This window comes from Benincasa hispida, chromosome 4 (genome assembly GCF_009727055.1).
Source record: "Benincasa hispida cultivar B227 chromosome 4, ASM972705v1, whole genome shotgun sequence".
NCBI lineage: Eukaryota > Viridiplantae > Streptophyta > Magnoliopsida > Cucurbitales > Cucurbitaceae > Benincasa > Benincasa hispida.
The window spans coordinates 47,461,442-47,533,530 of record NC_052352.1 but is presented as its reverse complement, the minus strand read 5'-3'; the positions used below and the strand labels follow the sequence as shown (position 1 = coordinate 47,533,530).

General features: G+C 36.4%; 4 protein-coding genes and 1 non-coding gene across 7 annotated transcripts; 1 reads left to right on the top strand and 4 right to left on the bottom strand.

Annotated features, from left to right (window-relative positions):
- Positions 1–17,069: 17,069 nt before the first annotated feature.
- Positions 17,070–17,176, bottom strand: LOC120076957. The gene has a single exon (XR_005481701.1). It is a non-coding gene; the product is annotated as a small nucleolar RNA R71 (small nucleolar RNA).
- A 17,384-nt stretch (positions 17,177–34,560) lies between these two features.
- On the top strand, positions 34,561–37,575 carry LOC120075932 (thioredoxin domain-containing protein PLP3B-like). Its single transcript, XM_039029684.1, has 8 exons — positions 34,561–34,914; positions 35,898–35,972; positions 36,052–36,099; positions 36,412–36,554; positions 36,641–36,713; positions 36,828–36,889; positions 37,155–37,252; positions 37,325–37,575. Exons 1-8 carry the CDS (start codon positions 34,831–34,833, stop codon positions 37,423–37,425), a joined length of 684 nt encoding a protein of 227 aa, XP_038885612.1. The 5' UTR covers positions 34,561–34,830; the 3' UTR covers positions 37,426–37,575.
- An 8,637-nt stretch (positions 37,576–46,212) lies between these two features.
- LOC120076228 lies at positions 46,213–47,008 on the bottom strand. The gene is made up of 2 exons (XM_039029992.1): positions 46,697–47,008; positions 46,213–46,557 (listed from the first exon to the last, which is right to left on the bottom strand). The coding sequence occupies exons 1-2, from the start codon at positions 47,006–47,008 to the stop codon at positions 46,213–46,215; spliced, it is 657 nt and encodes a 218-aa protein (XP_038885920.1).
- A 3,173-nt stretch (positions 47,009–50,181) lies between these two features.
- On the bottom strand, positions 50,182–54,039 carry LOC120076537 (E3 ubiquitin ligase BIG BROTHER-related-like). Of its 3 annotated transcripts, XM_039030394.1 has the most exons (3): positions 52,977–54,039; positions 51,312–51,529; positions 50,182–51,227 (listed from the first exon to the last, which is right to left on the bottom strand). In XM_039030394.1, exon 1 carries the CDS (start codon positions 53,692–53,694, stop codon positions 53,062–53,064), a length of 633 nt encoding a protein of 210 aa, XP_038886322.1. In that variant the 5' UTR covers positions 53,695–54,039; the 3' UTR covers positions 50,182–51,227; positions 51,312–51,529; positions 52,977–53,061. The 3 variants fall into 3 exon arrangements, with proteins under 3 accessions (XP_038886322.1, XP_038886321.1, XP_038886323.1); XM_039030393.1 differs by having other exon boundaries at positions 50,182–51,529; XM_039030395.1 differs by having other exon boundaries at positions 50,182–51,462.
- A 158-nt stretch (positions 54,040–54,197) lies between these two features.
- On the bottom strand, positions 54,198–59,582 carry LOC120076538 (proteasome subunit beta type-3-A). The gene is made up of 8 exons (XM_039030397.1): positions 59,425–59,582; positions 59,183–59,233; positions 58,910–59,091; positions 58,727–58,834; positions 57,120–57,209; positions 56,801–56,885; positions 55,435–55,529; positions 54,198–54,486 (listed from the first exon to the last, which is right to left on the bottom strand). Exons 2-8 carry the CDS (start codon positions 59,186–59,188, stop codon positions 54,438–54,440), a joined length of 615 nt encoding a protein of 204 aa, XP_038886325.1. The 5' UTR covers positions 59,189–59,233; positions 59,425–59,582; the 3' UTR covers positions 54,198–54,437.
- Between the last annotated feature and the right edge of the window lie 12,507 nt (positions 59,583–72,089).

Sequence of the window (72,089 nt, the reverse complement as noted above, 5' to 3'; positions counted from 1 at the left end):
AGCATACCATAAAATCTTAGCTCAGAACTCCTTGTGGTTTGGCCGAAAACATCAAAATATCAAGACTGGCCCAGATTACCCGATAGCTCGACCCCTCTGTCTTTTCCTCATTATTCATCCCGATTCATTAGCGATTATTCTCCAAAAGCCCTACCCTGAAAACTAAACTCTTTTAGCTTTCATATGGCTTTAGAATCACATCAAACGGATGAGTATTCTGAGAGAACTCCTCGTTCCAAGTTTATGCTACTTTCTGTCTTTTCTGCCCGACAACATTTCCCCTCTTGGAACTTCTTGACCAACGCATGATCTTGCTACCAACGCATGTGTTCTTCCATCAACGCATAATCTTCTCCCAATTAGTCCTCACACACTCTCCTTTATGTCCTTTGAAGAGAATTGAGTTCTCATCTGAAGTCCTTGGCCCTATTTATAGGCGTCCAAGATTGCTCCACGGCCGACACCTCCTACTTGGTTGCATGTCCAAGTGTCTTTTTTTCACACCATCAACGCATTCTTACATCAGCGCAAGCCAAGGTGTCTTCTTCTCCTTTAACCAACGCATAGCCCTCAACTTTGCATGTCTTCTTATGCATCCACCTCTTTTACTTAAGGCTTAAGAATTCCTCCTAACAAGCCACATGTCCGGATGACGTCCTTGAATGCGTCCATCCTTCATATGCTTTCATCCAACTTCATATGCGTTCAACTAGGATAACGATCAACACTCCTTTCAAAGCATAGTATATCATCAACGCATAGTACATCAACGCATAGTATTACCCTGTAGAGTCCATCTCGTCGAATGCATCCAACGCATCCATCATCTAACGCATTCAACGCATCCAACGCATCCATCTTACTCAATCATCGCAAGCCTTAACCATTGTATGAGCCAACCACCATATGTCCAACCTAGCTCATCGTATGGCCTATGTCCAACGTATCCGTCGTGCAAGCCATCGTCAACCTCTAACGCATAGCAAGGTCGCACGATACCAACGTATGGCCTCGCTCGGCCGCATCGATGCATAGGCGCTTGGCACGACTGCTGGCGTTGACGTATAGGTGCTTGGCATGGGCGCTTGGCTCCGACGCATGGGCACTTGGCATGGGCGCTTAGCATCGACGCATGGGATGGCCGCATGGCACCCTCCAGCACATGCCTGGCCCCGCATCCTTGCACACCCTTGTGTCCGCATGCCTTTTACACCGCCGACCCTCGTGCCATCCCAACCTTCCAATGCATCACTTTCAACTTTCTTCCTTCAGCCGTATGGACGCATACCACCCTTCCAACGCATCCATCGTATAGGTTTATACTTAGCCAATTTTCCAAGTTTTTCCCCAAAAGTCAAGCTTCCAAATTCACACTTTTTCTTCTCCCTTTGCCCAAGTAATCTCTCCAAGATCTTATGGCCAACGAATGTTATGCAAGAAGAGTTAAGTCAGTTTCAACAAAATAAGGTATGAGAATTAGTTCCTCGTCTACAGTCTACAAGTGTTATTGGAACAAAATGGATCTTGAAAAATAAATAAGATGAACATGGAACTGTTACTCATAATAAGGCTTGGCTTGTTTCCTAGGGATATAATCAAGTTGAAGATGTGACCTTGTTGAAACCTTTGCCCTTGTGGCTCGGTGTTGGTAGTAGTTACACCCAACTACTGTGGATGAAATAGATGCTTCAGGAGTATGATGTTGCATAAGATGTCATTTTTGTGACAACATGAGTGCTATTAACATTTCCAAAAATTTTGTTCAGCGTAGTAGGACTAAGCACATTGATATCAGACACCATTTCATCAGAGAACTTGCTGATTCTAAGGTTATATCTTTTGAACATGTTAGTACTGAGATTACAAACATATTCACCAAACCATAGGATGTCTCTCAGTTTGAATCCCTACGTGTTATTCTTGAGGTTTGTTGAATTAATTCATAGCAATTAATTGCTATTGTGCGGTTCAAATCTCAAATGATTCTGGTGTTGGTTTTTACCTTATTTCTTCGAACAAGTTGAGTTCAATTGTCTTCCTATATTTCTTCCTCAAGCGTTGTTGTTCCTCATGGTGAACACTCGAAGTGGTGCTCATACTTCCTGCAAAAGAATGGTCAAACTAAAGCAAAAAAACTAATCGAAAACGGCATGTCAGTCCAAATTGTTGGGTTTTATGCCCTAAAACTCGTAGATAGAAAATGTAAATAATTGACTATCATCGATAAAGAGTTATCGATGTTATTTCAACAAGTGTTATTAATTGTGTTGAATTCATTTTATCTTAATAACCCTAAATCCAATAAACTAACATCCTAGGTTGTCTTATGAGTCTTGAACTGTATGTGGAGACATACAGGGATCACCATTCACGATGCAGCCTAAAGGGTCTATAGTATAGGGATGAGGCTGGATACCTTATTTTTGTGACACTATGGATACGACTCGCTTTATATTTCATATAAACGCAATGATCTAACTCGTTCATGTAGGTGATAAGCGAATTGGGTATCCTATGCAATGAGTTTGCATAAGACCGGACCACAAAATAGTAACCACTAGATGTAATTCTATTGACTAGTTAGGTTTCTATTTCAATAGGATGACCTAGGAAACTTAGTTTTAATCTTGCGTCAATTATGAACTCCTCTTCACGAGGGATTGTCCTTGTATGAGTGGGAGTGGCTAGCTCGCCAACTCAATATGCCTACCATTTTAGGAACAAGATTTAGTGGGGGGTTGGGAACATAATAATAGAAGATTTCACTCCTTTCCGACTATAGAGTAATTACATGAGTGTTCCCTTAAGTGGTGTATCTGGTGTTGGGAATGTCCTAAAACTCGTAGTTTGCATACATTAAACATATTTTATTCACAATAAAGTTATTATTGAAGATGTTATTAAATTGCATTCATTACTAAATTCAATAAAGTAAGTGGCTATAATAATGAATACTTAAAACTTTATGTAGAGACATGAAAGAGGAAAAAGTTTTAGTATATAGCCAAGAAGGTCTATGAGTATATGGATAAGGTTGGGTACCTTATCTTAGAGACACTATGGATGCGACCCACTTTGTATATTGATACAAACGATGTGATCCCAAAGTTATTCATATGAAGATATGCGAGTGGGGCATCCTATGCAAAAAGACGTTTGCATAAGACCAAACTATAAAATAGTTACTTTTCTTTATAAGGACCGTTTACTGTTAAAACTGACTATTTTAATTCGATGACCTAAGGTAACTCGATCTTAATCCTGAGCTAACTATGTATGCTTATTTATTTGGGATTATCCTTTAATCTGCATAGTTGAGAGTGGTTCAACATCAGTGCTGAATAAGCTTCCCATGTTAAGGGTAAAACCAGATAGATAGCTGGGGATAAAGTTTTGCAAGACGGAATTCACTCCTACCCATCTTAGGCTCAGCAGATAGGTTGTTCCCTTAAGTACTGACTCCTGGTCTTGAACAAAGGGGCCCTACCCTCTCGTGGCAGAGAGGGACTCAGTTTATTTGTTGGATTATAAATCAATTGTTCAATAGAGAATCAGTGAAGACTTAAGGAGCAAGATGTATTATAGGGGTAAAACGATAATTTTGACTTGGCTGTAAATATGAACGACTTGTGAGAGATCAACTTATTGATTACGGTTAAATCAAGTGGACAGAAATATATCTACAGTGAGGAGAATGCAATTACTGAGCTATAGTGGTATGTCTTGGTAGAGTGATCTCAAATCGTTGGAGCTTAAGATCTGTAGGTGCATTAGGTCCCTCTACTAGCTCGTAAAAGAATTAAACCTTAAAATAGCGTGTTGAGAGAATTTGAGATGTTCAAACTCGATTTAGGGTTTGGATATTTGATATGATTGATGTTTACTTAATGAATCAAACATTGTGGTTTTAGAGAATTAATATAATATTTAAATATGATTTAAATATTTGATAAGGTGTTTTATTAATTTAATATTTTATATTAAATATAATTAATTAAATTAGTTTAATTATTTTTTCAATTAAAAATATTAAAATTTGAATTTATGAAATTCAAAATTAAGAAAATAATTAATTAATTTTTGAATTTGTGAAACTAAAAAAATTATAAAATTTATTTAAAATTGAAATTAATTTAAATTTTAGTTTTTAAATACTTTTTATATTAATTAATTTTAGTAATAGCAGAAATCAAATGGATAGTGGGAAAATCACACAAAATCCATTTGATTACCTCCTCATGCCACTCAATCCTTAATGGAAGATTGAGTGGCTGATCTTCCTACATTTCTAGCTGCATGATAGTTCACTATATATTGAGTTTTTGTCTTCAATTATGAGTTCATGCAAACAAAAATCAGAAGGAAGAATTCTCTAATTTTTTCACACCAAATTCATCTCAATTTGAGGTTCACAACTCAATGTAAGACCTGAGGATAATAGAAAAGACTTGGGTGGTGGTTTACTATAGAAAGAAGAAGATTTACGTGGAGAATTTAAGCAATTTAGTGATAACTACAAAGGTTGTATTCTAAAACCCTATTTCTGTTTATCTCTTGAACATGCATGATTTTCCTTTAAAATTGATGTAGAATGCTTAGATCCTCAATTGCTTTCACATGTTGATTGTCAACTCCATCATTCGGGACTTGAACAAAGGGCCCTACCATCTCATTGACCCGAGAGAGGTTTCTATTTAATGGTTTAACCATAAACAGGTTGTACATTAGAGAAGCACTAGTACTTAACAGTAAAGAAGTAGCCAAGGGTAAAACGGTAATTTTGACCTAGCTGGTATTATGAACACTCATAAAGGACTGTTAATCCCAAGAAGAATTGACGTTCTTCCATTCGAGACATCAATGAGAGTAAGTGTTCTTTCCTTTCTCTGTAGGATTGAATTCCTATTTGATATGTATGCTTAACCTAGAAATTTTACATAGGTTGAGCGTCTCCCCTTTCTATTATATATATATATTTTCTAGTGTATTGGTATTTCAATTTTTCAATTGATTTCAAGTTATGTCTTGATTAATCCGTTGCATTAGGGATTTATCCCTACAATTGGTATTAGAACCAACTTGTATAATTAATTTAGAAATTTCGAAATTTCCACTGATTTGGTGGTTGAATTGAATGTGGTTTGCGAATGAATGTTTACGGTAAATTTTGGCCTTATATTTACATTTTTTATTTGATCATTTTGTAAAGACCTCTGCTTTTTCAGGCATTTTATAATGTAAATCGCATCTTTTGTAAGTCCGTGTCTAGAACTAGGACTGTTTGTGGTGAAGATCGAGACCTTTTTTTGGCCAAAATGGATGAACAGATCGTAGAATTGCCCAAAATTTGCTTCCAAACACTGTTGCATTTTTGTGAGGGTTAGGGTTTGTGTTGTGCGTGGTTCAGCTGCGGTTTAGAGTGGTCCAATTTGATTCGGCTGGTTCAAGGTGGTTTGATCCAACTTTGTTCTTGGTTCATGGTTTTGGGGTCCGATACAAAGCGGTTTAAGTCGGTTCGACTCGGTCTGTCCAATTCTGGAGCAGTAGCAGCTGTTTTTAGGATGAAATTTGCAAAATTATTGTAATTTATTGCTTTATTTTATCTTAGGGGCCAAATTACCGGTTCATTTGCTATTTAACTGTTTTATGGATATCATTTAGATAAATCCCACCATAGGTTAAGAATGTTCACACACACGCACACACAGACACACACAGACACACACACGCACGCGCACATGTACATGCACATGCACATTCGCACGGACATGCGTGCGCACACGCGCATGCACACACACACTCACACGCACATGCGCAAGCGCACTCACATGCGCACACCCACACACACACACACATGTGCATGCGCACCCGCACACGCATACGCACACGCACACACACATACGCATGCACACGCACACACATATGTGCACACGCACCCGCACACGCATACGTACACGCACACACACACACACACGCACACGCACACACACGCACACACATACTCGCACGTGTACGCGCACACGTCCATGCCCATGCCCACCGGACATGCACACGCACACGCACACGCACACGCACACACGCACACGCACACGTACATGCGAACGCGCACTCGCACGGCACACTTCATGCACGTGCACACGCAAACGCACAAGCACACGCACACTCACACGCATATGCACACGCGCACCGCACACATCACACACACACACAAACACACACGCACATGCACACACACACACGCCACACTCGCACGCGTACACGCACACGCCCATGCACAAGCACACGACCATGCCACGCCCACGCCCACACACACACATACGCACGATCACGTGCACGTGCACGTTCACGCACACGCACATGCACCACACTCACGCGCACGTGCACGTTGCAAGTGCAAGCGCGCAGCCACACGCACATGCATATGCACACACACACCCACACGCAATGCACACACACGCACACGCCCACGCGTACATGCACATGCACACGCAACGCACACGCGCACATGGGCACACGCACACTCACACTCGCACGGACATTCACGCGCACACGAACATGCACCACGCCACTCGCGCACGCGCACGCGTAAATGCACTCGCATGCTGCGCACGGGCACACGCATGCACGTGCGAACACACACACACACACACACAGACATAGCCGCATATGCACACGCAAATGCACACACACCAGCGCATGCATGCGCACCCGCACACACACACATAAACGCACACGCACACACACATACACGCACACTTGCACACGCACACGTTCATTGCCTATGCCCACGCCCATACACACGCACACGCAACACACACGCACATGCAAACGCTTATGCGCACTCACACGCGCATGCTCACGTGCACGCACCTACACGCACACGCCCACTCGCACCTGTATGCACACGCACACATACATGCACAACACACGCACACACGCACACGCACACGCACATGCACATGCACATGCACACGCACATGCACACACACCTCCACACGCAGACTCCACACACACATGCACACGCACACTCACAAAACACACGTACAGACGTAGACGTACAAACACACACGCGCACGTGCACGGCGCACACGCAAACGTTCACACACACGCACACGCATACGCACATGCGCACGCACCACGTACACACACGCGCACGCACACGCAACATGCACACGGTGCACACGTAAATGCACTTGCATGCGCGTACGGGCCACATGCACGCACGCACGAATGCACACGCACACACACACACACGTACGCGCACATGCACACACACATGCACACGCATACGCCACACACACACACGCCACACGCATACACACTGTGCACGCGCACCGTGTCTATGGTCATGCTTGTCCAGGGCGTGTTGCCCATGTCCGCATTGCCCGATCCAACCCCCTTTCTAGCATACTTTCATATCATGTACTGTATTAGCTTAGTTAGCTTGCTTTCTTTACATTTTTATTGTAAGTGACCACTCGCCCTTTTGCCATATGCAAGGGTGCCTAGTTTAGCTTTTTGTTCAGAATGCACTATATGGGATAAGACTAATCATCACTTCCCCATACCCGGAGTATACTCTATAAAGCTGTTGTTGTTGCTTATTGCTTTCTAGCCTACTACAATCTTTCTTTCTTTATTCACACTCACACAAAAACTTCTTACGAAAACCTTTCTCCAAACCTGTTTTCTAAAACCGTTTTCCCTAAAACGGGGTGGAGTTGCGAGAGACACTCGGTGTACCACCGACAGTTCGTATTCGAGTTGGCCTGACTTGTTCGTGAGCGGGAACAAGTACCGCACAATCGCTAAGAGAAGCTTCCGAAAGAGCGATTGTGACAGTTGTGTATCAGAGCCAAGTCGGTTCACAAGGGAAGATTAATGATCATGTCGGCGACGAAGAACCTGAACAAGTCTCATGTGGATAGGTTGTAGAGATGGAAAGAGCAAATTGCTCTACCGCCGAGAAGAGGTTCTCGGAAATGTCCGTTCCTAAGAGACTCGACTACAAGAAGTTGCTGAGAAAGTCGATGGAATTGATGCTGGTAGATGGCCCGCCTAGACGGATTACCCGTCAGAGAAATTAATGATGAGGGTAAAGACCCTCGAGACCAAAACAGCACCGGTCGCAGCTTTGAACGTTGGCGATTATTCTCATCGGGGCTCTGTTGCTCTACATAGAGGAGCGCGTCGAAGAGCTTAAACGCTCCACAAAAAGCAATACTTTAGTATGGTATACCGATTTCGTCTATTGTAAGATTTCGGTCGGCCCTTGACGTTGTCAGAGCGAGATAGCGGATGTGAGCGCAGGGTAATCTCACCATCCGAGCCTTAAGAGAAAACCAAGGCCCCATCTTGGGGAGCTAATTGGTAGTAAGCAGAAATAAACAATCCTGAGAACCGAAAACGCCTTGTGGGTGCCGAGAAGCAACAAGCCCTGGAAAAACTTGTATCTCCCTTGAGCAATATTCAAGTGACGACACAGTACTGATAGAGTCGCAAGTTCACACTAGCACAATGCATCTGGCTGAAGATGCAAAACTATGGTGGGAAGATCACGATTTACAGACACTAAGGTAAGGACGATCACTATTGATACTCGGGTAGATTTGAACAAGCAAGTTTCACTCGAAGTTCTTCTTTGAAAGTCGAGATCTTGGCTACGACGAAAAACTAGCGAGTAGCTGAAGCAAAAGGTAAATCAGGGACTACGTAAAATAGTTTGCAGGACTCATATTGCACATAGCAGATGATGTCCGAGAAAGACCAAGGTCTTTTGCTTGTTCGAAGGTGAAAACCTGTGGCGAAATCCAAAATTATATGAACAGATGAGTACATGATTCCCCTCTGTCTATGCGCACTAACGACTATACACCTTAGGCACTGACTCGCAAGATGTTAGAAGCAGTCAACTTCCTCAAATTGGGAAACAGAAACAGTCGTTCCAGTCCTCGCCAGACCTTAGGAGGGAGACAAAAACACAGGAGGGCACCGTTAAACCATCCAACTGAGTTATCAGGGATACAACTGGTGGGGGCCGCCGCAACAGCTTAACAATTACAATCGCCCCCTGTCTTGTTTCATATGTAGAGGGCCACACAGGGCAGGCGAATGTCCAAATCGAACCGCGTTCAATGTTTTTCAAGCCACATTAGCCTTTGCCTCCGAAGACAAGACTGAACTGATGGAGACAGTAATCGAGTCAACTGCAGAAATTGAGAATCTCAGGATGGGGGCATTGAAATTCTTATCTGCACTCCAGAAGAAAATGGGAAAGGCGACAAAGCCATTAGAGAAAGGGCTCATGTATGTGAACGCTTGGGTCAACCAAAGATTGGCCAATAATACTATGGTCGACTCTGGGGCCACCCATAACTTCATGGCTGAAACGGAAGCCCACCGCCTGAACTTGACCTAGGAAAGAGATGCAGGGAAAATGAAAGCTGTGAATTTTGCAGCCCTACCGATTACAGGGATAGCGAAGAGAACTCTGGTGAAGTTAGGGGTGAGAATGACTCAGCCCTCTAATTGAAGAAAGGCCTGGCCCACAATGAACCCACGTTCATGGCCATCCCGATAGAATAAGTTGAATCCACCGAAGAGGAGATCCTCCAAGATGTTTTATTTGTCTTGGAAGAGTATCGAGATGTCATGCTTAAAAGCTTGCCCAAGTCCTTACCCTCACGAAGGAGGATTGACCATGAGATTGAGTTGTTAATAGGGGCAAAGCTGCCCGCCAAGAATGCATATTGGATGGCCCCACCAGAATTGGCCGAACTCTGAAAACAGTTAGACGAATTGTTAGATGCAGGATTTATCAGACCGGCAAAGGCCCCTTACGGAGCCCTAGTACTATTTTAGAAGAAGAAGGATGGGAGCCTTCGATTGTGCATCAACTATCGGGCCTTGAATAAGCTCACAGTCCGCAACAAATATCCCCTTCCTATCATTATTGACTTATTTGATCAGCTCCACGACGCTAAGTATTTCTCAAAATTGGACCTGTGGTCGGGATATTATCAGGTCCGAATTGCTAAAGGAGAGGAACCTAAGACGACTTGTGTCACGAGATATAGGGCCTTCGAATTCCTCGTGATGCCCTTTGGCCTCACCAATGCTCCAGCAACTTTCTGTACCTTAATGAAACTAAGTGTTTCACGAATACCTCGAAATTCTTTGTGTGTATCTCGATGACATTATGGTCTATAGTGCCTCGTTGGAGGACGATCAACATCCCTCCAACTAGTCTTCGAAAATGAGGAAAATTCAGTTGTATGTAAAGAGAGAGAAGTTGCTTCCTTGCCAAGAGCGCATAATATTTTCCTCGGCCACATATTGGAGTTTTGGTCGGATGTTGGTATGAATAGGAACAAGGTGGCCGCGATCAGAGACTGAGGCCATCATCCGTTTGACGAAACTACGATCCTTCCTCGGACTAGCCAACAACTATTAGGCGGTTCGTAGAAGGATTCTCAAGAAGAAACAGGGCTTAACCGAACTGCTGAAGAAAGATAGCAATGGAAGCTTGGACTCCCCATGTTACCAACCTGAATGTCAAGCCGCCTTTGAGGGCTTGAAGAAGTGATGATTGAGGGCCGGTTCCTGTAAAATTGCCAGTGACCAAGCCATTTGAAGTAGAGATTGATTGCCTTCTGACTTCGCATTTGGGCCGTGTACCTTCTTCCAAGCGGACACCCCATCGCGTATGAAGTAGGAAACTAAATGGATGGCCGACGGAGGTATGCCGCCTCCGAGAAAGAGATGTAGCAGTAGTTCACTGCTTGAGGCCAGAGACGAGTATCTCGTTGGGGGCCAAGTTCGTGGTCAAGACGACAACAACTCCATTTGCCACTTCTTCCACCAACCGAAGTTGTCGGCGAAAACAGGCACGGTGCAGGAGTGTCTAGCGGAGTTCAATTTCCAATTCGAACATAGATTGGGGAAAAGTAACCAAGCGCCCGATGCTTCTTAGCCGGAAAGAGCGAACATGCGGCCCAGTGCATGTTCCGCTTGCCTACAAGCAAGTACGTTGAGTTGCAACATGTACCGAGAAAACTGTCAAAACTCACTTGACAAATGACACAGTGGCGTTAGGCCATCATTACAGTGGCCAAAGAGGGGAAGACACGCCATGTTTTTCGGTGGAAGACGAATCTTCTAATACCACCAAGGTCAATCGCTCTATCATCCCAGACCTGAGGTTAACGAAGTCGTAATGAAGAAGTGTCACGACACACCTGTGGGCAGGAGATAATGGTTGGCAGAGGACTTTATGCCCTCCTGAAAACAAAGGCTACTACTGGCCAAGCCTTTCGAGACTGATGTCATGCAATTTACCAAGACTGCCTTGTCTGCAACAAGACACGTCGAAAGGCAAAATTAGCGGGTCGTTTTTTATGTGTTTTTTTTGTTGATTGGTTTTCTTTCTAGCTGGAACCCGCTACCTGTGCCCTCGAGACCATGGAGAGAGCGTGTCGCTCGACTCTCACCCAATTTGCCCAAAGTGGGACAGTTCGAAATCATCCTTGTTATCATCGACTTTCTCAAAATATGCCACTTTCATCCTAACGGCGAAGATGTGCACAACCGTGATGAGTGCCCAGCTGTTCTTCAAACACATCATGAAATTATGAGGCATCCCCACAAGCATTGGTTAGCGATTCCAGGCGAAGATTCACTGTTTTTTTTTTTTTTCGACATTTTTGGACAAAATTGTTCAAAATATTAGGGTTAACACTGGAATATCCCTCTAGCTTATCATCCCAAACTGACGCCAAACGAAACGCTTCAACAGTATGCTTCGAAAACATTCTGCGTCACTTTATCGACGCTTAGGCAGAAGAACTGGGTCCAGTGTTAGGACTGGCCTCAGTTCAGCTTCAATAGCCAACGAGTTCTGACGACTGGAAAAACCCCTCGAAAGTGGTGTGCGATTGACACCTGCCATGCCACACTTGGTGACCACCCTTATGCAGGTAAAAGTCCTTCAGGCACAACAAGTTCACTAAAGAAGGGACCAAAACCTCTGAGATCGCTCCGCCGCCTACCTAGAAGAGCATCAAGAAGATGACGAAGTGGGCTGATAAGAAGCGAAGGGCCCTCGAGTTTCAGAGCTGGGGATAAGGTCCTGATCAAGCTACGACCGAAACAGTTTCGTTCCAAGGCCAGAGAGACCAACGGCTATGTAAGGAAATATGAAGGTCTAGTGAAGGTAATTGAGAATGTCGGGAGAAACTTCATATAAAGGTTCAGTTACCTTCATGATGAAGATTCATCCTGTCATCTATGTGAGTATCTTGAAGCTCTATTATCTCGATCCCGAGGATGAACAATGAAACATGCTAAGGTGTCACGGTCACATGAAGAATTCCGCCTGAAAAAGAAGTTGCACAAACCTGAATAAACGTACGCGCCGTATTAGAAGACCCAGACGAGATCTGACAAGAGTTCTTTAGTGAAATGGAAGGATCTCCCCAACGAAGAGACTAGTTGGAGTGGCGTCGAAGATTTGAAAGAATGCAGCTTCAACCATCGCAAATTTGAACAAGGTCGGTTGACGGACGTCAACCAATTAAGTGGGGAGAATGTGACAGTCATGCTTGTCCAGGGCTTGTTGCCATGGCCGCATGCCCGATCCAAACCCTCTTCTAGCATACTTTCATATCATGTACTGTACTAGCTTAGTTAGCTTGCTTTCTTTACATTTTCATTGTAAGTTTACCACTCGCCCTTTTGCATATGCAAAGGGTGCCAGTTGGATTTTTGTTCAGAATGCACTATATGGGGATAACACTAATCATCACTTCCCATACCGGAGTAGTACTCTATAAAGCTTTGTTGTTGCTTATTGCTTTCTAGCCTACTACAATCTTTCTTTCTTATTCACACTCACAAAAACTTCTTATGAAAACCTTTTCTCCAAACCCGTTTTCTAAAACCGTTTACCCTAAATGGGGGTGGAGGTTGCGAGAGGCACTCGGTGTGCCACGGGCAGTCCGTATTCGAGTTGTTTGACTTGTTCGTGAGCGGGAACAAGTGCCGCACAATTCGCTAAGAGAAGCTTCCGAAAGAGCGATTGTGACACACTGCACACGCACACGCATACAACACACACACACACACACACCACACGTACACGCAGACCGCTTCACGCCTATGCCCACGCCCACGCCCACACACACGCACACGCACACACAACACACACAACTCCACTCACGTGCACTCGCACGATCACACACATGCACACACACATGCCACATGCACACGCTCACGCCGCACTCGCACACTCACGCGCCCACCCACCGCAACGCGTATGCTTACGTACACGCACATGCACTACACGCACACACCCACACACATGCATACGCCCATGCCCATTCCATGCCCACGCCCACACCACGCCCACGCACACGTACAGTCACACGCACACGCATACGCACATGCACACACACCTCCACACGCACACGCACACACACACACGCTTAGACACACACCCACACACACACATGCAGATGCGACGCACAGACACACGCATACGCACATGCGCACGCACCCACGTACAAACACACACACACACACGTGCACGCGTACACGCACACGCGCATGAACATACAAACGTGCACGCGCACGCGTACGTACACGCACACACGCACGCGTACATGCACACACACACTCACACACACACACACAACTTGCTGAGTTACTTAATATATCTTGGCATGTTAAATATATGGAATTGGTAAAACATAATGCATGACATTACTTAGGTAAATGAATTATATTTATTAATGTTTTGTGTATGCTTGATTGATTTTCATGAATTTTTTAATATAAGTGTTATATTAATAAAGTTGAAAATCAATTTGCATTGAGCAATGACACATTCATAGCTTAATATAATTTTTATATTAAAGCCATGAAATGCATGTAATATGGTTTTCTTATTAATTAGAATTTTACTATTAATTAATTAAACCATAGAAAGCATGATTAGAGAGCTAATTATTAAATTTGTAATAGTTATAAAATTAATATTTAGTAATCGTCAACCTATAATAAAGAGTTGCATGCAGACTAGGATCTTAAGGAATTTGAATTAATTTTAAAATGGTTAAAATTAATTTAGACCTTAGATCACATTAAAGTCCTTTTTTTTAATAGATATAAAATATGATCGAGTAGGAAAAATGAGACTTTAGGTTATAAGGAAACTCTACCGGTGAAGTTCTGTCTAGGTTGGGGGTACTTAAGATGATGGTTTACGAAACACCTCCTACTTGGGAACTGACTTCAAACTTGAGTTGAATTAACTTTAGTCCTGTTAGCATGCAATATCACTAGGTTAATTAAATAGTTTAATCCACCTAGAACATCAGAGTAAAGACCTTATTATAAGAGTTATAATAGGCATAAACTTAGATAGATTCATTAGCCATAATTTAACTAAGTATAATAAAACCTTAAAATGGTAAAACACTTTACTGGGAGAAAAATGGTATATGGGATATATCAGTTTTTAGCTCTCACATCTATAAGAGTTTACACCGTGAGATCCATGCTTGGCTTTGGTCGCCCTAGGCGCGGCCTCCCTTTGGAAAGTATTTGCATGGGTCAATACCAAGGTGAATAGGAAAAATGTTCATAGTAAGTGGGACAAAGACGCGTATCAACGTATCCTACGGTCTCCTCCATTAGGTTACACTGTGAGATTCCTATGATTCGTCTGCGTGTTGTTCTGGAGTGACCACCCCTTCGAAAAGCTTGATCATAGGATTTGGAACAACGCAAACTCCAGTAATGGATAGGGTTTCTTAGGTTAATCTTTAACGGTTGTCATTCTTTACGGTAGCTGATAACTGGTAGAAATACAAGTTATTAAAGCTCAAATTAGTAAAACAATGAGAGAAAGCGATGGTAAAATAGGTAATATCATGTCTGAATGCGTCAAACTGAAAGGAATTTCCATCGCTAATGCTCGTCGCATAAAAGCAGTTAATTTACCTATTTTGTGCAGGTACAATACGATGGCGCATATGGAATTGGGATCCAAGGGCACAATGCGATGGCGCATATGAAATTGCGATCCAAGGACACAATGCGACAACACGCTTAAAGTTGCGATCGTAAGTCATGTGATCATGAGAAGTTTCTCAAAAAGTGATTGCATAAAGACCTTGCATCAAGGCGACAACATAATAAATCATGATGGGACGTTAAGCTGATAATGGTGGATTTCGAATTCAGTTGACAAGCCGTTAAAAGCCATACTATAGCAAGTACATTACTTTCGGTGACTTTTAAACGGCCCAACAAAGTACGAAAATTAATGCCGCCCATCATTGCAATCATTAGTAAGAAAAGCTGCTTCACTTTGAAATCTATAAATATCGAATGCCACCAGAGAGAGAAGGATACACGCATATACATATACATATAGATAGAGGACGTAGAGAGTAAGGAGACGAGGTGAAGCTGAGAGAAATCGCTCTCGGACAGATCAAGAGATTGCCGGAAAGTAATACAAAGGAGAGAAGGCCAACCCTTGCGAGAGCAAGAATCCATAACTAGAATAGAGTTGAAGTGATAAAGAGCAATGTAAAAGGCCACAGGAAGCAAAATATTGCTTACTGAGCTCGTTATTTCTCAAATCCATTTGTTATTTTATATTTAGTACTTTATTTGCAGAAAATGGAAACTTCATTTCAATTTATGTTCAATCTCTCCACACCATGCATGAGTAGCTAAATTTCTGAATGGGTTGAGAAGTACTTAGCTAGCATGACTTAAGATATGCATTTTATGCGATCATCTTGTCTTATGTATGCGTCATTCATCATTTGGACCTACTTGAGAGAGTAGTCTAAAGATAGAATCTAGGCTTTAGAGAGTCGGATTAGAATCTAGGCTTGAGAAAGTCGGATTAGATTGCATAAGCAAGAGTAGAAACTTAGAAATAAGTTCTATCTGTTGTTTCCCATACACATCGCATGCGTCCTAGAAATAGGAAATGTGGCATTTTGTATTGAGAAATGTAGTACTAATATTTGTGTATAGCATGATCACATAACTTGTATACAATATTGGGAAATGTTAGCTAAATCTCTTCTCAACCTCTTCATCGCATACTTGTGATAACTCTACGCTTTCATCACTCTGCACTCAACTCCATCGCATAGGAAAATCTAAATCAAAACACCATCTACCTCTTTTTCACCACCATAATAGAATTAAAGAACCTGTCCCATATCTATTTAGTAGTCCCTATGTTCGACCCTGGACTTACCAAGAACCTAAGAAGGCTTATACTTAGGCTTTGTTAGGAAAACTTGTATGATCATCACATAACACACATCATCGCATACTCACACCATCGCATAATAAATCAACACATCAAGTTTTTGGTGCTGTTGCCGAGGACTACGGTATAGATTGCGTTAACATCAAACCTCTTTGATCTTTGTAGCTTTCGACCTCTGCTGCATTGTCATTCCTTTGGTAAAGGAAGAAGTAAGTGTCGCATGAGCGAAGGACACCCTCTTGAGCCCAACTACGACCTAGAGATCGAAAGAACTTTTCGTAAAAGACAGAAAGATAGATGTAGACGATAAGGAAGAACTCACAGAATGGCTGAACAACCTAAAGAACGAGTAGCAAATGAAAACAACATAATGGCAAATCGTATCCTACTGGCAAATGATTGCAATAGACCCATTTGAGACTATGCGTCACCAAACTTGTATGATTTCTACACAAGTATCATGAGACCAGTATTGGATGGATCAAGGTTCGAGATGAAGCCAATAATATTACAAATGATACAAACAGCAGGACAGTTTGGAGGGCGACATGGTAAAGATCCGCACTCCCATCTACAAAGCTTCATTGAAATTTATAACACTTTTGTGTTCCTTAATATCTCCATAAAAGAGGATCGACTCACACTATTTCCATTTTCACTATGCGATAACGCAAGAAAATGGGCATACTCCCTCGAACTAGGAGAGATAACTTTATAGGAGCAAATTGTGGAAAAGTTTATGAAAAAGTATTTCCGTCCTATAGAGAATGCCAGAAGGAGGAAATTGATCACCAATTTTGAACAAGAAGAAGATGAATCGCTCAGTGACGCATGGGCGAGATTCAAGAGACTAGTGCGCGACTGTCCACACAATAGATTGCCAGATTGCCTCCAAATGGAGATTTTCTATCATGGACTCAATTCTGCATCGCAGGCAGCTGCCAATGCGGAAGCAGCAGGAGGTCTACTGGACAAAAGATATGATGAGGCAAAGAACATTCTTGATCATATCTCGAAAAACCATGAAGATTGGCAAGAAAGCGATCAAAGAGCAAAACCCCGAGAAGGTAACGCAAGTAATGGTGCCATCGCATCATTACAAAAGCAGATGAATGTGATGATAAATTTATTACAGGGCATTGCAATAAACAATCCCGGAACGCAAAGAGGATAAGTCAATGCGATAGAACAAACAAGCACCAGTTGTGCTACATGTGAAGAATCGCATTCTGTTGAAGAATGTCCACGAAATCCGCAGTCAATCTACTTTGTCAAGAACAACTCTTTTTCAAACACGTACAAACCCGAGTGGCAAAACCACCCTAATTTTGCTTGGAAAATAACCAACAACAAGGCTGTCAACCTATGGCGCAAAGTGAAGGATCACAAGGATTTTTCCAAAAAAACTAAAGATCAACAGCAACAACAAGCCAGCAACTCTCAATCACCACCATCATCCTCTCTGGAGAATTTGTTAAAACAATACATTGAAAAAAAATGAAACAGTCCTCTAGAGCCAAGCGACGTCCATCCGCAATTTAGAAATCTAAATAGGACAAATTGCGGGAGAGCTGAAAAACAGATCGCAGGGAACACTGCCTAGCTCAGCTGAGCTCCCACGCAACCCGGGGAATACAGAGAAAGAATACCTCCAAGTAGTAACCATGAGAAGTGGAAAGGCGATGGTGGAAGTTAGGAAGGAGCCTAGCAGGACCGATTCAAATGCGATGGAATCAAAGAAACTGTTGATGAAAACTGAGTCAAAGGAGCCTAAGGTTATGGAACCTGAAGAACTTGAAGATGCGATCGCCTCTAAGCCTCCAGACCATGGAACAGTGAAAGTACAGCTACCTCTATTCCCTCAAAGACTAAAAAAGAAGCAAAACGTTGAAGGTTCGTATCATCGTTTCTTGAAAATATTGAAACAACTATACATCAATATTCCATTTACAGAAGCGATAGAGCAGATGTCGATGTATGCCAAGTTTTTGAAGGATATTGTTTCGAAGAAGAGAAGCACAGGAAAATTCGCCACGGTGGCATTAACACAAGAGTAAAATATGATAATCCCACCAAAGATGCGTGACCCAGGCAGCTTTACGATACCCTGCTCAATAGGAGGGATCTACATTAGTCAAGCATTATGCGAACTTGGGGCAAGCATCAACTTAATGCCCCTTTCAATCTTCAAACAATTGAATGTAGGTCAGCTGATACTCATAACGGTGGCTCTCCAGCTTGCAGATAGGTCCCTAGTACACCTGAAGGAAAATTGAAGGATGTCTTGGTCACAATCGACAAATGCATTCTACCTGTAGACTTCATCATTCTAGATTATGAAGCGGATAAAGATGTGTCAATCATATTGGGACGACCATTCTTGTCTACTGGTCGTGCTCAAATAGATGTGCACAAGGGAGAGAACACAATGAGCATCAATGGAAAGAAGCTCAGGTTTAATATTATCAAGGAAATGAAGTTCCCAGAAGATGAAGGCTTATCAGATTCTGACGATGAACACACTTGTGTTGAAGATTGGGAGTCCGACGAAAAAAATGAAGAAAGAGAGGATGTGACAGCATCTTTAGAAACCTATTATGCAATAACAAAGATAGTGAACAATGAAGAAAAGTTGAATTTGAATGAAGAAAGAAAAATACAGAAACCCTTCTTAGAGTAACCACCTACACTGGAGCTGAAAACTCTACCAAATCACTTAAAGTACGTTTTCCTTGGCCAGAATAAAACCTTGCCAGTAATTATATCCTTTAGTTACCGGGAAAAAAAAAGAAACTGCGCTTCTTAGCATTCTGAAGAAATATATGAGAGCAATCGGATGGACGCTCGCAGATATCAGAGCCTATAACCAGATTATGATTGCACCAGAGGATCAAGAAACGAAGAGAAAACCTCCGTGGACTTGAGAAAGCCAGAATGAAGAAGAAACGTGTAGTCCTTACATTGATAAGCGACACACATTCATCAGTGATGAAGTATATCCTTTTTCTGAGTATCCTTTTGTTATTTTTCTTTCATGAATCTATCTTAATTTTTGCATGATTACTACTCTTTATAATTTCCAACTCTTTCTTTCATACCTTTTATCCTCTTGATATTTATCACACTGATCGTAGTAAACGATTGTGATGGAGCAATGTGATAACCTCAAACACGCGACTAGTTCGATCAATCCATCGCAATCAAAGAATCAGCCCACCGTAGAAAAGGATGCAATAAAAAATGATGCGGACGACAAAGCAAATTTGGGGGTTGTGTCTTTCCTTACCTCATCTTATTTCAATTTTGCACTTCTCGCATTTCAATTTAATATTGCTGAATTCTACTATCGCATCCTTTTTAGTTTGACTCAATCTTGAATTTTTGATTACTTTATTTGGTCACCGCATTCACCCCCTTGCCAATTATGACTTCAATGATGAAATCTATGCCTTTGTTTCTTACCGCATGTACTAGAGTCATTTCAGGACAATCAATTCATGAAACATTTCTAAAATTTAGCGGTCTACCAGCTTTCCTTCAAAACTATTTTTACAAAATTTTCTAAATCCATTGCATGAGTTATTTCGTCTCTCAGCAATGAGGACATTGCTGTGTGTTAAATTTGGTGGTGCTAGTAATGTTATTTTCAACCTCATTACTTTTAGAAATTCGATTAAAAAAAATTTGTATAACGTTGAGATTGGATTCTGGTCGTAGTTGGGGGCAAGCCAAAACGAAGGTGGGAATCGTGATCAACGCAGAAATCAAGTGATCGCAACTGCGCTGCCAAATAAAGAGATGGGCATGAGTTTTGACTGAGAAAGAGCGTCTTGCTCGTAGTTGGAGGTCCGCATGACACTCGTGGTGGCAAACGAAAATGAAGGCTGGGCACTCGAATTAGCGCTATATCAAAAAACGAATATCAGAATCGCACAAGGGTCAAAATCACTTAAACACCCAGGTTTGAGAAAGTTTGAAATAAATCATGCGATGTCCTGGAAACGAGTAAAGTTTTTTTAAAGGTTATGCTTGCGGTCCCTAAAGATTAGAAATATTTTAGGAAGAAATCAAGATAGAAATTAAGAAGGCATTGTTTCATGAAATTTGAATAAGATACCTTGAGAAGTCTAGGTAGGGTAAAGGCGGTTGAATATTTAAAGAAAATGTTTAGTTTATGCTTGAGAAAAAGCATTGTTTTAAATTTGTGGGTGTGATAACTGGTAGAAATACAAGTTATTACAGCTCAAATTAGTAAAACAATGAGATAAAGCGATAGTAAAATAGGCAATATCATGTCTGAACGCGCCAAACTGAAAAGAATTGCGATCGCTAATGCTCATCGCATAAAAGTAGTTAATTTACCTATTTTGTGTAGGTACAATGTGATGACGCATATGAAATTGCGATCCAAGGGCATAATGCGATGGCGCATATGAAATTGAGATCCAAGGGCACAATGCGACAGCGCGCTTAAAGTTGCGATCGTAAGTCATGCAATTGTGAGAAGTTTCTCAAAAAGTGATCGCATAAAGACCTCGCATCTAGGAAACAACATAATAAATCATGATGGGATGTAAAGCTGAGAACATTCGATTCCGAATTCAGTTGACAAGCTGTTAAAAGGCATACTGTAGCAAGTACATTACTTTTGGTGACTTGTAAACGACGTAACAAAGTAGGAAAATTAATGCCGCCCATCATTGCAATCATTAGTAAAAAAAGCTACTTCCCCTTGAAATCTATAAATACCGAATGCCACCAGAGAGAGAAGGATACACGCATATACATATACATATAGATAGAGGACGGAGAGAGCAAGGAGACGAGGCGAAGCCAAGAGAAATCACTCTCGGACAGATTGAGAGACTGTTGGAAAGCAATACAAAGGAGATAAGGCCAACCCTTGCAAGAGCAAGAATCCACAACTAGAACAGAGTTGAAGTGATAAAGAGCAGTGTAAAAGGCCAGGGAAGCAAAACATTGCTTACTAGGGTTGTTATTTCTAAAATCCATTTGTTATTTTGTATTCAGTACTTTATTTGCAGAAAATGGAAGCTTCATTTCGATTTATGTTCAATCTCTCCACACCATGCATGAGTAGCTAAATTTCTGAATGGGTTGAGAAGCACTTAGCTAGCATGACTTAAGATATGCATTTTATGCGATCATCTTGTCTTATTTATGCGTCATTCATCATTTGGATCTATTTGAGAGAGTAGTCTAAAGATAGAATCTAGGCTTTAAAGAGTCGGATTAGAATCTAGGCTCGAGAAAGTCGGATTAGATCGCATAAGCTAGAGTAGAAACTTAGAAATAAGTTCTATCTGTTGTTTCTCATACACATTGCATGCATCCTAGAAATAGGAAATGCGGCATTTTGCATTAAGAAATGTAGTATTAATATTTGTGTATAGCATGATCACATAACTTGTACACAATATTGAGAAATGTTAGCTAAATCTCTTCTCAACCTCTTCATCGCATACTTGTGATAACTCTACGCTTTCATCACTCTGCACTCAACTCCATCGCATAGGAAAATCTAAATCAAAACACCATCTACCTCTTTTTCACCACTGCAATAGAATCAAAGAGCCTGTCGCATATCTATATAGAAGTCCCTGTGTTTGACCCTGGACTTACTAGGAATGTAAGAAGGCTTATACTTGGGCTTTGTTAGGAAAACTTGTATGATCATCGCATAACACACATCATCACATACTCACACCATCGCATCATAAATCAACGCATCAATAGCTTATTGAAGCGTACCTCTAGGATTCGAAAAGGTCACACTTACAGGATGATTTAAGGTAGTTAATGCAGCATTGATTGAAAAATGGTAGCTAAGAACTATAGAAATAAGAGTTATTCTGGTATTAGTAATTAGCTGATATTGTCTCAATTCAGAGGAGGGGTAGTTGTTTACCCTTCGATGGCTGTTGCTCTAAGGTTCTTTGATTGCTTGTTTTTATTGAATTGATTGGATGCTTGAATTTTGGGTAATAAGTTGAGGCAAATATAACTGATACATTCAATTGTTTGTTATTCGTTTAAGCATGTCTTCCATAATTATATCCTTGCTAAAGAACGAAAAACTAACCTGTGCAAATTATGCGACATGAAAATCTAACTTGAATACGATTCTAGTTATAGATGATTTGTGGTCCGTCTTAACGGAGGAGTGTCCTTCAATCCCTGCTCGAAATGCATCCCAAGCAATAAGGGATGCTCATAACCGTTAGACAAAGGCCAATGACAAGGCCCAAGTTTGCACTTAGCAAGGCTGTTTGACGTTCTTACCAAGAAACACGATGCCATGATCACTGCACGTCAAATCATGGAGTCCCTTCAAAGGATGTTTGGACAACCATTCTCTTAAATCCGACACATGGCCCTCAAGTACACTTATAATTTGCAAATGAAGGAAGGCCAATCAGTAAGAGAACATGTTCTTGACTTGATGGTCCACTTCAATGTCACCGAAATGAACGGTGTAGTCATCGACGAGCAAAGTCAGATGTCCTTTATTCTGGAATATCTTCTGTAGTAATTCTGTAGCAATGCGGTTATAAATAAAATAGAAACACCATAACTACTCTCCTAAATGAGTTACAGACTTATCAGTCTCTTATAAAAAGTGAGGGATCGATAGAAGAAGAGGCAAATGTTGCCTATTACAAAAAGTTCCATAAGGGTTCATCCTCTAGAACTAAGTTTGTTCCTTCATCGTCTAGTTTTAAGAAGATCTAGAAGAAGAAAGGAGGAAAGGGGAAGGCTTCCGCTACCAAGAAAGGCAAGAACAAGGCTAAGGTGGCCGACAAGGATAAGTGCTTCCACTATAATGTGGATGGTCACTAGAAATGAAATTGCCCCAAGTACCTCATTGAGAAGAAGAAAGAAAATGAGGGTAAATATGATTTACTGGTTCTAGAAACTTATTTAGTGGAAAATGACCATAATGCCTATACTTGATTCAGAAGCCACTGATCATGTTTGTTTTTCTTTACAGGGAATTGGTTCCTTCCAATAGCTCGAGAAGGGTGAAGTGACGTTCAAGGTTAGAATGGGAGACGGCATTTCAGCTCATGTGATGGGAGCTGCAAAGTTGTTTTTTTACAAATAGATACTTTTTTTTAGAAAACTTGTATATAGTTCCTAAAATGAAAAGGAACTTTGTATCTATTTCTTGTTTAATTGAACAAATGTATTCAGTTTCTTTTTCTTTTAATGAAGCGTTCATTATGAAAAATGGTGTGATTAGTTGTTCGGCTAAATTAGAAGACAACTTGTATGTGTTAAGAGCCTAAAACAAAAGCACTTTTAAATCATGCGATGTTTAAAACTTATAACACTCAAACAAAAAGACAAAGAATTTCTCCAAGTAACAATAATACATATCTTTGATATTTGAGATTAGGTCCCATAAATCTCAATAGGATCGGTAGATTGGTAAAGAATGGACTTCTAAGTGAGCTAGAAGATGATTCATTACCTCTATGTTTCCTGTCTTGAAAGAAAAAATGACTTAAAGATCTTTTAGTGGAAAAGGTTATAGAGCCAAAGAACCCTTAGAGCTCATACATTCAGATCTTTATGGTCCAATGAATGTAAAAGCTCGAGGAGAATACAAATACTTCATCTCTTTTATAGATGATTATTCAATGTATAGATATTTGTACCTAATGGAATATAATTTTGAAGCCCTTGAAAAGTTCAAAGAGTATAAGGCTAAAGAAAACTTGTTAGGTAATTAAAATACTTGGATCTGATCGAGTACATGGATTTAATATTCCAAGACTATATAATAGAACATGGAATCCAATCCCAAATTTCAGCACCAAATATACCTCAGCATAAAGGTGTATTAGAAAAGAGAAATAGAACCTTGTTAGACATGGTTTATTTTATGATGAGCTACACTCAATTGCCTAGCTCATTTTGGGGGTATGCAGTAGAGATTGCAGTTCACATCTTGAATAATGTTCCCTCGAAGAGTATTTTGAAACACCTTTCGAGTTGTGGAAGGGGTGTAAACCTAGTTTGCCTTACTTCAAAATCTGGAGTTGTCTTGCATATGTGCAAATGAGAAATCCTAAGAAATTGGAACCTCATTCAAGGTTATGCCAATTTGTTGGTTACCCTAAGGAAATGAGAGGTAGTCTATTCTACAACCCTCAAGAAAATAAGGTATTTGTATATACAAACGATACATTCTTGGAGAAATACCACATGAAAGATCATAAACCACGAAGCAAATTAGTATTAAACGAATCTATTGAAGAGTCAATGAAATTTGTTGATGAAGTTGGTCCTTCATCAAGAGTTAATGAAGAAGCCAACACTTCAAGTCAGTCTCATCCTTCTCAATCGTTGTGAGTGCCTCGACGCAGTGAGAGGGTGATATCAAAACCTGACCGTTACTTGAGTTTATATGAAACTCAGGTTGTCATACTAGATGATGGCGTTGAGGACATTATCCTATAAGCAGGCAATGAATAACGTTAATAAGGACCAACGGGTCAAATCCATAGACCTTGAATGGAATCTATATACTTCAATTCAGTATGTGAACTTGTATATTTACCTGAAAGGGTTAATACCATAGGGTGTAAATGGATCTATAAAAGAAAGATAGATGTAGTTGGAAAGTTACAAACCTTCAAAGCTAGACTTCTAGCAAAGGGTTATACCAGAGAGAATGGGTTGACTATGAGGAAACTTTTTCCCCTGTTATTATGATTAAGTCTATAAGAATTCTCTTCCATAGCCACATATTATGACTATGAGATATGTAAAATGGATGTGAAGAATGCTTTTCTGAATGGAAATCTTGAAGATAGCATCAGCCTGAGGAGTTCATAGCCCAAGGTCAGGAGCAAAAATTTTGCAATCTAAATCGATCCATTTTTGTTAGTATGGATGTCTCGCTGGCAAAGGCAGGCATTCATGAAGGTTTTGTTGAAGAATCCTCCTACAAGCAATCTCGCATGGATTCGTCTCCCTCTGATATCCCATCCCAGAGATCGAGGGAGTCTGCTGAAGATGTGCCTATTGTGCAACCCACCTTGCATGTTGGTGATTCTAGTCAATCGAAGGTCCTCGCTATGGTTCTGTGGGATGACTCTTTTGTAAGGAATGCTAACAATGATGCGACTAAGTCTTCCAGAGTTCTGCTGATGATCAAAATCTATTGAGTACCTTTGGTGCTGAAGAAGATGTAACGATTCTCTCTATCTCTTTCTCTTCTGATATTGAATCCGATATTCCAATTTCGTGTACTGTTGGGTCTGAGACTATTGGTGATTCTGTTGTTGCTCCCCATGTGTCTAACCTTGTTGTTGATTTTAATGTTGGTCCTGATAAAGTCTATGTTGTTGCTCTAGTCAATGTTATTGTTTGGGATAATGCCCTAAACACTTGTGATGTAATAATATATAATATTTTCTTCACTGTTGTCTATGAAATATGGGATGTTTTAAGTGTTTTACCACAAACCAATAAACTAAGATCCCTGGTTGTCGTTGTAACTTAAGCATGTATGTGGAGACATATAGGTGGATCATGCCTTAAGTGATAACCAAAATGGTTTGTAGTATATGGATATAGGAGTGAAACTTTATTTTGGTGACATTACGGATGTGGCCCGCTTTGTAGAAGAGTTACAAGTATTGTGAGTTGCTACAGATGGTCTAATCCTGATCATTCATGTGGAGACATGCGAGCGGGGGCGTCCTATCAAAGGAGTTTGTATAAGACCGAACCACGAAGTGTTTAGTCTCGTTATATAACGCCGTTCATGACAAAGACTTCACTCACGAGAATGACCATAGGTAACATGACCTTAATCCTGAGTGAGTTAAGAACTTCTGCCTTTGAGGGTGGTCCTTTGATTTGCATGGGTGCGAGTGGCCAGATTGACGACTAAAACCTACCAATTTGGGGATTTGTCTAATTTGGGAGCTGGGAACTCAACTACACAAGATGGAATTTACTCCTTCCCCGAAGCAGGGGTAAGTAGATAGATTGCTCCTCTAAGGGCTGATTCCGGGGCTTGAACGGTGTGGTGGCCCGAGAGGTGTCCACATATTGTAGAACTATGTTGTATTGTTCATTAGAGGGATCAGTGGTACTTAAGGAGTTAGATGTAACTACAGGGGAAAAACGGTAAATTGGCCTAGCTATATTTACGAGCATCTGTGAAGGGTTATCGTACTGTTGATTGGTATATCCGATGGACACAGAAATATATCTGTGGTGAGAAGAGTGCAACTATCGATTTTTAGTGGAGTGCTTGATAGTTATCGGATGGTGGATCTCGTGGCTAAAGAGTTTAGTAGCTGTTCACGTACCGTTCGAGCTTCAAGCCATAGGTTTATAAGGTCCCCTTGGTAGCTCAATTGATTCAAGTTGAGAATTAGTTTTTGGATTAGTTTGAAGTGTTCAAATTGACAAAAGGGAGTTTGATTATATATGATATGATTAAACTGGTCAATTATATATGATATAGTTGACATGATATATGAGATATATTAATTGGAGGAAAATGATATAAATATGATTTATACCTAGCAGAGGAGAAAATGACTATGGTTTATATGTTGCATATTATGTGATATTAAAACTATAGGTTATAAATATAATATGATAAGTTAGTTTTTAAATTTATTTATAATTAAACAATTATAACATAATTGTTGGTGGTTTTCTCCATAACCATGCGTGAAATTGGGAGGTTACATTCAGTTTTCATAACTGAAGGATAAAATGAAAATATTTTTCATTTTGCAAAAGAATCGGATAATCGCTTCATGATTTGTACACTGCCCATCGTATAACTAATGAGAACCTACACGATAGCTCAAGTTTTCCTTGTGTACACGTGCAATCGACCTAAACGATGGTATAGCTTTTACTAAATGATCACGCACGAGAGCGAGATTGCCTAAACGATCATACCTGATTACCTAAACGACCGTATATCTCTTCTAAATGATCAAGCACCCGTTTATACGATAGATACAAAATCTATCCCACTTGCTTGGTTGTTGAATACAATCATGTTTCCTTCTTCCCTTTACCAAATCCAACAAAGCCCACACCTCCTAGATTCTTACTCTTAGAATACCGAGGTTACTGATGGTCGTGTCCTTCTTACTGCTTGTTCGTGTAGAAGACCATTCGGTGGTGAGCGACAATTAGATTTGGTGGACGATTGGCTTGGTGTGCACAACGACAACGAGAGGTGTTGTTCCTAGCGAGACCGAGAGAAAGACAGAAGAAAGGTTCTTCAAAGATGATTCTTTTGGTTCTTTGTATTTAATTAGTTTTCTAAACATGTCGTAATTTGTTCTAAAATGCATAACTTGTACGTATGTTTGTGAATGCAGTTTTTCTGTCACAATGAATTTGGAATGATCTGGCTTCCACTCATAGGTTCTCTTTGATAAGAGTTCCTTCAAATATTGATGTTGGTTTTGTTATTGGTCTTGATGTTACTGATAATATTGTTTTTTCTTCTGCTCCTATGATCTTTTCGTCTGTTGTTGATAAGTTTTCTAATATTATCCCTGATGTTCTGACATTCTCCTTAACATGGGGGATTCTATTGTTCGTTCGGAGCATAATCTTGTGAAGTCTTCTCAGGTTTCTTCTATTCCTTACTCTAGTGATCAGGTTATGGCTTCCTCCCCTTCCACTGATTCTAATGGTGAGCAATCTGTCTCTGGCTTGAGTTCCTTTAAGGGGTAGAGGATTGAGTCAATTTCCTCTGATGATAATATTCCTCTTGCCCAGTCGTGCAAGCTGAAGAAGAGGGCCTCTATGGATGTACCTGCTGATTGTGGCCCCTCTACTCGTACTCGTTCAAAAGGGACTCCTCTAAGCAGAAATGCCCATACTCTGATTCTAACCCTTATGTGTAGATTTCTGTTTCTAGTAGTGAAGATGATATTGTTTTCGTCAAAGAAAACCTTGCCCAAAAGTTGGTCGTCGTAAAATTTCCCCTAATATTCCTTCTGTGCCTATTGATGGGATATCCTTTCATAACAAAGAAAATGTTCTGAGGTGGAATTTGTTGGGTTTTATGCCTAAAACTCATAGATAGTAAATGTTATTAATTAATTGTCTTCAATAAAGTGTTATAGATGTTAATTCAATAAATGTTATTGTTTGTGTTATTTGTCTATTTTCTCTTAATAATCCTAAATCCAATAAACTAACATCCAAGACTGTCTTATGAGTCTTGAACTGTATGTGGAGACATACATGGATCAAAGTTCAAGATACAACCTAAAGGGTCTATAGTATAGAGATAAGGTTGGGTACCTTATTCTGGTAACACTATAGATACAACCCACTTTGTATTTGATACAAATGCAATGATCCGACGCATTCGTGTAGTTGACATGCGAGTGAGGGTATCCTATGCAATGAGTTTGCATAAGGCCGGACCGCGAAATAGTAACCATTAGATATAATACCGTTAACTAGTTAGGTTTTTATTTCAATAGGATGACCTAGGCAACTTAGTTTTAATCTTGAGTATGTTATGAACTCTTGTCCATGAGGGATTGCCCTTTGATTTGTATGAGTGAAGGTGGCCAGTTCACCGACCCAATATGCCTACAATTTTGGGGACAAGATCGAGTGCGGAGTTGGAAACATAATAATACAAGATGGAATTCACTCCTTCCCGCCTTAAGGGTAAGTAGATGAATGTTTCTTTAAGTGGTGTCTATGGGATTTGAACAAAGGGCCTTACCCTCTCATTGATCCGAGAGGGGTTTCTGTTTATTGGTTGGACCATAAACAGATTAGTCATTAGAGGAGCATTAGTACTTAAGGAGTCAAAGGTAACCCAAGGGTAAAATGGTAATTTAATCCAGTTGAAGTTACGAACACTTGTAAAGGACTAACTTACTATTGTTGGTCTATATCCATGGACATAGAAATATATCTGTAGTGAGAATAGTGCAGTTGTGGGTCTTTAGTGGAGTGGACCCACAATTAATGAATATTGATTAACTTGGTAAATGAGTTTAGCCAATTAATCTCATATCGTTGGAGCTTTTGACTACAGGTCTTCTAGGTCCTTTTGTTAGTTCACTAGAAGATATATTAAGAGGGATGATTTGAATTGTTCAAATTAATTTGAGGAAACTATATATTGGTGTGATTAATATATAATTGATTATGGATATAATATATCATTCGAATTAAATTGGAAGTAATATTTGAATAAGATTCAATTAATTAATTCAAGTGAATTATATTCACAAAGAATTAATTTATAGAGAGGTATTGCACATAAACATACGATATTTATGATAATTAAATATATATATTAAATCCTTATTTAATTAATGTGAAAATTAAATTGAATAAGTGTTATTTAATTAGTTGGGCTAATTAATTAAATAAATGTTATTTAATTAATTAATTATGGAAAAGGGAAATAGACAAATGATTAGGAAAAAGGGTTTGGTCCTTCTCTATATAAAGACTTCCCTATGGCCTTTTGGGACACACTGACAATACACAACACACAAATGTTATTGTGCAACATTTTTCCTAAGCCACAAAGAGAATCCTATCTACTCTCCAAAACCTTTTTCTCTTCTCCTTCTCCCAATAGTTGGATACCACCTATTCCTCAATTGGAATCATAGAGAATAACGAGGTTACTCTTGTGGTAGTGTTCACGATTGTTTAAGAAATTATTCGTGATCAAGAACGTTGGAGAAGTCATTCATTGGAACTTCGAGAGGATTGTTCATGAAACTTGGGAATCTACAAAGGTAAGAATTGTTCTAATCTTTTCCCTAAAGCATACTAATTTATATATTTATATTCTGTTTTAGTATAATGAATTTGTTTATGTAAAAATCGAATTGCGAGATGCAAGGCGTTCTCACGAAACTTTTCTGCTGTGGGATTTGATTGCTTCAGAAGTATGTGGTGTAGAGGCATATTGCTGATGAGAAGGTTTTTTCTGACCAAACTAAGTCCTATTTGAAAATTATGGATCTTCTTCAATGTGTTGGACTACTAAAAAATTTTGTGGACCTCGGTCTCTTTTATCCTCAGTTGACAAGGGAGTTCATTGTCAATCTCCCTTCCAAGTTCAGTGATCTCAACTCTCCTGATTATCAAAAGGTCCATAGTAGAGGAACTTGTTTCACCATTTCTTTTGCTGTCATTAATGCTTATCTAGAGTGTGCTGCTTCCCCTCCTCTTTGTGAGCCTTATCCCTCCATTGAGGATCTTGTTGTTGAGCTTACAAATGGTACTCAGTCTGAATGGCCTTCTTCTGGTCAATTATTTGCCTCCACACTTAGTGTGAAGTATGCTATTTTGTTTTGAATTAGAATTGCTAACTATTGTCCTTCGACTCATGGGTCCAGTCTTTCTTCTTCTCTAGCCAATCTTCTGTATCAATGGAATGTTGTCTACTTTTGATTTTGAGGTGTTTGTGTTTAATCAACTTCTTCGACACATTGACTCTTTTGCGATCAAGTTGCCTATCTGTTTCCCGCGATTATTCTCTAGTGTCTTGCTGTCTTAATGCCCTGCCATTCTTGGTCCAAATGATCTAGGCCCTACTCCCAAGTCTTTTAATATAGTTATTAGATTTTTCAAGGTTCTCATGTCTCTGACATTTTCACAACATCCGTCCTCCCAAGAGTTTTAACATTCCTCTCCTTGAAAATTTGCAGGTTTTGGAAGGTGGCTTATTGATTCCTACTGAGCTTGGGATTCACATCTTTTGCATTTTTGCTTTTGAGTCTCATACCTTGAGCACTATTATTTGTGATCTGACTGACCACCATTCTAAAATTGATGTGTTGGTCCATTTGTTAAGTGTGGCTTGAAGGAACTCTGAATAGAGATCCAGTGAACGGAAGCAAATCATTCCAAGTTCCATTGAGAAAGAACACAAACAATTACAGTCCAACGGAACAGATTATGCATAAACAATAAATTACACCATGCTACTTTAAATGAACAGACAAGGGATAGAGTATGCAAACCTTTGAAGAACCTTTCTTCGATCGTTCAGCAACTCGTTCAATAGTATGAACTCGAACACAACGATCAAAACTTGATCTCAACAAACGACTGGATGAACCTCGATCACAATCGAGTAACTCGATCCTCGACCCTCGAACGAAACTAGATACCACCACAAGAGTTACCTTGGTATTCTCGGTATGAGAATCCAGGAGTTGTGGGCTCTGTGTAACTTTGGATAGAGGAATGAAGGAGGTAGACAATCGAGTAAGTGAGAGATGGATGAAGTCTATCGTATAGACTAAATACTCGATCATTTAGAAAGAAGAAGCCTATCATATAGACTTACTATTCGATGCGTAGCAATAAGTAAATGAGTAACTATCGTATAGTAAACCCGGTACTCGATTGTGTAGTCTCTCTATGCTATCATTTAGTAAAATACTTTTACTTGATAGCCTTTCTGTGAGATCAATCCGAATGAATACATCAACTATTGAATTTTGGAAAATCATTTTCCTTTCATCTCACAGTTACCATAAAACTTCTAATAACCTCTCACTCAATTCGGTTATTAAAGAAAAAGATTAATTAATTATCATATAATTAATATATTATAAATAAATGCAATAACCAATTTATCATATTATATTTATAACCTATAGTTTTAATATTTCATCATATGAAACATATAAACTATAGTTCTCTTTCTATTTTATGGTATTTAATATAAATCATATTTATATTAATTCCTCCAATCAATGATGTATCAACTACATCATATTAATTATGTCACATATAATTGAATCAATTTAATTATATCACATATAATCAAATTTCTTCTTGTTAATTTGAACACTTCAAACTAATCCAAAATCTGATTCTCAACTTTGAGCTACCAAGGGGACCTTATAGACTTGTAGCTTGAAGCTCCAACAGTACGTGAATAACTGACTAAACTCTTTAATCACGAGATCCACCATCCATTAACTGTTGTTCATTTCACTAAAGATCGACAGTTGTACTCTTCGTACTACAGATATATTTTTGTGTCCATTGGATATAACCAATCAACAATGCAATGACCCTTCACAAATCACCGTAAGTATAGCTGGGCCAATTTACTGTTTTACCTCTGTGGTTACATCTAACTCCTTAAGTACCACTGAATGAACAGACTATGACTTAGTCCTCTCTTCCCAAGAGAGGGTGTGGCCACTATGTTCAAGACCTGAAACCAGCCTTTAAGGGAGCAATTTATCTACTAACCCCTGCTTCAGGGAATGAGTGAATTTCGTCTTGTGTAGTTGAGTTCCCAGCTCTCCAATTAGACGAATCCCCAAAATAGTAGGCTTGTTAAGTTGGCAATTTGGCCACTCTCACCCATACAAATCAAAGGATCGCCCTCATGAGCAGGTGTTCCCAACTCACTGAGGATTAAGGTTATGTCACATATGGTCATCCTAGTGAAATGTAAGTCTCAATTATGAACGGCGTTATATAAAGAGACTAATCATTTCGTGGTCCGGTCTTATACAAACTCTTTGTATAGGATACTCCCGCTTGCATGTCTCCACATGAATGGTCAAGATCAAACCATTTGTAGCACTTTACAACAGTTGTAACATCTATAAAGTGGATCGTATCCATAGTGTCACCAGGATAAGGTATCCCTCCTTTATCCTTATACTATAGACCATTTAGGTTATTACTTAAGGCATGATCCACTTGTATGTCTCCACATACATGCTTAAATTACATGAAATAACTATGGATCTTAGTTTATTGAATTGAGTAAATGCTTATAAAATAACATTTATTTTATTAATAACAATATGTTTACATAGTGTTTACAAACTACGAAACTACTAGGAGAATTAGGACACTAATCCCAATATGGTACTACCGCAATCCGATGCTGCTTTATCTTCTTAGTCCCCACCGTCTAATTGATTTTCTTCTTGGCAAAAGGGGGGAGATGTTTGGGTTTGGTTTTTTTGTTTAGTTTGGTTGTTCTTATGGTTTTTTTTTTTTTTTCTATCTTGGGCTATTCTTATTCTTGTTCTCTCTCTCCCTCTCTTTTTTTTGTTTTTTTTTTTTCTAGTTTGGCTGGTTCTTTTATTTGATTAATATGAAATGACGCGTTTTGTTTCCTTCTCATGGCATGTCTGGTTGGTTTGCCAATAAAAGATTATGCCAAATAGGGAGCTTGTTACGTTATTGGTTGGCATATAATATTTTCTTTTATTATGTTAGATATTTTGTTGCTGATTTGGTGCGAATATTCTTTCTTTATTGGTGGAAGATTTGCTGGGGTGATATTTTCTTTACTTGTGTTATTGTCGTTGGTGGGAACCTTATATATGGCTTGCTTTTATTTGTGGCTTCTGCATGGTTTTTAGGGCAAGTCGTATTCTTATTATGGTGAATCGAACAACATTAATTCAGAAATTTTTCGTGCATTCAGTGTTGTTGCTTAATCTGAAAAAGAAGTAGTTCGCTTCTTTAAAGCTTGGACTGACCAAGTAGATTCTTCGTAGTATAATGACAGAGTGTTGGTTAAGCGTTCTTTCAATTGGCATCAGATTTAGGGGGAGCCTAAGTCTGCAGACTCATCGTAAGTAATATCAGTGTTAGGAGGAGCCTAACTTGCTCGCTAGTATTCAGTTATGAGTAAACTGACTCTATGTAATCTTAGTTGAAGTATATGTTGTAAAACTAAGTTACATTCTAGTGGATCTCTTTTCACCTAAGCAGAAAACCTCTTAGACGTACGTGTGATTTCACCGAATTGGGTTAACAAATCTCTATATGCATCTCTTTACTTTTTACTTCTGTCCCTTTTGCTTTTACTCTTATCACTATCATCTGTACTAGCTTGTGGTGTTTTTGAAATTCACTCTTTTTCAAGGGTGATTTTGTCTATATTGACTTTCTCAATGGATGAATTCTTTATTATTGGTTGGTTGTCACCTTTTTTTTTTTCGTTTCTCTTTGTACTCTAAAAAATCAATTAGGCTTGGTAACTGATAAATATATTAGGTCCCTAATTAGTTTATTGATCTATATATGTAAGAGTCAAAGTAATTTAGTGATAATTTATGTACACTTCCTCGTAATTCAGTGATAATTTACATGCACTTCCACATTTCTTCAAACAATCATAATCTGAACGATACTAGTACCAAATAAAAAGATAATTAATCTAAAAAAACTTAAAAAAAAAAAACAATTAAGAAGTTCTTCCAAAAAAGAAAAAAGAGAAAAACCCTACTACTTTTTTGTTAAATAAAATAAGCCGGTCATCTGTGCACCACACCGCCGTGACTGTCTTTCTTCCCCTCCTACCGCTGCCACTGTCTTCTTTCTTCCGCTTGTGCCGCTTCCACCGTCATCGTTCATTTCTCTCACTCCCCAGCGTTCTTCTGGTCGTTTCCGCTCGCCGGCACATTCTACTGAAATTTGTGTTTCTTCTCTTCATATCTTTTCCTTCTTTGATCTTTTGGATACACAGGGTTGAGATGGATCCGAACTCCGTTAAGTCGACCCTTTCAAATTTAGCATTTGGAAATGTAATGGCTGCTGCTGCTCGTGATTATCAAAAGGTATTTGTACCATCAATCCCCCTCTGCAAAGTGGTGTTGTTTATCCAAATTTTGTATTTAGATCTGTTTTTCCAGCATCATATTGAGATATGGATTGCGATCGGGTTATATTTATGTGTGATTCTTGTAGTTTATTTTTAGGAAAACATTAACATATCATCTGTTACTTTAGCTTCAGTTTATTGATCTGCAAACTAGACATATCTTCTGTATTTAATCAGTTGATTCTTCTTCCTTTTGTGTTTTTCTTCACCAACTATCAAATTACTCTGTGCATAATTACAGAACTGGGGGTCAAGCTATTATACTCTTTTGGTATAGTTTAGCCTTATCAAATACAATGCAGCATTAGTTTTCCCATTTTTTTAAATGTGCTACACTTCTGAACAAGGGTGTTGTTTTAGTTAACCTCTGGTTTAATCAGAGAAGGATAGTTTGATGAATGAGATTGCATTATATGATGCTGACCTTTGATTCTTTTTATGTTGGCTCGATTTGTTTGAAAGTAGTAGTGAAGGATGAGTATGTTGTGGTATGTTTCTTCAAAATTTTGTTTCATAAAAACTTACTGGTTTCTAAGATTGAACTCAAAATGCCCTCTATCCCTGTGGTCCATATATAGATTTCTACTGGATTCCAAAAGCGTGATTCTCTCAGAAATCCTGTAACAAAATTTTTGTGGATTCAACCATTGCTTTCCCTCTACTAAAATTTCCCCCCTTTTACATGTCCATCATAACAGTGACCTTAGCGATTTTGGGCTTTACATTTATTCTTGATGTGGAAACATTGATTCTTTGGGATCTCATCCTCCGACTTTTCTTTTCTTAAAAATCTTTTGGTAAAGGATGCTTCTTAGTTCTTACAGAGAAAATTGCATTCAGGACATTGATACTTCTTGTGGATAATTGGGAATCATTGAGATCCATGTAGTAGGATTGTAGTTTTTGTTGGTTTCATGAATATATTTATGGACTTTACAGGAATTGCTTGCTCAAGGGAAGGCTCAGGCATCAAGCTCTAACAATGAGGAAGTTGACCTTGATGAGTTGATGGATGTAGGTTTAATGATTGGGGTCCTTCCACACTGCAAACTATTGCTCGTGATTTTCACTAATGTTTGCTTACCTGGGTCAGGATCCAGAGCTGGAAAAACTGCATGCAGATAGAATTGCAGCCCTCAAGGTCTGAGTTTGTGTGTAATTGTTTATACATGCTCCATTACTATCATCATCATCTGCAGTTTGCAGTACTGCATGGGCCGTCAAGTTAGGTTCTCAAAGACTCAAAAAAATGTTTTTTCTTTTTTAAGGTCCCATTAATTTGAAACTTGAGACTTTGAGTCATGTTTACCAAACCGTTGGCCTTTAACTAACTGTTTTTTCCCGTATGCACAGTTCATCATGATTTTAATGTGTCAGGATTCATTGTGATTTTCAGTTTGGTGCCAACTTTCCCAAATAGGCCATGCATTTACATTATCATTTGTTTGAGCAGAAGGAAGCTGAGAAGAGAGAATCAATGAAGAGACAAGGGCATGGAGAATACAGAGAAATAACAGAGGGAGACTTTTTGGGAGAAGTCACTGGGAGTGAAAAAGTGATTTGCCACTTCTATCATCATGAATTCTATCGGTGCAAGTAAATCTTTGAATTTGAATCCCTTACTAATCCAATCATTATGCATGTATATTGTAAAAGTCTCATATTGGATCATTCTTTCATAGGATTATGGATAAGCATCTAAAGACTCTTGCACCAATACATTTAGACACAAAATTCATCAAGCTTGATGCGGAGGTTGGTATAAATTGTTATTTTTACAGCAATATCTGCTCTTTTTAAACCATTTGTTGTGAAAGTTTGTCCTGGTGAAGAACTTGTAGGGGCTAATTATCTGAAAGAAAATTGCAGAATGCACCCTTCTTTGTTACTAAACTTGGAATCAAGACTTTGCCTTGCGTTGTTCTCTTCAGGTAAACATCAATTCCTTGGTCCATTGATTCTTGTTGTCATGCCTTTCTAGTTAGTGAAAGGCATACAGGTAGCGCATTCTGTTGGTTGCTAATAAGTCAAAAGAAAAGGGAATAATGTAAAAGACATCCCTGGATACTTGGATAGTGATAACGTGGCTTGAGTAGTTGTTTAGAAAGCTAAAAAGGCATTTGTTTATATTTAGTTCCAAGTCTGGTGGGTTGTGTGTAAGAATCTGCTTTGAAGAATCTTGGTTCTTGGTTGCAGGAAAGGCATTGCTATAGATAGGCTTGTTGGCTTCCAAGATTTAGGTGGAAAAGATGATTTCAGTACAAAGACACTGGAAATTTTATTGACAAAGAAAGGTGATGTTTCTATAAGATGTGTTATATTAACTCTCATTTATGGCGTTTTCTGACCAAAGATGGAATATATAGGTATCATCAGTGAGAAAAAAGATGAAGAGGAAGACGAGTACGATGAAAGTAGGCGAAGGTCAGTGAGATCTTCTGCCACCGTTGATTCTGACTCAGACTAGGCGACGGAGTTTGCCATTCTCCATTGAATTATAAAGAACATGTTATGTATTTTGTGAGTGAACTCTCGTATTAAACATATTTTAACAAGCCATTGACATTGAAGTTAAAACCATGATAATCGTAATGGCATTGATAAAATCATTACATTAGTTCTTGATTATATCTTTAATGAACTAGTTTGTTCAATATATGCTCACGAATAAGACTACCTAAAATTGAATACTGGTTTAATCAGAGTCCTAGAAGAAATCTAGAAAGGAAGAAAAAATGTTTTTTTTTAAAAAAAAATTATAAATACGTGAAATGAGTGAATCGAATTTCTAATCTCGAGATTTATGGTGATCTTTATGCCAGTTGAGCAATGGTCATGTTGGTAGAATACATAATATTGAATTAAAGGGAAGATAACTTTCTTAATTATCTCGGAGTATCATTTTAATGAGTTCTAGTAGTTAATATTTGTAGTCCTCAATATAATATTATTTTATTGATAAATATTAATTTATATTTCTAAACTTTAGAGTCATGGTTAGTTCGGTTTTTTTGGTTTAGTAATTACTTGTCTGTGCACCTATTTTCAATAGTTATATATAGGTTTCGATTTAGTATGGTTTCCATTGGCTTTTAAAATACAATAATTGAACCAAACTGAAAATAAAAATGAGCTTTCTATTATCTTATGAAAAATTGAGCCAAACCACTAGAAGGGCTTTGTTTGTTGTTTGTTGTTGTTGTTATTGATTTGTGGCTATGTTTTTACTTTATTCCACTTAAAATTAGCTAAAAATTACTTCAACAAAATTCTTCCTATAAAGAAAATTCATTAATCTAGCCAGAAAAATTATAGTGTGATTATTTCTAAATACAAGTAAAAAAAAAAAATTTGCTAAGCTTGCAGATTTGGAGAACTCATTAAAATTAGGTCACGTTTATCAATCTGGAATGAAAATTAGTATAATCGTAATGTCATTTCATTGGTAGATCAATCATAATGGACCTCAATTGCAAACATAATGTAATTGGATTGCTTTTGATCACGTTTATTTAAAATTATAAATAGAACTAGTTGCATAAATGAAATTCAACCCCAAAATAATAGAATATGTAGTATAAGGATAAAATAATTACATATATAGAACAAAAAATGGTAAAAGACTAAAAAGTCCACGTCTAGCCACCATTTTGCTCGGCATATATAGAACAAAAAATGGTAAAAGACTAAAACGTCCACGTCTAGCCACCATTTTACTCGCTTCTTCCCAATTTTCTCAAAATGAAAGCTATCAATGATAGCCACCGCTATCAATTACTATAATTGATAGTTGTTATCAATGGTAGCTTTCAATTTGAGAAATACTAATACAATATTGAAATATTAGTTTTTTTTATTTGTTATCAGATATTAGTGGCTATCATTGATATGAAATATTAACAGTTAATGCTATCACTGGCTATCAATGATAGATTTTTATAAGTAATTATCAACATTGAAAAAAAGCCAACAACTTTGAAAGATTGAATTATACCAGTGATGAAAAACTATTAGTGACTATCATTGATAAATTTTCATAAATGTCTATCAATTTTGAAAGATTAACACAGTAGCTATCACTAATAATCTTCTATGGTGGCTATCACTGATAGCAACTATCAGTCACTATCACTGATAAGCTTTCATCGATTAGAATCAACCTTGAAATATACACTTAAGGCTAGCAACGATAGACTTCTATAACTAGTTATGAACTTTAAAAAAAAAAACTCGATATATAGAGTTCACCTAACTTCTATCACCGATATCACTAATATCACTCATACCGTGGTTATCAGTGATAGCTTCTTTCACTGATAAGATGCCAATGATCTCACTGATATCATTTAAGAAATATTTCTAAAAAGAGCTAGTTGCATAAATGGAATTCAAGCCCAAAATAATATAATATGTAGTACAAAGATAAAATAATTGTATATATAGAACAAAAAATGGTAAAAGACTAAAAAGCCCACGCCTAGCCACCATTTTGCTCACTTCTTCTCGATTTTCTCAAATTGAAAATTATGACTGATAGTAGCTACAGTGATAGTTTTCAATTTGAGAAATATTAATACAAAATTGAAACATTAGCTTTTTATTTTTTATCATCTATCAGTGACTATCATTGATACACTTTTATCAATTGGAATCAGTTTTAAAATATTAACAGGTAATGCTATCAATGGCTATTCATAATAGACTTTTATAAGTAGTTATCAACATTAAAAGAAAACCAATAACTTTGAAAGATTAAGCTATATCGGTGATGGAAAATTATTGATGGCTATCACTGATAGATTTTTTCATAAATGACTATCAACTTTGAAAGATTAACACAGTTGCTATCACTAATAATCTTCTATGGTGGATATCACTGATAGTAGCTATTAGTCGCTATCACTAATAGACCTTCATCAATTATAATCAATATTGAAATATTAACACTTAAGGCTAGCAATGATAGACTTCTATAACTAGTTATGAACTTTCAAAGAAACTCGATACATAAATTTCACGGTGGATATCACTGATAGCAACTATCAGTTGCTATCACTAATAGACTTTCATCAATTAGAATCAACCTTGAAATATTAACACTTAAGGCTAGCAATGATAGACTTCTATAACTAGTTATGAACTTTCAAAGAAACTCGATATATAGATTTCACCTATCTTCTATCACCGATATCACTAATATCACTCATATCGTGGTTATCATGGATAACTTCTTTCATTGATAACATCACTGATAGGATGCTATCAATGATCTCGCTGAGATCATGCTATCAATTATCTCATTGGTATCATGCTATTGGTGATTACTCTCTATCACCGATAACGTACTATTAGTGGTAACTTCTATCATCGATAACGTGCTATCAGTGTTAGCATCTATCATTGATAACATACTATCAGTGATAACTTCTATCATTTCAGTGATAACTTCTATCAATGATAGCTATTGACCACCTTATTGTCCCTTTCCTTGTCCTTTCCAAACATTCATATAGTCCCTTTTCTTTTCAATACCTCTGAAGGACACTTCTGTAAAAACAACAAACAACCAAACCTAGCCCTTTCTTCTTTGTTTGATTTTGTAAACAAATATTACGGTACACAAATACACAAATATTTCAAAGGCTGACTAGATAAATAGCAGAATTTAAGTTTCCATTTGGACAAATAAAAAAAACTTTTTAAAATTGTAAAAATAGCAAACGGAATATAAAATTAAAAAATAAAGATTAACAATTGTCAAAACTACCTCCAATGGAATTCTAAAGGTCTAAGTGTATCACAATCGTTTGAAAATATCAAATACAGCCTACATACTCCTATCACACACTACACACTTCCTTTTGACAAAAGGTCTAATCCACCATCACACCTCACACGATAATCAATGAATTTAAACCAAAACCCTAACCAAACATTTATTATCTAACAATCGTTCACCGGTAAGAAGAAAGGTGAGAGGGTTTGACGGAAAAATACCTTCACTTCAAGAGAAGAAATACTTTCTCGACAGCTTCAAACGCTTGACCTTCGACATTGAAGCTCCTTCAAAACAGCTTCAAGCAGTAGGTTCAAGGGACTTTTGTACGACATCGAGTATTTTTCCACGGTATTACAACTTCTTGGCAATTTTTTAGTCCTTTTAAGTGCATACTTTAAGCTCTTCACTGATTGCAATCTGCTTAAATTTTCTTGGATGCTATCTGCTTAGGTCTAGAATTTGCTTAAATTTCCTAATTTCGGACAGCATTGTGATTCCCAAATTTCTTCTAATCCATGCATTGCAATCTAGTCTACCTCTTGTTTCTATATTGAAGAGATGAAACCAGTGTTGGCCGAAACTTTTTATATATAATATATAAATATTCCATTATTTTTCAAAAATAAAAAATAAAAAATATTGGTTTTACTGTTAAGTATTTAGAATCGAATCTTTTGATATATAAAATAATGTCGTTTATTTAGGAATTGAAAACAGAAATGACGATATAAAATCTCGCCCTTTGGTTGTTTGTATAAAACTGATAATACTATTAATCAAACATTACAAGCTATGAAAAAAGAGAAAACCGAAGGAAGAAGCAGAGTCAACGAACGATTAAAAGCAGCTAGAATAACTGGTGGAAAAAAAAAACAAGCAAAGGGCCAATAGTTCTCAATAGTGACGACGAGGTATGTTTTTAATTTATTTTAATGTATTTGAAACATCAAATTTTGATCATGTATGTAAAACATGGGAAAACGGAGACAATGACAGGGGGATCAGGAAAAAAACATGCAACTCTAATAACTAGCAACAAACAAAAGCGTAGTGCTTCTACAATAGAGGTCAAAGTTCAAACAAACAAACCAAGGATAAAGAGCAAGGTCAGGATTATTTGAAGAAAAAAAAGTAAGGTCAACAAGAATGTTAAGGGTTGAAAATATTATAGATCCAAATTGCGATGCAGGTTGTGAAAAAAAAGTTAGAACTAAACAAGAAAGGGAAAAAGGAAGTAGTAGAAGAAAAAGAAGAGCAACATGAGCTACATGAGGGAAAGGTATGATAATGTATATTTTATGAAATAATATATTAATTACAGTGTATTTGTTAAAGTATATACATAATATAATTACTAAATAATGAAACAGAATGAACAAGATAGTAATGAGTATGAAGAGGAAGAAGAGAAGCTTAAAGGGACATGTGAAAATGTGCAAGATGAAAGCAAGGACAATGAAGAAGAACAGTCACAAAGTCGTGGGGAAACAACACTATCAGAAAAAAGATCATCAAGTGGAGAGTCAGACAAGAGGATAGAAACAACGAAAGGAAAAAAAGGTAATCATCTATGGAATGGATATATGTGAGGTATTCTTACCTAAATATTTACTAATATTTGTAAATATTAGGTAATAACTAGGTCAGATAAAGGAAAAGGCAAAGTAACAACATGCCAAAAGGGAAAAACAATTGAAATGATAGAACCACGTGAGGTATTTTTACTCAAATACTTTGTACTTGTTTTTTACTATTAGCATATTATTAAGCTTGTGTTTCTGGTTTATTTCAAATGTGTTAGGACTCTTTGTATCTGATGGATAGTGCAAGGAGAAATGAACCACTAAAAATAAACTTACGAACAAAGACTTTTGTAATTGATAAAATTAAGGAGAATTTAAATGACGAGTTACAACAGAGATTTAGAGAAACCATTTTTGGACATTTCCTTGATTTTTCCATTACAAATCAATCTTCACAACTGTTGTTACACTTAATACAAAGACAATGTAAACCAAATTCATCATCCCAGTTGAATTTCTTCATAGGGGGTCGAGTACTGAAATTTGGTTTGAGAGAGTTTGCATTAATAACCGGTCTAAACTATGGGGAATTACCAATAATTGATACAAGTGGGATAAAGGGAGGAGGAAATATAAGAAAAATGTACTTTAAGGATATGAAAGCTGTGAGTAGGTATTTTCTTAACATAGCTTTTAATTTTAGCAAGGCAGGATGTGATAGTGACAGGATAAAAATGGCGAAGTTGTATTTCTTGAAAAGTTTTCTTCTCCCAAAACAAGATTTGGTGAATGTGAATATAGACCACATCCTGATGGTTGATGATGATGACATCTTTGATAACTACCCATAGGGAAGGGTTGCATTTAATCTACTTGTTGATGTTATGCATAGAGCAATACACAACGAAGGTAAATCAGGAATATCAATAGGGGGATTCATATTCCCAATCTTAGCATGGGCATACGAAGTCATACCCACCTTGAGCTCATCACAAAATTTCTTTGCCAGGAAGGTTTTTAACAATGTTCAAAGGATAGTAAATTGGGCTGCAGACAGTCAACCCAAATGGAAAGATCTCAAGCGAAAAGTATTTGATTCAAAAGAGGTATAAATATCTATATAACAAAATAGATGTAGAGTTTTAAATTCTAAACTATAAACTAACATCTTATTTCCTTGTTTACTTGACAGCTTGAAATTTGTCCATTACTTGCAACCCCACATGAAATGACTGTCATATTTTGCCCCATTCATTGAGGAGGAAAAAAGGGTGTTACAAGAGGTCGAAGAAGAAATGAGCAAATATAGGTCGAGAGACAGAGTGGTTGAACTATCCTTGAATAGAAGACTCGGTTTATCATATGACAAAGATGAAATGGAACAAAGGTTTGAAGAAATAGAGAAAATACAACAATTAATGAATACAATGATGAATGAAAACTTTGATGCCATGAAGAATAGTCAGCAAATCTTGACGAAGAAGATAGATGACTTGGTGGAGTTGTTAAACAAACTGATTGATTACATGAAGACTACATAGGCTGTTCAATCACATGCATCAACAAGTAATCTGTTTATGGTATGTAAACTAACTACACTATATTTATTGTTTTTCATAGTACAAACCTATTAAGAATTATATGGAAGCAGCCTGCATCCCAGTTCGAAAAGGAACTAGATGGTATTGAGAAAGAACAAGAAGAAAAGGAAGAAAAGAAGGAGTTGGTTTATGCTTCTGATGCTCCCACAATGGTTCGAAGAAAAGATGACGACGAGGACGAAGAAGGCGATGGAAACAAGGATCATGGATTGAAAATACCATCAACAGTACATAATGAAACATGCCATGGACATAAAAACAAGGAGTCTGAAGAAAAATGAAGTAAAAAACCAGAGGTCAAGGTGAGTTGATATAAGCATGTTGCAGATTATACCTTTTAACAATACATGGAAATTGACTAGCAAAATTTATGGAGATAGGACAACCAAGACGTTGATGAAGAAATGAACGAAGTGATTTGATCAATTGATGAACGAGAGATTTACAAGAAGCTGAAGATGTCAAACAAGCGAAAGACAACAATATTGGTATGCTCTTTTAGAACTGTACAATCCTGGTACTTATTATTTTTTAACCCCATATTAAACAAATTATTTGGACTTTTTAACATGTTAACAAAATCATAATCCTAAAACTTCAACAACTAAGATCCTTCAAAAGGTACAACCATTGCAGTGCACGAGTCAACCCCCACAACCAAAAAAACAAGAGGTAAAATACTACAACTAATGTAGATCTTGAACATATAATGTGTATGTCTACATATCTATAAAAAAATGTTGTCTCTTTAATAACTAATAAAAGGTCAAAAGGAAGTTGGAAATGACTGATAAGCTGTACAACATTGATGAAAATAACCCTGCTACAAGGATCATACTCAAACATGTAAGAACAATTGATCTTGTAAATTTGATCACTATTATAATTTATCAAGTCCTAACAACTAATTGGTCATTAAATATTGTTAGTTAAAAGTAACTAAGCAAGAGTTGATCATGATGGCTAACCAAGAGGAAGAGAGAAGATCAAGGCAACAGAAACTAAAAAGGAAATTGCCAAAAGTGAATAATGCGAGTCCACCAATGACAGGCATATGGATAAATGCAGCAAAAGGGATAATACGAAAACTTCAAACCACGAATGAAAATACACCCTCAGATGGCCCATCATTTGACTTGCACCTAAGCCAAGCCCGATCTTGCAATGAATGAACCAATTGATTCTGGCTTTTTATGTGATTCCGGTTTTGGATATTGAAAGTAGGATGCATTCAGATTTTGTGCCAACTATATGGGTGAATTTTATATCTTGTTTTGGTATATGTTTTAAACTGTAGAACTTTTTAGTAGTCTTGGTTCCTGTATTGAATGGACAGAATGATTTGAATATGTGATATAGTTTCTGTTTTAGTATACAGTTTAACTATTTTGGATTTGAAAATATAATAGCTTTGGATTTGGTGTAGTTGTTTTGTACGAGTTTATCTGGCCAACCCTATACTAAATAACCTCGATAAAGTCTCAATCGTCCAAAGGACATATACATAAATTATTTGTAGGTGAATTGAACTTCTCACATTACACATACATAAAATTTAATAACAACAAACACACTGTAATTATAAAGCATGCAACTCAATTTCCAACCCTCAATAACATAAATGAACAATGAATATATCAAGTGATTTGGAATTGTTATCATTATTGTTTTGGTATATCAATAAATAATTTGGATTGATTTCACAAGCACACTGTAATTCTAAAACGTTTAGATCAATTTCTAGTTATGAAAAATACAAACGACTGAATAACCAACATAAATTAGTAATATTTAACTTTTAATTCCATATACAGTAATTGGTATATCATTATTATTTTTGTATATAATCTAAATATTTTGAAATGATTTCACAAACACACTGTAATTCTAAAACGTTTAGCTCAATTTCCCATTATGAATAATATAAATGACTAAACAACCAATATAAATTAGTAATATTTGACTTTCAATTCCATATACAATAATTGGTATATCATTATTGTTTTTGTATATAATCTAAACATTTTGAATTGGTTTTACAAACACACTGTAATTCTAAAACGTTTAGCTCAATTTCTCATTATGAATAATACAAATGACTGAACAACCAACATAAATTAGTAATATTTAACTTTCAGTTCCATGTACAATCATTAATGCAAATAACAATTCCTTTCATAAACAGCATTAAGTTTGAGCATCAAAGAACTGTTTGAAGAGAGAAAGTAAAGTAAAACAATACTAAACGATATAACATTGTAGGTGCATTCAATGTCGTATGGGATCCTTGCAAGACCTACAATTATGACCCCTCTTACCGCACTGACTACAACACACTGTAGCTTTGTTTTCTAAACAAGATGTGATTCTTTTTTCTTAGGCCTCCCAGCTGGACGTTTGACATTAGGAGGAAGAACTGGATCATTACCAACTACATGACTTGTAGTGAATTGTTGAATATTGCCAATAAGTCGGGTTTTCTTTCTGTATAACAAACGTAGATTGGAAACACGATAGAAATCATGTACATATGACTGTAGTTGAAGGTTCTTACGAGACAATGCAATGCATGCATGAGAGCACGGAATCATGTCTAGGTCCCACCACCGACATGAGTAAGTACGATTCAGAATGTTAACAACAAATTGGTTAGAGCGATCATGCACTTCAAATTCATACTGGTTAATGGGGTACAACTGCAAAATAATAATAATAATAATAATAATAATAATAATAATAAAATGATAAAAATAAATAAAACGATAAAATTACAATTTTACTATTAATAATAGGCTCAATTGAATACAAATATTGTGTAACTAAAGCAACACTTACATCTATTGACCTACTGTCCCTTAAGGCTGATCGAATAATGTTCTCTGCATGCAATGACAATTCAGAATACTGGAAACTCCAATGACTACGACGTTTGTAAAACCATTTTTGAACCAAACTACGGATAGATTCAAGGAGACCAATAACAGGTAATTCGCGTGCTTCCTTTAAAGCTGAATTCATGCATTCAAATATGTTGGTTGTCATTAAGGAATATCTTTTCCTCCGGCAAAATGCCCTAGCCCATTTGGATTTGCCAACATCTTCTAATTCAATCCTAATGGACGGAGCAACCCCATCCAATTGCCTCATGTAATACTCAAATTCACCAATTGTATATACTCTTGCACACATATGGAAAGTGTCTTCAATTGGACGTGGTTCTTAACAAGGTTTTTATACAAATAGAATGCACATGACCCGTCTTCAGCAAAATCATAGACAGAACTAACACCCTTGGCTATAATTTTATGACCATCAGACACAATAACATGGTCGTTAGAATCCCCAAAAACAGCTTTAAGATTACGAAAAAAATCAAGACCATGATGCATCATTCTCAGAATCGACAATGGCAAATGCAAGAGGTACAATCTGCGAATTGCCATCAAGTGTATAAGCAGACAATAATGTCCCCAAAAATTTGTTCTTTAGACTAGCACCATCAATTGACATAATAGGAAAACAAAATTTTCATGCATCTACGGAAGCAGTAAGCGCCATAATATACTTAAACCTACCATCATCATCAGATTCATGTGTTGTATATGTTCCTGAAAGGAATAAACATTTAGATTGATTATACAAGACAAAGTAGACTGTATATAATTGCTTAAACTAAATATAGACGAGAAACATACCAGGATTCTTTTCAATCAACGCAGCTGAAAATGGTGACAAACCGGCATATGAGGACTCAGGAGTCCCCCTGAGGGAATTGAGGGCAATCTCACGACCTCTCCAAGCTTTATCATAACTTATATTTACACCATGTTGTCTTCTCATATAGTTTACAACATCACATGGTCGGCATGAGACTTTGTCATTCATTTTAAAAAATGACTTTGTACATTTAGCAACAATCCAAGATGTTGCTTGTCGATGACCTTCTTTAACAATGTCAATAGCACATTTATGGATATCGATGTATTTCCGAACCATCTACACACCACCCCCTCTATATACAGATGCATGCAGATACCACCCACAATACATATCCTTGCAACGAATTTCAAACGAAGTTTTGTTTGACCTAGTAGTAGTAAGTTCAAAACTGTTTTTAAGAGTAAGAAAATAAACTGCTTTCTTCAATACAGACTTGCTACTAAAAAGTAAACCTACTCCAATGGGAATACCAGATTGAAAGACATCGAAATCTTGAAAATCAACGATTTCAGTGTTGCCTACAGGGTGTTTGAAAGATTGATTAATGTTTGCTGATTCATTATTCAAATATAATGTATTTCGAGTGTTTGGGGCAATAGATGAGACATGGTCAACCACTACACATAAATCAATTTTGGGGGAATATGATAACACTACATCAACCACAAAATCTTTATCTTCAACAATGCTAATAAGATTCGAATTGGAAGAACCAATCCGATACATTGTCAAACGAGATATAGTTAACTCATTGGAGGAAAAAAGTTTACCTTGGATATATTCCACAAATTGTTGGAACGAAAAATTTGATGGAATATATGCCTCACAATCTCGAAAATCATGGTACTGAGAATTCTCATAGAAGTTTAACCCGTTGTAAAGTCATAGCAAAAACAGCAGTAAAAGTTAATGAATTAGCAAGGAAACCTAAATCGATGAAACTTTTTGTGTACGTAACAAAAGTTATGGCAAAGTTCAAGCAAACAATCGAGTTGATTCTTGTGCAGTCAACACATAACCATTTTTCTAGGAACTAATATTTGTTTTCCCAAAACGTTAAAATAATATCAAAATTAGCATATACACCTAATTTATTAGGTATGTGAGGAAAACAATATAGAGATTTGAAAAAAAAATATATGGATAAAATAAGTTTTAATAATATATGGGTATTTCAAATATAAATTTGGTTTCAAAATCTGGATATTTTATTAAGGTGAGATAAATTCAAAAAGTTGTTAAACATAATCTAAGTTAATAATAAAATATAGAGATTGTGTTATCTAAAAATTAGGAAGGAAGTTTTAATAATATATGGATATTTCAAATATAAATCTGGTTTCAAAATCTGGATATTTTATTAAGGTAAAATAAATTTGAAAAGAGGTTAAATAGAATCTAAAATAATAATAAAATATAGAGATTACTTGTATTTGTAATTACGTCAACAACAACATCCCCAAACAAGTCAAGCGCAAATCAGGAATTTCGAAATTTGCGACCATATGCATGTCACATGACTTGCCATAATTCTTATTCTTTGGTGGTTTTGTTATTTTTCCGAATGAAACCTCAAAAACCGCCATACACTCCAATTCCCATATTTCAATTTGTGTCCTTCATTATGGCCCATCTATGCCACAAGTCCTATAAGAAAAACTATTGGCCTGTCTGATATATCGTTCACATTTCTCATTTTTTGATAAATAAACTTGTGTAATAACTATTTTTGTTTCTTATTTCACTTTTAAGAAATGTTTCTAAAAATGGTGCAAATTTGTGGACTAAAAAAATAGTTTATTTCAAATATGTTTTCATTTGCTATTTATATTTAATGTTCTGTTATAATAATCAAACTTGATGATTGACTTGTTGATGTTAAGTCACTTATGAATTAGGTACTTTCAAGTCTTAGGTATGAAACTCAACCTCATAATTCTTATGAAAAAAAAAAAAAAAAAGCAAAACCCGGAAAAAGAAATAGTTTTTTTTTAAAAAAAGGAAGAAGCAAAAATCGGATGAAGGAAAGAAAATTAAAAAGAAGAAGAAGCAAAAACTAGAAGAAAGTGAAGAAGCAAAATCCGGAGAAAGGAAAGAAAATTAAAAAACAAAAAAAACAAAAATAAAATAAAAGAAAGAAACTAAAAAAAATAAAAAGAAAAAAAAGAAAGAGAAAAAGAAGGTGTGCAACAAGACAAGACAAGAGATAGTGAAATTGCAAAATTGGAAATTAGAAAAAAAAAATCAAAAGTTGACTAGTCAACATTTTCATATTTGTAAATATTTTAAAGATGTGATACATTTTTAGATTTTTTTCCAATATTTTACTATCTATTACAAATATCCTTATAAATATGTCACATTCATTGTTACCGTTTAGTCCAATGGTAATGGTAATGACACGTAGTTTTCAAATACAACTTAATTGAGCTTCCTCTATTCCTCAATCAAATTGCGTTTTGATCACAAATTTGGTGGTGGGTCGCATAGTTCATTACAACTACGAAGTACAGGTAAACGATAACTTATGTAATCAAGTGGAAGAGATGACTTACGTGGCAACAAATGGAAAAATTATAAAAAAAATAACCCTTTTTAAATTTCACTTTTCACAACTAGTGTGTTTTTTGAAAATTCGTTAAAATAGTTTTTCTCGATTGAGATCGACCACCGAGATTTGTATAAAAAGTTTACATTTTGAACTTATATTCAAATTATCAATTTTTTTAGCCTTTCTAGGTGAATCTTGACTAGGATCAGTTTTGATATTCACATCCTTTTTCCAAATTTTACTTAATCTTCCCAAATTTTTCCAAAAAGAGTGCTAGTTTTTAAAGATGGAAACTTTTGGGTAATTCTAACAATTTTCTTAATAAATGGTCCAAACATTTGGGTAATTCTTGAATAAAAAACACTTTCCATCCTTGAACTTTCGTAAAGTAACAATTTTGTCTCTCTAACTTTGATTGATAATGATGTAGTCCTTACTTTCAAATATGTAATAATTTAATCCTTAAACTTTAACGACATAGGTTTACTTTGATGCTAGAAGAAGATTCTGTTAAGAAATGAATTTTTTCTTTTCTTATAGCTCGGTCGCCTCCTCATTCTCGCAGGCGTTCGTGATAGCCTCAATCGCGGCTCCCTTCTTTTGGTATTGGGTCAATCAGTCCCGCCATTCCTCAACGAGCCCTCTCCCTCTCCCTCTCGGTCGAGCTGCTTCGCTCGCAGCTAAATTGAGCCTCGTGTCTCCATCGGGGTACCCCACCTGACAGTCATGGCTCGCAGGTAGGTCGCCCCGGCATTCTTTAGACCAAACGGCATCACCTTAGTCGCCGTTTCTGGTGTTTCAGTCACCTTTCAATCGTCTCGATAGAGCCATCAGCTTTGTGTTTCAGGGTATATACCCACCCGCAAGCCAACCGATAGCTTCTACTTAGTTTTTTTCTAGTCCTAAAGGTCCCCAGACTCATCTCGCCGGCGAAATTCGATAAGGAGGAGATTCAGTCCCCAAGAACCCAAAGGACAAAGACAAGGGAGCAAGGCCTCGAAGACCGCGCTCCTCGCGACTTCAGAAGCCGAACCCAAAGGCGATGCTTTTGTCGAGGCCTTTTTGTTTGGGTACAAAATGTCACGGGTTCCAATCCTGTCATTCCTACCTATTACTTCTCCGTATATTCAACTAAATGGGACAGCAGGAAGGAAGAAAGAAATAACCCCGCTTACTTACTTTTTTCAGACGATCATCCTCGTTTTTCTTTTCCGATAGGCTTCATCAGTCTGAACATTTCTTATTTAGCCGAGAGGCATCCTTTCCTTGTTTGTTGGGTTGGTTCACGCGCGCGCAAACGAGCACCGCGGAAAAGGGTCAAACGCGGTTGCTAGCATCGAAGAGAGCCGACAAGAAGATTTAGTCCATGTACTTTATAGTTTGTGACAATCTAGTTCCTATCATAAAAAATAATAGCATGATTTAATAAAATGTTTTAAATATGTAGATTGATATTCATCAAGAATCAAATTTATTTATATACTATAAATATTAAGTTGTTATGTAATAAAAAATTGCACTTAATTTTAATGAAAATTTTCACAGACTACTTTTACAAATCATTACAGATTTCAAAGTACAAGATCTACATTGCTACTTTTTAAACTTCGGTGACTAGATTACAAATACGAAAGTATTGGGACTAAATTGTTGCCTTCATTATTATTTTTTTTAAAAAAAAATTGTTATCTTAAAAAAAGTTCAAGATCAAAAATGTTTTTCTAACCTTAATTATTTTGTTGTTGTATACTTGTATCTCCTATTTTTAAAAATGTTAGATTATCACAAATACCCATAGGCTAGGAGTGCAAAAAAAAAAAAAAAAAAAAAAAAAAAAAAAAAAAAAAAAAAAAAAAAAAAAAAAAAACCCAGAAAAACAAAAATCTAAACAAATCCAAACCAATCCAATGATTTGGTTTGGGTTTTTAGTATAAAATTAGACATATTGGTTTGTATTTGGAGAAAATAAAAAAAGTAATGGCTCAGATCCATTTTTATGCGAAAAATCAATAAAAATTGAACTGAACTAATGATATATATATACCCTTGAAAATAAACCTTTCATTAGATTTTTTTTAGTATTTTAATAGTAACGATGCATGTATATTTGATGTTTAGATAAAAGACCAATTATTATGGAGCGTGTATGTTTTCTAAGTAGAAAAGTGGCAAAAAAAATGTTAAAATTCAATTAATAATTAAAAAAAAGACCCAATTTTAATTTAAAATTAGCAAAAAGGACCGATTCAAAACAAAGTGAAAATAAAAATAAAAAAATTGAAAGAAAAAGAGAAAATGTCAAAAACTGAAAACCAAACCAGAATTAAACCGATCCAAATAAATCAATACATTGGTTTTGTTCTTTATTGGACATTGGTTTGAATCTCTTTTTTGTAAAATCAATTGGTCTAGTTTGGTTCAATTCTTGATTGACCCCAAAATCGATAAAACTAAACCGACTATCACCTCTACCTATGAGTTGATTTTTGTTATATTATTGAACTTTAAAAAGTTTCATTTTACCCTAATTTAGTAGCCATTAAAGTCACGAAGGCTTTTGTGTCTCCCTAATTCATATGAAGCTCAACTTGTTTAATACGTTAATGACCCAAAAATGTTATAAATTCAAATCCTTCCCTTTATATTTTTTTAACAATCTAAATTTTGTTCCCTGAGAATTCGACGAGGTAAGTAATTTAAAGATCAGTTTCAATTAATCGAGTAATACAAACAATTTGCAATATAATTAAGCTAAAGAGGCTCCCTTTAGAATGAGATGTTGGCTTTTAAAAATAAAAATATAGAGAAGCCTTCCTATCTTTTTTAAGAAGTTTTAAACATTACCTTTCAATTAAATGAACGAATCACGAACATTTATCTGGACCTTTTCCCCTTTTTGCAATTAGAAGTATCACCAATTTTAAAGAGATTAGGCATTTTTAGAACCCTTAGGGGATGAAACTTCTGTACCACATATTGGACAAACCCTTTTGATTTGAAGCCATTTGCCTATACATTCTGAATGGTAAGGATGCTCACAAGGAAGAGCAGCCAATTCTTCGCCTTCATCGTATTCAACTTGGCAAATCACACACCGATCTATACCGCTTCTGTTTTCGATGGTTTGAAACTTGCTCGGGTGCAAGCATGAAGGTATTTCGTTTATCGGTAGGCCCCTCTTTTCTGTTCCAATGAACTCCCCTAATGCAATCAACTCCTCATAAGTTAGCTCATCCAAATCAAAATCCTCAAAATCCCCATCTTCGTCTTCTTCCATATCTTCATTTTCATCGGCAGTCTCCTCGTCATCTTCTAGAAAAGCCCACCGGGAAAGAAGTTCTTGCCTTTGTGAGGAGGCATTGGTATTGAGACCATGGTTGCTGTTGGAATCTGAATTTTCGTCTTCATCGCTATCACTTTCAATGGTCTCGAGCATCGTATAGGCCATCTCGTGCTCCTGCTGCTGCATTGCCAAGGCCATGATCAAATCTGAGTTCACCTGTTCAACATGAGCAAGGGAAATCCTTTGGGGAAGCTGTTGCTTATCCTCTTGCTCTTCCATTACAAATGATCAAAATCTTAGAGAACATGCAACACAAGAGCCATGGTTTAGGATATATGAGGTTGTATTTTTTGTTGGTTTCTTGACTGAGGCAAAACTTTCATAGAAGGCAACTGGAAACCAACTATGATGAACATTTCAATATTCTAGATTCCCACCTTGTTCAAGTTCTTCAGCCTACCAAGCCCATCATCTATCTTTAGAGTAGAGGGCTTCTAAGTTTTCTTGGCAGAGAAGGCAGGTTTTGTGCAAAGGAAAGGAAAGTTGTATCTTTCAAGTAACATTATTTTATGCCTGCATTCTATATTTTAGCAAAATACCAGCCATTTCTTACCTTGCCCCTCGAGATTCCACAATGGCCTCTCTTTGCTGACAACTTTCATTCATAACAGAGGCCGCACTGCACGAGATCTGATTCAATGGATGGATAAGACAGAATATAACTTAATTGGATCACTAACAGATGTGGACAAGCTAAGTTACCATCAAAGAATAATTGGAAATTTTGGAATCTAAATTAATCAATTTTGGAACCAAAAGGCATATTTCGTTTCATAAACATTGTCTCATGTTGACAGTTCCAGATAAAGCCAATTCCATGTCAAATTATATTGAGCACATTACAAGTTTCAGCCCAGCATGAAAGTCTTTTTGCATTTCACTCGTGAACTCCATTGCCCTGGGCTGAAGCCTAATTTGAAGCAATCATGAAACAAGTCATCTTTCAAACATCGGAGGAAAGATCAATCCATGCGTCCCTTCAAGATTCGTTCTTTTACTTCAGTAGGCGTACTGCAACAAAGACACATTATAGGATAATTTCAATCACAGTTATACAATGGAAGACAGGAAAAGGTAAGCAGATATAAGAAAGGTAAAAGGGAAGGAATAAAAGGTAAGAGTTAGGTAGAAACGAAAGAAAGATCTTCGGTATATGTAAAAGGATACTTTTGGAATGTTGATCCAATTCTCAGAGGCATCCATAAATGGTTTAGATAATTTTATTAATATTACTATTGTTTTGGATACACCATAATCGTTTAAATTATTAACTAGAGAGAAGGGAAAAAAAGATCGGAAATGTAAGTAGAAAAGTAAGACCCCTCCTTTTTTTAAAATTATGCTTATGCAACTTCTATCTATAGTCTCTAATCTATTGTCGAGGAAAGAGACCTAGCTAGAATTTTCTTTTATTGCCTACTATTTGAAAAAAAAGATCAAAACCCAAGCCAAGATTTGAAAACTAAAAAGGAAGATTTTAAAACTTGATTTTCTTTTTTTGAAGTTTTGCATAGAATTCAAAGGCGTTTTTAAGGTGAAAAGCTTACCAAAAAGTTGTTGAGAAACAAACAATTTTCAAAAACAGAAAACCAAAAACAAAATGATAATCAAACGAGACCTAAATAATGCATGCTCCTATTAAAGTAAATAAATTGCACAACTTTCCTCAAAGTTAATAAATTGCACAACTTTCCTCATGACAGGTTCTATCACAAATATTATCATTATTATTATTGTTGCCTTTTTTTTTATATAATAAACGGTGTATTAAGGTAATATTGTGTTACAAATATTATTATTTCATCCAAGTTGATATGAATGCTAGGAAAAAGTAATATCTACCAGAATAATCACAATTCACAACAAACCACTTCTTAGAAAATACACTCACACACCAATAAATAATCCAGAAAGATATCACGGCCATTAAACATAAAGAATTAAGAATATGTGACTTACACAACATAGACATGCCCTCCCCATCCACTCAAACAGTCCCTATCCACAGAAGACAGCAGCGCTTGAGAGATGGTCTCAAATAATTCCTCTGGTTCCTGGCCATTACAAAATTGAATCAACCGAGTCAATTACATAGTTAAGAACATTTTCACAGAAGAGCTGATGGAATTTTTTTTTTCCGTAACAAGAATATTCTAAGCTATCAATCAAGAGGACAAATTTGAACATCATGTGCAGCAGCTCTTGGCACAAACAGATAAAAGAAACTACAGTGCCTTTCCATTCTAATAAGAGGTGTTCAATTAAAAATCCAAAACAGCAAGACTATATTGGATTGTCTTCAAAAAGCTGAACTAATACCTCAAAACTGGATAATTAAGGGCGCAAGACAAACCCAATAAAGTAAGCTGACCAAAATTGGTAAGTTAATTTAAAGAATGGTTGGTTTGTTAATTTATTATGTTTTTTTTTTCCAGTCTTGGAAGATATTGTTAGGGTACCTCCTAACAACACTAAGATCTGAATTATATCGAAACATAAAGATGAAGAAATACAAGATAAACCAAGTTCAAGGCACTTGGAACCTCCTCTTGAGTATGCTAATTACCATTAACAATATTCAGTAACTAACGTCCTATCTAATTACCATTATGCTCCTTACTTTAGAATTCAAGGACACAATTGTACAACCTATAGAACAGATCCTGCTCAAGTAAGTTTGTACGATTGTGCCCTTACTAATACTATACTAATATTCTTATCTAGGTACCTTACAGATAACCCATAAGTTCATTGGTTTGGTTTTCAATATTTTCGCTTGTCAATCTGACCAACTGATAACTGCCCAGTGCCACTTCTATATACTTGTCTTAACCTTCAATCACTCTTAGTCAGAGACATCGCCATGTTGGCCATCTCTCCAGAAAACCTCAATAGTCAGATATTTACATCACTTCATCTGTTCACCATGGTATATTAGGTCACCATCCACAACCCCCCAATTATCTTCATTTTTGTCTTCTCTTTTTCCAATAATTCAATCCATGAGATTTATCGATACCTTTGTTCAATGATTATGTCTGATTTGGCAACTCCAACTAGAAGAATGTTTTACTTACCTAATTTGTTCTTCCATTCTCTAAGGTAATGATTCCTATATGTCTCTAATCGAATCCATCTTTTTCTATTTTTCTACTCTCTTTCTAACGCACACATGCACTAACTTCTCTGCCTCTTCCTTTTAAGGGCATAAACATAATCCTTTTTCTTCTATGATTCTGATTCTGGATCTCTGTTTTCATTTAAGCAATTTAGAATCCCAATCACCAATATAAAGCATATGTAAATGGACTATATACCAACATACCATGTCAGGTTTGAACATTGCCTCACAAGCACCATACAGGGACTCCGATGCAGTACCAGAAACAACAAAATCCTTAGCAAGCTCTCTGTGAAAAATGAATTTGATACGTATTAGTTTTACATTTGATAATCCTAAATCTAGCAGAATATTTATCCAAAAAAATCAGATTTCATAAGAAGGTGTTGCACAGGCTGCAACTTCAAATCAGATGCACATTTCAAACAAATGAAGAAACCCAGATAAATGATTTAAGCGGAAATTCAAATCAAACGAAATAAAGTTGGCAATTAGAACAAGAACGAAAAAAGAGAGTCCTCACTTGGCACCAATGGAATCCATCGTGCAAATGAAGGGTTTGTCTTCATCACTCAATCCAGCAATTACAGGCTGGCAGAAATATGGACCAAACCTACAAATAAGAAAATTGATATATGAGGTTTTTATCCATCATAAAAGGCCAAGCAACAGTCATAAATTCAACCTCTTAAAAAAACTTGTAAAAAAGGTTATAAACTCAACCCTTTTCTCGTCCAGTTTATATTCATACATTATCTTTTAAAGCTCAAGGCCCAATAAAATGCCATAGTCTTTTGAAGCTTAATCGCAAGGTGCAAAAAAAATTACAACTTTTTTTTTTGTGGAGCGCACTAAGTATAAAAGTATTACATTGAGAAGATAAAGCATGGCTATAGTGGATATATGGGAGAGAGGAAAGAAAAACACAACAAATTTTGCATTTAGGCTTAGTAAATTTGATTTTTTTTTATTAATAAAGAAGGAAAAACCCTAATTATTACTATTTTTAAAAAATAATGAAAAAGTCCTCAAGGCCCAGGCTTTATTTTGTGAGCCCCGGAAGGCGATGCGCCAGACCTGCATTTTTTAGCCCAGGCACGCGCCTAGGAGAGCTTATTAAAACACTGTATCCATGGATGACCTATTAAAAAACTATAGAAGAAAAAAAATTCAGGGCGATACTATTACCCAATCCAATTATAACACAACTTTATCATGGCCAGTTCCTTATAGTTGGGAAATTGAGCAACAGTTTTGTGTGGTACTGTGGTCCACTTCATGAAAATTGAGAAGACCGAATTTTAAGCATTTAGTTCTTGCAAATAATACTTGTTTTAGGTATCCAAACACCTAAAGTATACAAAGCTAATATATTGCAATATTAAGAAGAAACTACAAGATAAACATGTAATTTGAGGTAAGATCTCTCCCAACTCCTAATTAACTTACCAAATGTCTAACTCCTCCTTCCACAATCCCTTTATTTACAACTAAACCCCATAACACCCCCTTACCTAATTACTAATATACACTTATAATATCTCTAATTGCATTCATATCGTTAAATTTATGGTATATTCATAGCATTACTAAAAGCATACATACTATTGAGAAAAAAAGGTTCATTCTACCATTTCACTTTCGTTGTTATTATGTCACCACAGTTTTTATAGCCTCCAAAAGCTAGGACAGAGACTAGGAACTATCTTGAGATGGAGACACTTGATCCAACACAGTTCCTAAGTTTATCTACATTTCAACTATCCAGAAATTCAACTTGTAATCCTATTTTAAACCAAGTATAAAATATCTTGTTCGTCAGTTTAACATATACCAATTCCATAACACGGTTTGATTACATACATGTACTGTATTGCATTGAAAAGGTTAACATGCCATAAAACTCTCAAATGACCCTTAGTGCAATGCAACATCCCTGTCAAGTTAGCTTAAAATCTCACACCAACGGACAAGAATCAAATTGGTAGAAGAATCAATACACACGCAAAAGAAACTATGCGAATCCTAAAGAAATCACAGCCATGTTTTTAATAAAGACCCATAAATAGAAAATATGCGTGATTAAAACCGCTGAAAAAGGGGAAAATAAAAACTAAGTAGCCGTCCAACCTTTTCTCATAAAGACGAGCGGAGACCAGGCTAGCAAATGTCTCAGGCTTCATGTCCCTCTCTTCTCGAAGTTGGTACAGTTTGTGCTGATAAACAAGCCGTTGATACCTTCATTTCAAGGGCAGGAGGTAAGCAATGAAAAATTAACACAAAAACACACACGCGAATCTAACAGAAACATACAGTGTCTGAGCATCGGTACCAAGGCCCGAAAGGCCGAGAAATAGCTTATCATGAATCCTATAAATTTTCTGGAAATCTGTGGCAATAGTCTGCAGCTGAACACCAAGCCTACGATCACTGGCAATGGAAAAGCAATTCTTCCCCACCATCGCGACTACAGCACTTCCATTATACTCAAAGATCTACAATGACAATCCATAATCAAAATGCAAGGACTACACACTAACTAAAACTTCCAGAAGCAGCTAAATAATGCTAAGAAGAGAAACGCACCGACATCAGGTCAGAAACTCAAGCTCTCCGGGTAAAAAGCTATGAGAATCTCTGCGACATGAGAAACAAAGAAGTGTAAACAATTGTCAGCCCAGGGCGATCGGAAATGTTTGTACCGAAATCAAAATCAAAATTTAAAAAAAAAAAAAAAAAAACGCAATCCCGTTCCAAAACCCTAATATAAAGCAATCACAGATACAAAATGAAATGAATTTTTGAAGATTAAAAGAAGAAATCCAAACCTGAAAGAAGAGAGAGTTGAATCGCAAAGAGGAATGCAGGAAAGAGCAACACACTGGATTTTAGTATAGCTATTGATGGCTTGGGCTTCACTCCAACCCCTTGTCTCAGTTTCTTCCTTTCTTAATTTTCTGATTATTACTTATTACTTCTTAAATTATCGGACTTTTTCGGGTTTTGCTTTGCTTCTAAGGTCTCGGTTTGAGAAAATGGACAACCGAACTGAATTGGGCTTTTCTTTTGGGCCTGAATAAATTGGGCTACTAAGGAATACATAGAGGCTTATGGATATACTTTGGGTTCTTTGGACATATAACCGAAAAGTAATTTTTTTAAAAAAAATAGCCAAACAACTTTCTACTTTGAGGTACGTTTTTGTATTTTAAAAAGTGATGTATACCCTCCAATGAAAATTATGAAATTCTTATATAAATTCAAGTGTTAGATAAAGAAAAACAAATAATAATAAACAATTACTAATTTCATTCTTTCACTTATGCCTAATTTGAACTTAGAACTCGAAAATAATATCTATTTTGAAATTTTAGAGACCAAATAGATATTATTTCCAAATCTCATGGACCAATTTTTTTTTTTTTTTTTCAAAATTCATTTATGTATCCAAATTTTATTTATATACCCTAAACTTTGTGCACAATTTTTTTATAGAAAATATAACCAAACATACGAACGTCATATTTCAGTTTTCTACTAGTAGTTTTAACTATAACCTCAACTTTATTTATCGGTTGAACAAGATACGACTTATTTGATTAAAATTAATTGAATGCACAATTCAAAAAAGGAAACATTTTGGTGATGTGTCCATATATTATATATATTGTAGAGTTTTTTAACTTGTCAAATTCAATTTCCAAGTTTTGATCCTTGAGATTCTTAGGCAATACCGATTAGTATTTCAAGGATAGATATTACCTCTCATTTTCCTCGTTCAACTAAATTGAAATGGTTGAAGTTTTTTTATTCATTTTTCTTAGTACAATCCAAACTGCAAAAAAAAAAAAAATAAGTTGGTTTCCGTTATAATTCAATTACCTAAGGAAGTTTTAGTTTACAATTGATTGAAAACTGATTGAAATGAAATTGACTTCGCCAATGCATCATCTATAAAATTTGAGATCCCCATTTGTTTATTTAGTACAACAATAGTAGGGATGAGTTACCGAACTTTCGACTTTATGGAAGGAGTGCATGCAATTTTTTTTATATATTCAAGTTAAACTAACTTTTATCCCTATCTTTGTTTGACTGATTTTAAAATCCATGTATTTATCATTTTTTTAATTCTTAAATGAATATTCTTTAACCATTTAATATGATAGATTTTTTTTAAATCTATTGATTATTTTAAATTAACTATAAGTATAACTAAATTATGTCTATGTTAAAATACATTTGTAATTTCAAGGTCTATTGTATATATTTTTTTTTTTTTTTAAGTGTACAACAAAAGGAAAACAACAAAGAACTTAAAGGCATGAACGGAAAGCAGAAACCCCCCAAGGAGGGATGCATTCAATCCAGTTAGTCGAATAACCAAAACTCTATGCATGGACAGCTAAGTTATGAATGTTAAGAGTTAATCTTTTGATTGATCAAGAGAAAGCCCTAAGCAAATCTACTGTAATAAATGTCACGTATGGAATCAACGAACACCTGAACCTCATTCTCGATTCTAGACTTTCCCATCAAGAGGTTTCAAATGGTTTGAGAATTAGTTTCAGCCTAAAGAAGGGATATGCCAGCTTCAAGAGCATTAGAAAGACCCTCAAATATGGCAATGGCCTCGGCAAGTTCAACAGACCCCGTTTTAGGAAAATGTCTCTCTATGGAAAGCTTGATATTCCCTTTGAGTCACGAACAATGACACTGATCCTCATCTCGCTATTAAGGATAGTAGCATCGAAGTTCAACTTATAAGAATTATGGCACAAGCATAAGCGTTAAGTAATAATATAGTTGAAAACAACCTTAGTTGAGTATCATCTTCAGAAAATCATATTGATTATTCTTTTAGCTATTCGAAGATTCTTCCAAATTTATTTAGGGGACTGACTTCGATAGAAACAACTTAAACCAATCTAAAGCAATAAAAGTGATCGAATATGAGGATCATCAACAATGAGACATTTTAGGGAATAGATTTCATCAAAGGCATCATTGAACACAATTACTTGACTCTTGAAATAATTAGCACAACACCTAGATCTAGAAATATTTTACCTGGATCGAATCTTTTGTAATCAATATCTTCTTTTACCACGTGGAGACCTCGGTATTCTTGGGATAGAGAGTCGTAGAAATTTTGTGGGCTTCTTTAAATATATTTGGAGAAAGAACACTACAAGAATTTTGGGCTTCAATGTCAGTTGGAAAAAGTGCTCTCGGATGTATAATATCGGGTAAAAAAAACGGATATTTAATGTCGATTTTAAACTGACATTGAAAATGGGCTACAATGTCGGTTTAAAATCGACATTAAAGGCCTCTCATTTTTTTTTTTTACTGTATTAAAAATCCATTTCAAATTAAATGATCTTCTCTCTCCTTTCACTTCTCTCTTTACCAAACCCTCTCCTCTCTCAACTTGGTCGTGCACATTAATTCGTGGGTTGTCGTCACGAGTGTTGCTTGGATCTCCATCGTCGTGGGCTTTTTCTGGTGGTGGGTCTGTTGGATTGTACCAGCACGCAGCGGAAGCGACGAAGATCATTTTTTGAACCAAACAAGGGTGACTAATAATTATAGGGGCAAGAGTTATTCTGGTGTTATTATTGGTTGAGATCAATCTAGTGAGGGTATCTAATCACCCTATGGTGATTTTTACCCTACCCCACTGCATTGCAAAATAAAAGTCACATAGGGTACATTAGATTTTTGCTAAATTGATTGGTTGATTTATTGGATAAAGCGTTTAATAACTAATATAAATAAATTGTATGGTTTTAGCAATTTCATAATGGCGAGCATTACTTTAAACATGCTTTATGTTGATAAGTTAAACAACGATAACTATATAAGCTTTAAAAAAATACTTTAATAGGGTTCTTATTATCGATGACCTATGATTCGTCCTAATTAAGGATCGTCCTCAAGCCCCAGCCGGTAATGCATCTCGAAATGTCCAGGAAGCATATGAGTGATGGGTAAAGGCAAATGAAAAGACCTGAGTGTATATCTTGGACAACTTGTCTGAAGTTTTAGCCAAGAAGCATGAGCCTATGTTCACTACCCCTGAGATCATGGACGCCTGATCTTCACTATCTGGATGTTTGGACAACCATCCTCACAACTCAAGCATGGTGCTTTCAAGTATATCTTCACTGCATGGATGAAAGAAGAAGCATCTATTCGTGAACATATTCTAAACATGATGGTCCATTTAACGTGGTAGAGATGAACAGGTCTGTCATTAATGAGGTTAGTCAAGTTAGCTTCATCCTGGAAACTTTACCTAAAAGTTTCCTGTAGTACCATAGTAACACTGTTATGAACAAGCTTGACTACAACCTGACCACCCTGTTCAATGAGCTGCAAACATATCAGTCCTTAATGAAAATCAAGGAACAGAAGGGTGAGGTAAATGTTGCCTTGTTCTCCAAAAAGTTTCATAGAGCTTCAACCTTTGAAACAAAGTCTATACCTTCTTCCTTCAGTACCAAAAAGTGGAAGAAGAAGAAGGGAGGCTGAGAAAGCTAACCCCACTACTTACCTCTTATTAGAAAATGTTTATGTAGTTCCTGATTTGAAAAGGAACTTGATTTCTGTAAAATGCTTATTAGTACAATCATACACTCTGAATTTTAATGTGAATAAAGAGCTTATTAACAAAATGGTGTTGAGATTTGTTCTGCAAAGTTAGAGAGTAATATTTATGTGCTAAGGCCGTTGTAGCAAAGTCCCTCCTTAATACTGAATTATTTAGAATTGTGATAACTCAAAACAAAAGACAAAAAGTTTCTCCTAAAGAAAATGTCCATCTTTGGCATCTATGATTAGGTCATATTAATCTCAATAAGATTGAGAGATTGGTTAATAACGGGCTTCTAAGTGAGTTAGAAAATGATTCATTACCAGTATATGAGTCATGCCTTAAAAGTAAAATGACTAAGAGATCTTTTACTGGAAAAGGTTATAGAGCCAAAGGACCTTTAGAGTCTGTACATTCGAATATCTGTGGTCCTATGAATGTTAAAGCAAGATGAGAGTTTGAATATCTCATCACATTTACATATGATTATTTAAGGTATGGGTATGTTTACTTATTGCAACATAAGTCTGAAGCTTTTGAAAAGTTCGAACAGTACAAGGCTGAAGTTGAAAATGCACAAAGTAAAACAATAAAAACAGTTTGATCTGATCGAGGTGGAGTGTATATGGTTCTAAAATTTCAAGACTATTTGATGGAACATGGAATTATATCCGAACTCTCAGCACCTGGTACACATCAGCAAAATGGTGTAGCAGAAAGGAGAAATCGAATCTTGTTGGACATGGTTCGATCTATAATAGTTAAACTTCCTTACCTGACTTGTTCTAGAGATATGCAGTACAGACTACAGGTTATACTTTGAATTATGTTCCATCCAAGAGTGTTTTTAAAACACCTCTGGAATTATGGAATGTTTGTAAAGGTGGTTTACGACATTTCAAAATCTAGGGTTGCCCAGCATATGTGTTTGAGGCTAATTCTAAGAAATTAGAACCTCGTTCAAAATTATGCCTATTTGTATGCTACTTTAAAGGAACGAGAGGTGGTTACTTCTACGATCCAATGGACAATAAAGTATTTATGTCAACAAATGCTACATTCTTAGAAGAGGACCACATAAGGGAGTATAACCACACAGTAAAATAATATTGAATGAGCTTTCCAACGAAACTACTGAACCTTCAACAAGAGTTGTTGAAAAGTCAAGTATATCGACAAGAGTTGTTGATGTTGGTTCATTTAGAAGGTCACATCCACCTCAAACGTTGAAGGAACCTCGACGTAGTGGGAGGGTTTCAAACCCGCATGTTCATTATATGAGTTTAACAGAAACCCTAGCTATCATATCTGATGGTGATGTTGAGGATCCATTGTCATATAAGAAAGCGGTGGAGGATGTTGACTATAAGATCTAGCAAATGGACGTTAAGACTGCTTTTCTGAATGGCAATCTTGAGGAGACCATTTATATGCAACAGTCAAAAGGATTCATAATCTAAGGTCAGAAGCATAAGGTTTGAAAGCTTAATCAGTCCATTTATGGGCTGAAACAAAATTCTCAATCTTGGAACATAAGATTTGATTTTGTGATCAAGTTTTATGATTTTGATCAAAACATTGATGAACCTTGTGTTTATAAGCAACTGATTAGTAGCTTTATTAGTGTTATATGTAGATGATATCTTATTCATTGGGAATGATGTAGGACTACTAACTAAAATAAAACAGTGGTTGGCAGCCCAAATCCAAATGAAAGATTTGGGAGAGGCATAATTTGTTCTAGGCATTTAGATCTTTAGAGATCGTAAGAATAAATCACTAGTTTTATCTCAAGCATCATATATTTACAAAATATTTGTCAAGTATTTGATGCAAAACTCCAAAAGAGGCTTATTACCTTTCAAGCATGAAGTTTCTTTGTTTAAGGAACAGTATCCTAAGACACCTCAAGAAGTTGAGGAAATGAGACGGATCCTCTATGCACTGGCTGTTGGTAGCCTGATGTATGTGATGTTATGTACTAGACCTGACATATGCTATACAGTGGGGATAGTCAATAGATATCAATCTAATCCAGGATTAGATCACTAGACTGTCTTTAAAACCATCCTCAAGTATCTTAGGAAAATAAGGGACTATATGCTTGTGTATGGGTCTAAGGATTTGATCCTTACAGGATACACTGACTCTGATTTTTCAACTGATAAGAATTCTAGGAAATCCACTTCATGATCAATGTTTATTTTTAATGGAAGAACTATAGTTTGACGAAGGACTAAGTAGGGGAGCATTACTTAATCTACCATAAAGATAAAATATGTAGTGGCTTGTAAAGTTGCTAAGGAGGCTATTTGACTCAGGATTTTCTTGACTCAACTAGAAGTAATTCCAAACATGTTAAGACCTATCACTATTTATTGTGATAATAGTGGTGTTGTGACTAATTCCAAAGAGTCCAAAAGTCACAAGTGTGGGAAACATATTGAGCGCAAGTATTACTTGATTCGAGATTTTGTGCATCAAATAGACGTGATCGTCATGCAAATAGCTTCGATGCTTAACATTGCTTATCCATTTACAAAGGCCCTTACGACTAAGGTGTTTGAAGGCCACCTGGAGAGGCTAGTTCTATGAGACATGCGTCATTTTGTATAGGGCAAGTGGGAGATATTACTGGATGCGTATTATATGCCCTAGTTTTTTTTTTTTTTTTTTTTTGTGTACATTATACTTATTTGTTCTTTCTTTTGTACACCCCACTAGCTTTAGGACAAGTGGTAGATCGTTAGGCTTGATGCCCTAAATCCCGTGGCTCTTATAGTTGTAATTGTATTATACAAACAGTTTATTTATCTAATAAAATAAAGAGGTATTTTATCCACAAAAATCAATAAACTAAGATCCAAGGTTATTTTCTAAAACTCGAACATGTATATAGAGGCATACAGGCGGATCATGTTTAAGTGATAATCTAAATGGTCTGTAGTAGGCGGATAAGGCTGAGTACTTTATCCTGATCATTTATGTGCAGACATATGAATATGGGTGTTGTATGCAAAAAGTTTGTATAAGACCGAACTACGAAATATATAGTCTATCTAAATAACACCGTTGATAGATAAGACTTGCATTTCATCAGGATGACATGGGTGATTTGACCTGCATCTTGAGTGAGTTGTAAACTCTTGCCTATGAAGGCGATCCTTTGATTTGTATGGGTAAGAATGGCCAGTGTCGCCAACTCAATATTCCTACCATTTTGGAGATTCGTCTGATTAGAGAGCTGGGAACACAATTACACAAGGAGGAATTCACTTATTCTTTATAGTTAGAGACTGCAGATAAATTGCTCTTTGAGAGCTAATTACGGAGCTTGAACAATGTGGCGCCACACCCTCTCCTGGCCCAAGAGTGATTTTTTCATAGTTGGACTATGACTTATTGTTCATGAGAGGGATCAATGGTACTTAAGGAGTTAGATGTAAGTACAAGGGCAAAAGGGTAATTTTGGTCCAACCGTACTTACGAGCAATTTGTGAAGAGTCCATGTACCATTGATTGGTTATATCTAGTGAACACATAAATAAATCTGTAGTGCGAAGAGTGCAACTGTCAGTCTTTAGTGGAGTGACTAAGAGTTAATGGAAGTTGATTAATCTAATCAAAGAGTTTGATTAATTAATTGAGTACCATTGGAGCTTCAAACTATAGGTCCATAAGGTCCCCTCATTAGCTTAATTGGGATAAAATGAGAATATAATTAATTCGGATTAATTTGAGTTTTTCAAATTAATAAATAAAATTATTTATATAAAATTGTATGAGATATAATTTGAGAGGAAAAAAAGGAAAAAAAAAACCTTAATATGAATTTGATTCATATAAAATATTTGAGAGAATATATATATAATTATATACATAAATTAAATAAAAATTAGTTTTATTTAATTACACATATGTTTTTAAATTACATAAAATAGGTTGTTAAATAAAGTACATATTAATTAAATGAAAATTAGTTGTATTTAATTCTATATTTTTTAATTACGTAAACATTTTATTTTCTTCAATAAATTCTCTCATTATTATTTGGAAGATGAAAAGAAAGGTTCTTTCATCTTCCACTTGGACTATTATAAATACTCCAAAATGTGTTGGAGTTATAAGGTGTTGAAAATATCGAAGTTGTTGAAGGTTTTGGAAAAGTGTTTTTCTCTCAAAACAAAATCATTTCTTCTCCAAATTATTCAAAGAAGCCCACAAACTCTCTACGACTTTCTACCCCGAGAATACCGAAGTCTTCACATGGTGGTGTTAGTTGGTTTTGAACTTGTTGCTGTGTTTTTTATTGTTCGCGTTCGAAGTTTTTGGAGAGGAAATCGTGAAGAGACTAGTCTTCAAGGGTACGCTTTCCGAATCTTTTCTTCTTCTTAATTTCTATATATTTGTATGTATATTTAATTGATCATGTGTATTCTGTTTCCATCACATATATTCTTTACACGTTATGTAAAATTAAAATTAGAACGCGATATTTTTCCCAATGGGTACTCGTGTATACTTTCAAAGAACCAAGGGCAATTTAAAACAAGAGAAAGTATAGGTTGGGATGGCTTGAGCCACCACCTTTATCACACTTCTTTGCCAGCTTGTGAAAACATGCACTATTTCCACCCCTGCAAAGTCATATTAAAATATACATGCTTATTTTTAGATAAAGAAGAAAGGACTCCCAGATACTTCCCATGTTTATATTAATAACTAACTAAACAAACAAATTTATGTTTGTTTTGCTATTAACCTAAACAATCTAATAAAAGATTTGTAGGATCAATAATAAAAAAAATTAAGTGACATGATATAAACTTTATATAATTTAGTATTGAGACTTAATAGACAATCATTAATTCAAAGACCAACTTAACCATAAGTTTATATTTTCCATTCCAATTTTTTAATTCTAGATCATATGTTCCATATTGACATAGCTAGAGTTAGTAAAGAGAGTAGTGCCAAGACTAAATGAACGATATACACTAGGTGTTGATGCCAAAATTTGGGCTTGAAAAAACGTATCTTACCTTTACGTGACAATAACGGTGAATTTGTAATCCAGGTAAGACATGACCAATAAGACAAGCAAAATCTAGCCACTTGTGGGCTGCTTGCCACAACGCCTCTGATGCCTAAGTCAGTAAAAAGCTTTAGGATGTAGCAAGGGCTTTAGGGTTGAGAATGAACTTTCTTCTTCTGAAGTCAAAATGATATAATTTATAGTAAAATTCTGACATAGGACATCCATATTAGGGTTTTCTAGTCATGTTAGGTTAATTATCAAACCAAATGGGTTAAACATGTGATAGTTTTTGTTTCTTAGAATTATTTAGCTGCTAAAACTAAGTAGTTTGACATAAAATTGCATATATTTAGTCTTTTGCATAGCAAAATCAAGTTTAAAATAGCAAATAATCCTTAGATGACATTTTAAATTTTAGTTGTGAAAAAAAAAATGGTTGAAGTTGGTTTTTTTTGTATTTATGCAGAAAATCCATTCAAGCCAAATTGTTGCAGCCACGACAGAAAAGGAAATTTCATATTCGATTTTTGGGCACGATTTTAGTGATTTTCTCCATCAATATTGACAAATCAGGGCAACCTATGAGCCTCTCTAAAGGAACTCGTTTTTTGAAGAGATCCTTAAGCGGAAGCGGATCGTTCAAATTTCATTAATTATTGAAAACATAATTTAAAGTAAACATACAATAGATATGCATTTAAAGTTAAACTACAACATGCTTTTATAAGAAATAAAGGGTTCAAGATATATTACCCTTGAAGAACCTTTCTTCACGTAACACTCCCTCGAACAGACACGAGCCTTGAACAGAAACAGCAACTCTTGAAGACCTTCTTCAAGATATTCTCGAACAATAACATGGACACTATCACAAAGAGCCTTTGGTATTCTCAGGGTGAGAACCCAAGAGTGGTAGGCTTTAGCTATTTTGGTTAAGAGGGATAGTTTGGGTGGAGGAGGTAGAAGATTGAGAATTCTCAAGAACAAGAAGACAAAACTTTTATGTAAATCTCTCAATAGCAAATTCGTAGAGGAAGAAGAGAAAACCAAATTTCTTTTATTCCTCTTGCCATAAAATTGGTAACCACTCAATAAGGTGGTGGTGGTTTAAGAGAAAAGAGAGGAAGTTATTATTCAAATAATAATAAAATAATATAAATAAATATGATAACTAACTTATCATATTATATTTATATTAAATTATATGTTATATCAAATATAACATATGACCTATAGTTTTAATATTGTATCACATACAATATAAATTATAGTTTCTTTTCTCTATTTTATGGCATTTAATATAAATCATATTTATATTAAATTTATCAATTATGAATCACATTCATAGAAAATATATTTTTTATAGAAAATATATTTGAATCTCATTCAAATATTTATTTTCACCAATTAAACAATAATGTATCAAATACATTATGACAATTATATAATATATAATTGAAACAAATTAATTATAACATATATAATTAAATCCTTCTTATTAATTTGAAGAATTGAAATTCACCCAAAAACTGATTCTCAACTAAATTCTTTTGAGCTACTAAAGGGACCTTATGGACCTGTAGCTTGAAGCTCCAACGGTACATGAATAATTAATTAAACTCTTTAATTACATTATTCTCCGTACGTTAACCGTCGGGCACTCCACTAAAGACCGACAGCTGCACTCTTCACACTACAGAGATATTTCTGTGTCCATTAGATATAACCAATCAATAGTACGATGACCTTTCATAAATTGCTCGTAAGTACAACTGGTCCAAATTACTGTTTTGCCCCTATAGTTACATCTAACTCCTTAAGTACCATTGATCCCTCTACTGAACAATAAATCATAGTCCTACTATGACTAAACCCCTCTCGGCCCAAGAGAGGGTGTGGTGCCACATTGTTCAAGACCCGAAATCAGCCCTTAAAGGAGTAATTTATCTACTTACCCCTACTTCGGGGAAGGAGTGAATTCCATCTTGTGTAGTTGTGTTCTCAGCTCCCCAATCAAACGGATCTCCAAAATGGTAGGCTTGTTGAGTTGGCAATCTGACCAATATCACCTATACAAATTAAAGGACAGCCCTCATAGGCAAGAGTCCATAACTCATTCAGGATTAAGATCATGTTACCTATGGTCATCTTGATGAAATGAAAGTCTCTATTATGAACGGTGTTATATAATGAGACTAAACATTTCGTGGTCCGATCTTATACAAACTCTTTTGTATAGAATATTCCCACTCGTTTGACTAATACATGAATGATCGAGATCAGATCATTTGTAGTACTTTACAACAATTGTAATACCTACAAAGCGAGTCATACTCATAGTGTCACCAGGATAAAGTATCTAACTTTATCCATCTACTACAGACCATTTAAGTTATCACTTAAACATGATCCACCTATATGTCTTCACATATATGTTTAAGTTACAACGATAACCTTGGATGTTAGTTTATTGGTTTTGTGGTTAATGCAACTAAAATATCACATATTTTATAGACAATGTGAATAAAATATCATATATTATTAATCACATAAAAGTTTGTTCATACAATGTTTATAAACTATAGGACCCTACGAGATTTAGGGCATCTACCTCAACAATCTTCTACTTGACCTAAAGCTAGTAAGGTGTACAATATAAACAAATTACAAAGTATACAAAACAATAAACTAGGGCATAAGATGCCCTGTATAATATCTCCCATTTGCTCTAGTCCAGCCATGATCTGTCCCATAGATCCATACACTGCAGGTGACTCTCAAACACTGTAGCTGTGAGGGCTTTCGTAAACGGATCAACAATGTTGTGCTCCAAAGCTATCTTTGTGATAATCACGTCCCCTCGATGCATAATCTCTCGGATGAGATGATACTTCTACTCTATGTGTTTGTCGCGCTTATGACTCATAGGCTCTCGAGAATTAGCCATAACACCACTATTATCACAATAAAGTATGATGGGCTTTTACATGTCTGGAACAACTTCCAGATCAGTCAGGAATTTCCCGAGCCAAACGGTTTCCTTAGCAGCTTCACAAGCCCCTACATTCTCAGCCTCCATGGTGGAGTCCGTGATGCACCCTTGCTTGGTGCTTCGCCATACTATTGTCCCTCCGTTAAGAGTGAACACTAATCCTGATGTAGATTTCCTAGAATCACTATCAGTTTGAAAATCAGAGTCAGTGTATCCCGTATGGATCAAATCCTTAGAACCATACACAAGCATGTAGTCCCTCGTTCTCCGTAGATACTTGAGAATGTTCTTAACGGCTGTCCAGTGATCTAATCCATAATTAAACTAATATCTACTGACTACCCCCATTACATAGTAGATGTTAGGTCTAGTACATAACATCGCATACATCAAACTGCCCACGACAGATGCATAGAGGATCTATCTCAAATCCTCAACCTCTTGAGGTGTCTCAGGACACTATTTCTTAGACAATGTAACTCCATGCCTGAAAGGCAATAAGCCCCTCTTGGAGTTCTACATCGAATACTTGACAGGCATCTTGTGAATATACGATGCCTGAGACAGAGCAAGCATTTTGTTCTTTTGATCTTGAAAGATCTGAATATCCAGAACAAACTGAGCCTCTCCCAAATCTTTCATTTAGAATTGGGTCGCTAGCCAGTTCTTTGAAGGAACTTAATTTAAAAGAGATCCTTGAGCGGAAGTGGATCATCCGAATTCCATTTTGATTGACAAAATCAAATTTACAGTAAACATACAAGATATGCATTCTTAAATAAATTACAACATGCTTTTGAAAAGAAATAGAGTTCAAGAGATTATACCTTTGAAGAACATTCTTCGTGTAAACCCCTCGCACTGT

Coding starts and splice junctions, on each gene's coding strand:
- LOC120075932 (XM_039029684.1), top strand. CDS start 34,831: ATGGATCCGAACTCCGTTAAGTCGACCCTTTCAAATTTAGCATTTGGA. Junction 34,915..35,897: donor CTGCTCGTGATTATCAAAAG/GTATTTGTACCA, acceptor TGGACTTTACAG/GAATTGCTTGCTCAAGGGAA. Junction 37,253..37,324: donor AATTTTATTGACAAAGAAAG/GTGATGTTTCTA, acceptor TGGAATATATAG/GTATCATCAGTGAGAAAAAA.
- LOC120076228 (XM_039029992.1), bottom strand. CDS start 47,008: ATGAGGCAATTGGATGGGGTTGCTCCGTCCATTAGGATTGAATTAGAA. Junction 46,558..46,696: donor GGGACAGTAGGTCAATAGAT/GTAAGTGTTGCT, acceptor ATTATTTTGCAG/TTGTACCCCATTAACCAGTA.
- LOC120076537 (XM_039030393.1), bottom strand. CDS start 53,694: ATGGAAGAGCAAGAGGATAAGCAACAGCTTCCCCAAAGGATTTCCCTT.
- LOC120076538 (XM_039030397.1), bottom strand. Junction 56,886..57,119: donor ATGGATTCCATTGGTGCCAA/GTGAGGACTCTC, acceptor CATTTTTCACAG/AGAGCTTGCTAAGGATTTTG. Junction 54,487..55,434: donor GGAGGGCATGTCTATGTTGT/GTAAGTCACATA, acceptor TCTTTGTTGCAG/TACGCCTACTGAAGTAAAAG.